At 48.6% G+C, this 71,567-nt stretch overlaps 1 protein-coding gene across 1 annotated transcript; it reads left to right on the forward strand.

Annotated features, from left to right (window-relative positions):
- Positions 1–6,459: 6,459 nt before the first annotated feature.
- polr2a (RNA polymerase II subunit A) lies at positions 6,460–57,946 on the forward strand. The gene is made up of 29 exons (XM_041178871.1): positions 6,460–6,754; positions 12,394–12,526; positions 15,062–15,198; positions 16,896–17,069; positions 17,550–17,831; positions 19,488–19,649; positions 20,414–20,634; positions 20,873–21,005; positions 23,250–23,374; positions 24,358–24,568; positions 25,226–25,435; positions 26,589–26,757; positions 30,775–30,869; positions 30,980–31,183; positions 33,496–33,718; positions 34,626–34,809; positions 36,214–36,385; positions 37,132–37,237; positions 40,112–40,317; positions 42,752–42,976; positions 44,253–44,499; positions 44,730–44,830; positions 46,146–46,253; positions 47,420–47,602; positions 49,271–49,474; positions 52,067–52,253; positions 54,290–54,403; positions 54,553–54,702; positions 55,828–57,946. Exons 1-29 carry the CDS (start codon positions 6,668–6,670, stop codon positions 56,940–56,942), a joined length of 5,868 nt encoding a protein of 1,955 aa, XP_041034805.1. The 5' UTR covers positions 6,460–6,667; the 3' UTR covers positions 56,943–57,946.
- Positions 57,947–71,567: the final 13,621 nt, after the last annotated feature.

Below are 71,567 nucleotides of genomic sequence, written 5' to 3' on the forward strand. Positions count from 1 at the left end.
AGCCCTGTTTATGGGTTTTAGGAAGGAGGCAGAAGTGGGCAGTTCGGGGTTGGAGGAGCTTGGAGGCTGTGGAGGGGAGATCTCCAGAGGATATAAGATTAGTGACAGTCCTGGACACAATGGTTTGATGTTTGATAGTGGAGTCACAGTCCAGGGGAGAGGAGGTGTTGGAGAGTTAGGTAGAGGTCAGCACACCAGACAACAACAGTGCCACTCTTGTCAGCAGGGTTGATGACAACATTAGGATTGGATCTGAGAGAACAGAGTGCAACAGGTTCAGAGGTAGACAGGACAGAGTGAGTGAGAAGAGCAGGGAAACTGAGATGACCGACGTCACGTCAGCAGTTGTCAAGTCCACTCCAGAGACCTGAGCCTATAATCTAAGCTGACACTCCAGTGAGGGAATGCCGCACTGTCGAAGGTGTCATCTTTCAAATGAGACATGAAACTAAGACTCCATCAGTCCTCTCAGGTGCATGTAAAAGAACCCACGACTGTATTCAAAGTAAAGGAGGGGATGTCTCCCCAGGGTTCTGGCCAAGGCTTAGCCCTCAACCAACATCACTAAAAGCAGCTGTATCACTGCCGACGTGACGTCGGTCATCTCAGTTTCCCTGCTCCTCTCACTCACTCTGTCCTGTCTTCCTCTGAACATGTTGCACTCTGTTCTCTCAGATCCAATCCTAATGTTGTCATCAACTCTGCTGACAAGAGTGGCACTGTTATTGTCTGGTGTGCTGACCTCTACCTAACTCTCCAACACCTCTTCTCCCCTGGACTGTGACTCCACTATCAAACATAAAACATTACTGCTGTTTGTGGGAGCTTGCTGTGTGCAAACTGGCTGCCCCAATTCCTACATTACACCGTAACTACGCTTCAAAAAAGTACTTAATTGACTGCGAACACTTTGGAGACATTGGAGCTGGTTAAAAATGCTATACATCTTTGGAATTCCCTAGCCCAGAGGGCTGTTGATGCTCAGTTGAGTGCATTCAAGACTACAATCGTTAGAATTTGGAATACTAAGGGAATCAAGAGATTATGGGGATAAGATAGGAGAGTGAAGTTGGTACTAATATGCTAAGACAACAGTTGTACGAGCACTGCATCATTTGAAGCAGAACAAACACCCAGTTTTCCACATCATCACAGCAGGAAAGATGCCAGTAATTAAGGACTTTAAAACCAGTTTTAGTTGACAATATAACTTGTGTAAAAACGTCTTGTGACAACCGGGACGAGAGCGGGAAAATCTCTGAGTCCTTGCACTGATCACTGCACAGTGCTCTGGCCAAACCACACCTTCGGTACAGAGGCAAGTTCTCGTAACAGACTCGGGAAGAGATTCAAGCCCTGAAAGCACAGAACTGAAACCTGAGCAAAGCAGGAGAAAGATGGGCTTTTCAATCTCAACGGGTTTCAAAGAGGACCTTGTAGAGTAGGTAACGAAGAGGAAAAACAAGGTCTCTCGCCTATGGTTTAAGGAGCAGTGGGACGTGGCAATGGGAGTATCAGAGGCAAAAAAGAGAGTTCAATTTCCTCAACTGAATCTATTTTAGGAATTAAGCTCTTCCAAAAGAATGTATGAGTCGCAACATTCCTACAAACCTAAATTCCAACAGCAAGAGTAGAACAGTCACAAAGGTAAGCACCCCAAATCATTCACCTCCTCATCAGCTGAGGATAAGAGCTATCTTTTAAATAAATCGAGTAAAGCCGGGATCAGAAGATTTTATAAACTCAGCTTGCGTCCTGCTGGAATGTTTGTTTTAAACATGTTGCCATTATCCTTCCATCCATGCAAATGATGGACATGCAGTGACTCAAATCCTTTGGAGACGGGCTAGCTTCATACGGTGCACTTCCGCTGATGGACGCAGAGACCAATCTGTAACAGGCGGGTTCTGCCACAAGTGTCACATATGAAGTGGTTATCGGGTGTCCTTGTGGGTTGTTGTTTTCGGTGTTGGCGCGCGTTGCCAAGCTGCTGTAGCCACTGACCGTCACGGTGGCACACCCCAGCACACAGGTGCTCTCGCCATTTCCTTCTGTCATCAGCTAGTGTCTCCCAGGTGTGAAAGTCAATGTTTAGCGCCTTCATGGCACGCTTGTAAGCGTCCCTGAAGCAGAGCTTCGGGCATCTTACTGGCTAACCTCACCATACAGAAAGACTCTGCATTTCCGCCCATCTTGCTTCCTGCGAATGTGCCCGAGCCAGAAACGACACCTCCGCTTGATGAGTGCCAACTTACTCTGGAGATTTGCCTCTGAGAAGATGAGCACATTCAGGGTTTTTTTTTTGTCTTTCCACAAGATGCCCAGAGCGTGCTGCACACAGCAAAGGCAAAGCTTGTTAAGCTTCCTTTCTTGAGAGCTCCAAGTTGTTCATGTTTCAACTATACAACGTGCCGAGATGCCGGAATCTCGGTCCCGAGAGTCAGCTTGATGTTATTCCATGCACGTTTTGAGAGCAGGCCAAATGCAATAGCCGTTTTCCCTATGCGTGTAGTGTGCATGTTCGAAACGTTCACTGCCTATATTTCAGAGCCTCCTTCCTCGGTGCACAGCCCAGACCATCATTGACGTTTAAAGCAGCAATCACAAACACTGAAAATGCCCAATTAACCAATCGGTGTGTGAAAGGATCGACAGCTTCCACCCCATAGGTGGGAAAAATGGAGTTCTGCCAACAGGTCCACACCTGAAACACAGACATATCCAGGCTCTCTTATATTCTGTTGGATGACTTGTGCAATTTCCAGCATTTCCTTTTCAAATTTCCAGTACCTGTAATTCCAACACGGTTTCTAAAAACAGGGATTGACCCTGACTTTTCAGGAATAGCAGGCAGCCATTTAGCCCCTCGAGCCTGAAACGTCATTCAGTGAGATCACAGCTGATTCTGTACCCAAACTCCATTTACCCACCATGGCAGTTCAACAGACGATCTTCGGAGGAACTCGCAACCTGCCCAAGGGAGGTGATTGCAGCAAACCCACCACGGCCATCTACATCTGCCCAGTGAACCCGGTAAGGTGACTGAGGCCAAGCGCCTCTTGCCTTTGGTGCCCAAACCATCGTCATCGATCCGTGGGGTTAGGGGTGTGACTGATCCGGTTCAGGAGACACCCGCTGCTTCACCAGTGGCCAAAGTGCCGAGCAAGGAGTCTTCTTCAGGCAGACAAGACACAAAAGTGAACAGGGCAGGAAAGGAAGGTGCTACTATCCCAACACCAGATTCTGCAAAATCCCTGTTCGATTTTAGCTCGTTTAGCTCCAAAGCTTTTTGTGGGAGTGCTCCACGCGTGTGTGAAGGAAGTGTTTCCTAACTTCTCTCTTTGACGGCCAGGCTCCGACTGAGGTTATATCCGCCAGTGATAACGTTTCCTATCTATCTATCAATTCCTTTAAAAATCCCACAAAGCTGAACGATCGAGATATTAATGCTTTGGTTTGCTATTCACGGCACTGAGTGCGAGGCTAGTGCAGATACACAGCATTTAAGAATGGGTTATGGAAGGGTTACTTTACCTACGCCCGGTATGTCTCACCATCCAGAGACCTTTTGCTGTGTTCTGATCAAGCAGTGTATTTGGATGTTGAGTAGAACATAGTCACGTTGCCAACTCTTGTCACATATGTGCATACGGTGCACAAGCGTGTGACAACAGTTTGCTGAGCGCACATCTCAAGGAAGATGGCTTGTAATGCCCTCCACACATGACTCTGAGCCCACTAGACCAAAAATGCAATCAGGTGACCCACCCCAAAGAATCTTAATGCTGTACACTATGCAAGCACATAGGTTTGGTAAGATGGGGTCACCTGGATCTCCACTACCTCTGGGGAAGCACCGAAACTCTACACAGCATGGACCAAACACTCGGCAAGTGAGAAAATATCCTTCTCTTAAAAATAGAATGGTTCTGGAGCTAAGATGGCTAGACGGTGGTAAGGCACAGGCAGGCCACAATCTAGCTGAAAGGCAATGGAGGCTGGAGGGGTTAAATGGTCACCTCCCATTCCTATTTTGCACACAAAACCATAGGTTTAAAAGCATGACTAGGCCAAGTGATTTCGGTAATACAACATCCCAAGAATTTCAACACTTCTTGCTGTTTGGCCACTGCAAGTCTGTATAAAAGTCCCAACAAAGGCGGACAGGCTTGCATCCCTCAAGCTCAGGACATTCCAAAGCAACATAGAGCCAATAAAGTGCTTTGAAAGCGGAGTCGTTGTTGTAGTGTAGGAAACACGGCATCCAATTCACGCACAGCAAGCTCCCACAAACAGCAATGTTATAATGACCAGATCATCTGTTGGTTGAGGAATAAATATTGGCTCAGGTCACCGGGGAAAGCTCCCCTGCTGTGCTTCGAATTGTGGCGCCGGGGATATTCACGAGGGGGCAGACAGGGACCCGTTTTAACATCTCATCTGAAAGCGGCACCTCCGGCACTGCAGCGCTCCCTCGGTCCTGAAGCAAAGGCAGTGCCTGTCAACTGAGCGAAACCTGATGGCGCAAACCAACGGATCCTCAAAGTCCTGCAAGGATCCCAGAAACAAGATTCTGACAAATAGAATGGATCTAAATCAGTCTCCCGCAAACAGTGGCTGTGCCTTGACCCATCACTGTGACAAAATCCACCCGCTGGCCGTACCCTGTTCAACAAGGCGGAAAAGAAAAACACAGTACGTTAGTAGCACAGGCAAGATTGCTGTAGTGGGAACCCAAGAGCCTTTAAACTATTCGACCCTGTGAACAATTTAAAAACATGTTCTTCACTCCTCTTGTTAAAAACACACCGAGCGACGTCTAGGACAAATTGTACCGCGGTACCAAGCGTGGGCACAGGTTGGAGGAGAAGCCGGTGGTGGGGGTGGTGGAGGGTGATTTCCTGGAACAACAAATTAGTTTTTATTTTCAAGCAAACCCCCACCGAGGTTATTCTCAAACCCATTAGAAAACTGCAACCTCCTCAGGAGGATCTTGTATTCCAGTGCCCCCACCACCGCCCCCACCCCACCCCACCCCACCCCCCCCCCCCCCAGAAAAAGACAGTTAATGATCATTTATATATTTTAAAAAAGGGATTTAAAAAAAAAAGCTTTGTTTTTTCGAAAATAAATCAATAAATATAAATCAGCCAGGAAATGAGTTTCAGCCCCCAACACCCCCCCCCCCCCCCCCCCCCCCCCACCACCTCCCAAAAACAAAAAAGGGTAATAAAATGTTACGACACATTTTGCCTGGGGATAGATATTTGGTCGATTTTTAATGTTTGTAGGACTAGGGTTTGGGGGGGGGGGGGGGGGGAGGGGGAGGGGGGGGGGGGAAGTTATACATATTTTTTTTGGGGGGGGGGAGAGAAATATTTTTAAGAAATGAACGATAAGATGACATTTCCGACAAGTATTTTACCTTTGGAAAATTAAAACGAAAAAGAGGAATATAATAAACCAGCTCCTTGTGGCTCGAGAGCTGCCCTCGGAAATCAGCGGCCACCATTTTCTCTCCCCCCCACCCCCCCCCCCGCCCCCCCCCCCCCCCCCCGCCCCCCACATCAGAGCCGGAGGGAGGAGGAGGAGGAGGAGGAGGGGGAGGGGGAGGCCTCGGTCAGGCAAAAAATAAATTCCAACAAATCGCCTTTTAAAAGCTCGAAACTAACTCCAGAGAAAACAAACCCGGGCCTTTCGGCGACTTACAAGGTGGCGGAATTGCCGTCCCACGGCGGCCTCGCCGGCGGGCTTTCGGCGGGCTTTCCTGCCGGGCCCATCCCGGCCAGGTGTCGCTCTCCGCCGGGGGCCCCCCCCCCCCCCCCCTTACGAGAGTCCGAGGCTTCGCCGAGGTGCCGGTAATTTTTTTTTTTTTCCGACGGGCAGCGGCTGAGGGAAAGCGGCGCCCGGTGTGTGTGTGTGTGGGGGGGGGGGGGGGGGGGGGGGGAGGGAGGGAGGGAGGGGTGTCCGTCGTCTCGGGGAAAGGATCGATTTCGAGGCCCAAACGCCCGCCTCCGGGGCTGTCAGCCGGCGTCGGGTAGAAAGAGACCGCCGGTGAAGGGAGCTTCCGGTGAGCGCGGCCTAGGCCGCAGGCACGACAACGCATCCAAGCAGCTCGAGCTGCCGACACTGGCTTTCTCCTCACCCTCTGGGTCCGCCAAAAAAAAAAAAATCGCTCCCTCTGTACTTCGGCAACGCTCGGGCGTTTCCGCGCGACCGGAGAGGGGGGCGGCACCCCGACGCCTAATGTATGCAAGGAGCCGAGCGGCGCGAGCCGGGCCGGGCCCCGCCCCCCGGCCGCCGCGCCGACCAATCGGCCACGTTCCGGCCCGCTCATTTCCATACGGTGGCGTTCGAGCCCCTGCGCCGGCGGACCGGAGGCCCCGCGGCCGCCTGAAATCTATATAACGCGGCGCACAAGCCGGAGAGCCTTCAGATGCGCTTTGAGCGCACCCGGTGCAGGAGGGAAAAAGGGGGAAGAGGTGAAGGGTGGTGTTGGTGGGGGTAGTTAGTTGAAGGCTCGGAGAGGGGCTACAACGCCTTTCAGTCGACACGAGTGCGTCTGTCTTGGTTGTAAAAGTAGGATTTTAATAGTATTTTTTAAAAAAGAGAGGGTTTGTTTTTTTTCCCTTGACGAGACGCCGCTTGACTGCTGGGAGTTTGAACCATGCAAGGACCTCCTTCCGGGGACAGCGCATGCCCACTGCGCACTATCAAAAGGGTTCAGTTTGGCATCCTAAGTCCAGATGAGATGGTATGTGTTGGGCTTCTATTACTCTTTTTTGGCATGGTTGGGGGAGAGAATTTAAGCACTTTTCATTAAAGATAACAGTTGTAAGTTACTATTTAGGCCAATTAATTTTGTAATTGCACTCTTCCTTTTACTTGTAGCACTTTAGCTGAACTTGACTGGAAGTTTTTTTTGACTCTTTTAACCTCTGATTTCTCTCACTCTCTTTTTATTTTTTTTTTCCCCTTGACTTGGAATAGTTAAAGGTTAAGAATTTTGTGACCGACCTGTTTGGAATGTGTAAGAACTTTTTGATGTATAATTGCGTTCCTGTTTGCAGGTTTGTGTATTTCAGTTAAAATTATGCAATGGGATGACTCCAATTTGAAATGCCTTATTTCTACACCCCCCCCCCCCACCCCGAATGTTTTTTTTCTCTCTCCTTCTCTTCTAGAACCAGTGTTTACTAAGCCCAAAATTTGCAGGTGGCAAGTTTTTGGACTGTTGCCAGCCAAGTGTTGATTTATCTAGAGAAAGTGGAGCCTTGTACATTTTACCCATCTAGCTGCATAATCCTCCTTTCATGACAGTTTTAAAGGGGCATTATCTTGGATGAGCAGTGTTCCTTTTCACTGAGTCGGAGAATTACTGCCCTGATCTGTTGAATTCTATTAATGCACGGCAGAAGTCCTTTTTGTTTTTACTGAAAATTTAAAAGGTCTTGTTTCTGGACCTGCATCTTTTTTGGTTTAATTTTTCCCCAAAAAAACTTTTAAGAGTTTAGGCATGATAAGCACATGGGAACTCTTAATCATTTGAGCGCTAGCAAAAGGAATCTGAAGAAAAGTCATTGAGCTGAAATATCAATTCTTTCTCTCCACAGATCCTGCCTGGCCTGAGTATTTCCAGCATTTTTTTTATTATTTGTTCCTGAGCTATTCAGTAATACAATCCCTTTAAAACATTAGAATGAAGTAACTTCCCCAGAACTGATTCCACACAAAGCACTCCCAATGCAACTTCCCAAGATTGAACCAGGATGCTTTTTTTTCCACTGTCAACCTGCCATGTTGCCCCCCATTTTGATGTGACCAATTTGGATTTTTCCATTTGAACCGAACCAAGGTGACCCTAGCTGTGTAACAGTTGTAAACCTTCCCACCCTTTTCTGTGATCACCTTGGATTAAACAGCAAACCAGCCCAAAGGCTTGTTGGGATCTCGCAATGCAAACAACTGGACAAAGAACATATAACCTTATTCAGCTTGGTGGGGCGGGGGGGTGGTGTTAAGGTGGATTTTGACTGGCTTGCAGAATTGCAGCCGTCCGTTACTTTGTGTTATCGGTGACTTCAAGGGTTATAAAAGCATGACTGATGGATGGGGGTTAGGGAACAAACATCCATAATCTGATTGAGTGGCAGAACAAGCTTGAGGGGCTGAATGGTCTCCTTTCCTGTAGAAAGGACTTTCACAGGCCAGATAGCTACTTAAATTTTTTTCTGGAGGAGTTTGGGATTTAGAAAATATCTTGAAGTAAACTTCTGTTTCTCGCTCCTAACCTTGCATCCCCCTTTAATTCCCACTAACTGGGCAGTCGTGCTAGGTGAGTGGCTACAACTTGTTTCACTGTCCTGCAGGGTGATGTAATCCTTCATCTCGGACCTTCCATCAGCTGACACCCCTCAACTGTCTGAAATGATCGTGGTTCGACAGCAAGCAGAAGACTGGAAGTATAGAGTGCTGCTCCTTAGAAGGGGCGTTTTGGAATATTTCAGTTGTCTGATGTAGATGTATCATGAGAGGTTGCTTCACCTGCACAGTTTAACATATTAAAATTCCCCTTGAGAGCAATGCTCCTGATTCATCTGATCATTGTTCCTGCTGTCTCAGACCTATTCCCATCTGTACTTCTGAGTATTGTACAGTTCCCAGTACACTCCAGATACAGAGTCTGGAAAGACAACATCTTGAATTGCATTGTTCAGTTCTACTGGGTCTAGTTTATACAGTCACCATTGTAGCTCACTGAAATCCAGGCTATAGCAGTAGAATGACACAATTTCTGTTACAGATAGTCTGGGAATACCTGTTTCTTAGTGTTACGGCTGCCTACGTGAGGTGATATAGATGTGTGGCGATCCCAAACCGGCTTGATGCTGGGTGTATTTCATATGATTGTATCCTTGAGTTTGTGAAGTACTTTTATATATAAAAAAAAATAAAGCAGAAGTTACTAATAAAACCTTTATGCTGCAATTTTTTTCATGTCCTGTCCCTATCCTGCTCCCTTGCCCCCCTGCTGCCATTTTAAAAAAAATACCACCCCCCCCCCCCCCCCCCCCCAAAATCCCATACAGCCATTATTGGGCAGAATCCATTAGGATGCAGAGTAGTCTCCATTCCGATTTTATCCTTTCATGGTGGGGGAAAAAATCCACCCAGGCCAACTTGTGTATTGTTTCATAATCCAGCCTTGGCTGAGGGACGTTGGTGATTACCCATACACAACAATTTGCATTTCTATAGTCCCTTTTATAATAGTTATAGTCCAAAACGCTTAAGAGGGAGCGTCAAACAAAAATTCAGGTGACCAAATGTTTGAGGGAGTTGCAGAGCTTTGGGCCCAGGCAACTGAAGGCACGGCTGCCAATGGTGGAGCGATGGAACAGCCGGAATGTACACGAAGCCAGAGTTGGAGTGTAGGTATGAGTTGAAAGGCTGGTGGAAATGACAGAAATGGGGAAGGCCATGGGAGGATGTGAAAACTGCTGATTAAAATTTGGGATGGAGCCAGTGTGGGCACAGGAGTGTGATTTTTGGGTGGGTGGGATTGTTCATCAGCTCAGAGACAGGCAACAGAAATTTGATTTGCTGGGGAAACAAAGCCTGTGAGATGGGTTCATTGGGTACCTGTGGTTTAGCAGCAGACTCTTCTCATGTTTACGTGTGAGGAATACGCTCCGATGTTGCCGGTATAGAGGTGTATTATAGTATTTTGCAGCACAAAGGCCATTCATTCTATTCTGTGCTGGCTCAGCTAGCCAACAAATCCCACTCCACCTGCCCCTCGTAGCCCTGCACATCATACCCATAAAGTAAATATCCCGTTCTCCTTTTTGAAAGTTATTTTGAATCTGCCTCCACTGCCCTTTCTACCCTGAAGTATTGTTTTAAAGGTATGCCTGTAAACTTACCTCAATACTTCCATTTGCAAATAAATCCACTGATGTAAATGTTGCATTTAGGGAAGATTTAAGGGTAGCAGTTTTTTTTTTGGGGGGTGTGTAAGGGGTAACTTACCTCCCGCTTAATAAAAATTAATTTCACTGCACATTCTTTGACTTTTGCACCCCCCCCCCCCCCTTCAAATAAATTGTGGCTTAGTGTACTTAATTGGCTCTAATGCCTTGGAGGGGGGTGAATAGAGGAGATTTACCTGAATAATCCCAGTGATGAGTGGCTTCATTTAGGCTGGAGTGGTGTAGATTTCTCTTGCAGCAGCGAAGAAGGCCATGGGGAGATTTAATCACTGCTCAAAATCATGGGTTTTGATAGAGTCAGGAAAGAAACTGTTTCCAGCGGCAGGAGGGTCGGTAACCAGAGGGGCACAGGTTGAATAGAATCGGCAAACGGACCAGAGGGGAGGTGAGAATTTCTTTTACAAAGCAAGTTATGATCTGGAGCATGCTGCTTGAAAGGGTGGTGGAAGCCGATTTCGATAGTAACTGCCAAGAGGAATTGGATAATACTTAAAGGGGAAAACAAATAGGGTCTTGTGTAGAAGAGCAGGAGTGGGACTAATTGGGTAGCTCTTCCAAAGAGCCAGCACAACCCTGGTGGGGCTGAATGGTCTCCTATTCTGAGAGATTCTAAAAGTGGCAATATCTGATTGCACTATGGACAATTAGTACAGAAAAGCTGAGCCAACAGCTTATGGACCCACAAATGAGTTGAAGGGTGTTGCATCTGATGGAAGTCAGTTTCTGTGAGGTGAGTAGGGATGGATGATCCTGTTTTGATTGCTTTGTCCGGGTCTCCGGGGAAGCAGGCCCTAACTCTGACCTTGAGTGGTGTATAGGAGATTGGTCTCCAAATCTGTGATCCTCTGAGCGTATACATGGTGTGTCCAGAGGGCTGAACCTTGCTCCTGTGCACCAGAGACGTGGAATTTGTACGCTGCCTTTATGTGTTGACCAGACCGTCAATGCGTGTGAAACAAGCGATGGAGGGTGTGTCATCAGCACCCTTGCAGTTTTTGGTCCTTGTTTGAATTTGACTCTCCACCTGTTGGACCACCTGCCCTGCATACTTGGTAAAAGGTGCTTTTGAAATTGCATAAGTGTGTAATGCCCTGTGATGGTGGCAGGAGGGGTAGAGGTTACTGCCTGCATCCCTGATCAATCTTTGTGACCAAGAGTCACTCTAACTTTTGATTGGCACCGTCTGGGGTGTCTAGGAGAGCTTTGCAGTTTGTGGCCTATGTTAACCTCTGAAGTATTGGTCCAGGTAGAGGTTGGATGGGCAGTTATGTGGAGACCCAAAGAGGGCAAGAATCATGTGACTTGCGGTCTCATCCTGTTACTGTTCTATTAATCGAGACACTGCCATGTTGGGATATCTCTTTGGTTTGACAGGATGTTTTGTGGTGAGCATTTTGTGTGTCCTGATGGCTTCTAATGATATAAAACGATGTGAGAAATGTTCGACAGGTCAGGCAGTGCTTGTGGAGAGAGAGAAATAGGTAATGTTTCAGTGTCTGTGATCTTCAGGATGGTAAGAAGTTAAAAGTGCAGAGCCAGGCAGAAAGGAGGCTGCCGGGGGGTATGATGGCAAAAGAGAAAAAGGAGCGGTAACCGGACAAGTGAAAAACAACAGATTGGCCTGCAGAAACCAAGAGTGGTTACAACCTGTTGAGGAATGTAAGGTGTGTGAGAGAGAAAGACGAATTGCTGTATTCAGTGTTGGTCGACATCGTCACTGTTAGTGCAGTGCTGTAAGTGAGAGTTTGGATCTTGAGTCTCCCTTCACTCTGATCATCTCTCTTCTCTTCCCCCACCCCACCCCCTCCAATCCTCCCACCCTCCACACCAAAAAACAGCTTGTGTTCAGCTCAGTGATGTTACGGGGCCCTCATGTGTTCAGTGTGTCGCTGCGTTCCAACATGGCTTACATTGCTGTTTAATGACTGTACGCATTCCTGCTTTAATAAGCATCTGATCCACTTGTTCTTGAAGCCCCAAGTGCACCAGTAGCCTGCTTTTTGGAGTGTAGGTGCTGTTGCCAAGCAGGTAAACAATTGACTACACAGCAAGATCCTGCAGACAGCAAATGAAAAAATTGACCAGTTTAGTCTTTTATGACACCTGTATAAATGCAAGTTGGTGGTGCTGGTGTTAATCTGGGCTTCATTACTGTAGGATGTAGTTGAGACAGATACCACTGATGCGTTCAAGGAGAAGCTGGCTAAAAAAGAGGGAAAGGAATAGAAAGCTATGCCGATAAGATGAGGCGAAGAGGGCTGGGGGGTGGATTGTGCGCTACAGAAACACCAGTACGAGACCAAATGGCTTGTTTCTGTGCGGTAATTCTGTGTAATGTGGGTCTGCTGGGAGCTATAGTTTGAGGTTCCTTTTCATGGTTCTGTTTTGTTGTCTTACCCAGAAACGGATGTCTGTGACTGAAGGAGGAATCAAGTACTCCGAGACCACCGAGGGAGGCCGGCCCAAGTTGGGTGGGCTGATGGACCCTCGCCAAGGTGTTATCGAAAGAACTGGAAGATGCCAGACCTGTGCAGGTGAGTGATTACCCAGAATAATGCTCAGCTCCGTGTCACTTACACCCTCCCCTGACCCAGGCTTAAAACAAAAAATAAAAGAAATCTCTTAAACTCCAGTTTCTTCTTGGACCTTCTCTTGAAGCTGTTATGGTAACATCTCCTCAAATCAAGACTGCAGAATGGCCCCTTTATCTCCGTTCTTTCTCTTCATTCCACTATCGGAAATTCTTGCACGTTACAGAATACAGTAGCAGCGTGGGAAGGTAGCTGGATTAGTGACCCGGAGACATGAGTTCAAATCCCACCGTGGCAGCCGGGGGAGTTTAAATATAATTTAATAAATGTGCAATTATAGTGCCCATAAAATTCTGAATCATGAATGCTAAGACCTGAATGAAGCTCTGCTCCTGGGAGGTAGGACTAGTGGAAAACATTGGTTCTAGTTGGTGTTATTTTGTTTAAGTGTCAGGGTCCAGTTAGGCTGTGTTTACATTACAAGTTTAACATTGGTGGGAGCGCATTTCCTGTTTCAGTCGGTGCCAGTGCTCCTGCTGAGGCAAGGCCAGCTGAGCCCTGACTCCAGGTTCAGGCTGCACTCCTGTATTGTAAATGTGGCCTGAGTTTCTGTGCTAAAACCATTTCAGTATGGTAGGGCAATGGGATCCTGAATGCTAAACTACTCTTGGCTTCCTAAAAACCATGTGTGAAATTGCATCTTGGGTACTGATTAACTGATTGAAAATGAAGGGGCTGGGAGAGGTGGGTGGGGGAAAAGGATCACTCGCTCCTTCAATGCTGTGCCTTGTTGCTAATGTGGGGTTTTAGCTACGTGTAACATCTCGCATTTATACAGCGCCTTTAACGTTGTAAAATGTGCCAAGGCGCTGTACGAGAATTATCAAACCAAATTTGACCCTGATTCAAACAAAGGGGATAGATATTAGGGTAGGTGACCCAAAGCTCACTCATTGGTCAGTTTTAAGGAGCATCTTAAAGAAGAGAGGCTGATGGAGGGTTTTCCAGATTTTGGGTCAAGGCAACTGAAGGCATGTCCACCAATGGCGAAGTGATGAAAATCAGTGCGGGGGGGGGGGCGGTGGCTGCTCAGAGGCCAGAATTGGAGGAGCTCTCAGGGTTTTGGAGCTGGGGGACATTAGAGGGGGTTTGTGAAGCTGTGGAAGGAATTGAAAGCAAGGATGAGAATTTTTAACCTCGATGGGCCGAGGAGCCTTTTTCTGTGCTGTAGACCTCTTTGACTCTAAATCAAGGTATTGCTGGGTGCGGAGCCAGTGTAAGCCAGTGAACACTGGGATGGTTCAGCTCTGAGGCCAGCACGTGGTTCTGGCCTTTTAATTTGTGTTTTCCTGAGGTAGGTGATTAAACACAGAACCACTTTCAATGGTGTTAAAATGAAATTTTTCTGGGCTATATTGTTGGGCGTTCTCCAGTCTCTGACCCACTCCCCTCCATATCTCTAAAACCCCACTTGAAAAACCAACTATTCAGTCTGCTTTGCATCAAACATTTTGGGGGAAATTCTGACAGCTTGAACCTTAAGGACAACATAGGGAGTTTTGTTCATGGCTGGCACTCAACAAGTTTGAAGTGGCCCACTGGCATTGGTATTACCCGCTTTGTGTATCACTTGGAACTTGTCACATCTCCAATGGAAAGCACCTCTTTTCAACCTGACTTTGTTCAGAGTTGGAGTGACTGAATCATTCTGTCTATAATGTATTTGTCACTCAATGATTATGGTTTCCACTGGGGACCAATTGGTTGGGGGTGAGTGGGGGAGTGTTGGGTGAATGGTAAAGGAGTGGAAAAGCTTCCAACAGATGATTGGTTCCCAGATTCTGAATTTATTTTCATCTGATGTCAGAAGTTCCCTGCTTCCTTTTGTTTAAAAGGGGCACTAAGCAGATATATAAAAGATGGCTGCGGAGAGCTATGGTTGAGTAGCCTTGGAGGGGGAGGGGGGTGGGGTGGAGTGCTGTGGTCGGATAGCCCGGTGTGGTGGGGGGGGTGGAAAGCTGTGGTCGGGTAGCCCGGTGTGTGCGTGTGCGCGCATGGGGCGGCATGAGGAAGGATAACCTTTAACGCTTGGCTGTGTAGGGGTGATGTCAAGAAGCACTTCTCCACGTAGAAGGGTAGTGGAAATCTGTCCAATCCAAGAAGCTGCTGAGGCCGAAGGTCAGTTGAAAATGTCACAGCTGTTTAATGGATTTTGGTTGGTAAGGGTAATGTGGGTTACAAAACCAAGGTGGGTAGTTGGTTTTCAGATATAGAGCAGCCCATGATTCATTGAATAGTAAGGTAGACTTGAGGGTTGAATGGTTCCTCATGTTCATGTGGTTCTTGTTCCGCCTGTTACCTGTGCACAGGTTTTCAGGTAGTAGAATCTCTAAGGCCAAGGATTAGGAATTCTTGCTGATTGAGGTTCTTTTCCTCACTTTCACGTGGACCCTGAGACCAGTAGGGATCCACCATTCTTCCCCCAGCACCCCCATGTGACATCTGGAATATCTCCTGATCTGTTATCTCCACTTGTAGGTAACATGACCGAATGCCCAGGTCACTTTGGACACATCGAGTTGGCAAAGCCAGTATTTCATGTTGGCTTTCTTACAAAGACAATGAAAGTTCTCCGGTGCGTCTGTTTCTTCTGTTCCAAGCTTCTGGTGGATTCTGTAAGTAGCACTTTTACATCATATTACACAGTATTTACAGCTCCGAAACAGGCTGCTTGCTGAAATTGCTGCTCCACCTGAGTCTCCTCCCATCCCCTCTTCATCTCACCCCATCAGCATGTCCTTCTGCTCCTTTCTCTTAAGTTTATCCAACTTCCCCTTGAATGTATATGTTATCCCTCAACCCAAATCATTGAAAATAAATATTGGACGCAATAAATGGAAAAACTTTGGTTCGTGGGTTTTTTTTCTTTATTGCCATTATGCTCGCTCTTCCACCTACTCCTCTGATTTAGTCTCCTTATCCCTCTTGTTGTGACATTGTCCAGTAACGTTGGGCTGCAATGAATAGTGATCCTATGATATCTCCCCCTAATGCCATATGCAGCAAGACCTGGACAATATTCAGGCTTGGGCTGATAAGTGGTAAGGAACATTTGTGCCAAAAGTGCCAGGCAATGACCATCTCCAACAAAAGAGAATCCATCCGTCTCCCCTCCAAGATGCAATGGTATTATCATTGCTGAATGCCCCCCCCCCCCCCCCCCCCCCCCCCCCCCCCCGCCACCACCATTATCAACAACCTTGTTGGGGGGGGTTACCATTGACCTGAAACTGAATTGGACCAGCCATGTAAACACTGGCTACAAGAGCAGGGTCAGAGGCTGGGAATTTTGTGGTGAGTAACACACCTTCTGACCCCCCTCACCACCAAAAAGCCTGTGCAACATCTACAAGGCACATGTTCGGAGTGTGATGAATACACTCGTTTGTCTGGATGAATGCAGCTCCAAAAACATTCAAGCTTGATACAAAGCAGCCTGCTTGATTGGCACTCCCTCCACCAATGACGCAGAGTGGCAGCAGTGTGTACCATCTACAGGATGCGTTGCAGCAACTCGCCAAGGCTCCTTTGACAGCACCTTCAAAACTTGCGACTCCCACCTAGAAGGACAAGGGCAGCAGACACATGGGAACACCACCACCTGTAAGTTCCCCTCCAAGTCACTCACCATCCTGACTTGGAAATATATCGGCCATTCCTTCACTATCGCTGGGTCAAAATCCTGGAACTCCCTCCCTAACAGCGCTGTGGGTGTACCTACACCACATGGACTGCAGCGGCTCAAGAAGGCAGCTCACCACCACCTCGACGGTAAAAAGGGATGAGCAATATACACTGGCCTAGTCAGTGATGCCCACACCCTGTGAGTGAATAAATTCCCCAAGGGGTTGGGGAGGACCTGGGTACTGGTTTGGGGGGTGCTGGGCATTGAGTGCCATCTGGGTCTGATAGTGGTGCTCTTTTGACGCACACAATGCAGCCCAGAGCCAGCAGATGTTGACAGGGAGCAAGGCGTCTCCCTGTGTTCGCCAATCCACCTCGACAAAGCCCAAACAGCACTGCTCAGCAAGACCTAGCCAGAGAGTCTGGCTGCGATGGAACAGAATAGGGCCCATAACATGAGTAAATGCACCATTTGGTTTGTTTGTACCTGCCTGATGTTACCACCCGTAGATGAGGAGTTGGAAGAGAGACCACTGTCTTTTCATAGAGTGAAACCAAACATGAGGCCGTTCACACCACCGTGCCTGAACTGGAAAGACAATGTGATCAAACTTGTATTTGACCCATGTGTCTGTGTAATATTTATCAGGGAATCTCTCTTTTTCTCCATCACCCCTTTTGTCTGTAGAATAATCCCAAAATCAAAGACATCTTGATCAAGTCAAAAGGGCAGCCACGGAAACGCTTGACTCACGTGTACGACCTGTGCAAAGGGAAGAACATCTGTGAGGGCGGAGAAGAGATGGACAACAAGTTTGGAGTGGAGCAGCAAGAGGGCGAGGAAGACCTCACCAAGGAGAAGGTAACCACACTATGGGATTTTAGTTGTCTCCCCTGCCGCCTCCATTTGACTGGTAGCGTAACCAGAAGCGCACAACACATGCCAGGCCAAAGCCAGTTCTCAGAGCAATCCAATTAGTCCCACTTCCTCTACACCCCTGCCCCTCTCACGCTCTTTTTTTCCCCCATAGCACTGCAGATGTGTTCCTATATCCGACAGTATGAATTTGTCAAACTACTTGGTGAGTCTGCAATTCCCAACCACTCCTGGCCACCACATTCTCGCCACCACGTTCTCACCACTCTCTCTGGTTGAAGAAACTTCTCCTGAGCGCTGTGTTGGGTTTATTCGTGACTACCTTGTATTCCTGGAATGTTGTCTCCCCTAAGTGGAAACATCATCTCTGCGTCGACTCTGTCGAACCTCTAAAGTTTTAACGCCCCAAGTCTGGTTAATGAGATGATTGTCATCACCCCCTCTCTTTGGTTTTTCCCACCCTAGGGTCACGGAGGCTGTGGCCGATACCAGCCCCGCATTCGGAGGGTGGGGCTGGAGCTGTACGCTGAGTGGAAACACGTGAACGAAGACTCACAGGAGAAGAAGATCCTGCTGAACCCGGAGCGGGTGTACGAGATCTTCAAGCGAATCACGGACGAAGAGTGTGTGATCCTGGGCATGGACCCCAAGTATGCAAAGCCAGAGTGGATGATTCTAACTGTCCTTCCTGTGCCGCCACTCTCAGTGCGTCCAGCTGTCGTCATGCAGGGCTCTGCGCGGAACCAGGTGCAGATTTTACTGTGTAATGCAAATAGAATAACAGGAAATGGGAAAGCGGAGAATACAGGAAAAAAAATATTCTGGGTCTGGGAGCAATGTAGGAAGTTTATGGGAGGGAACAGACCAGCTGGTCCATCGTGTCTCTCTGCTCCATGACGACTGGAGTATTATGAATAAAACACTTCCATCCTCGAAAGCCATGTCATCTCCTGGGACAGAGGGAAAACCCCAAGACTCCATAATGGGGGAAAACACTCTGCCAAATTCCTAACTGTAAGGGTTAAAACAAAATACTGCAGTGCTGGAAATTTGAAATAAAAGCGGGGCACTGGAAAAACTCAACAGATCTGGCAGCATCTGTGGAGAGAGAAACAGAGTTAACGCTTGGAATGGAATACAGCTTCTTCAAAACCTGGATCCGAAGAGTCATATTCCACTCGGACGTTAACTCTTTCTTCACAGATGCTGGTAGACCTGAGTTTTCCCAGCGCTTTTTCATTCCTAACTAAAGGGATGCTATCGAGCCCTCATTATCTTCTGGACCTCCATTGGGTCACCTCTAAGTCTATGCTGCTCTAAATTATAGACCAAGAAACAGTAGCCTGCTCCATTATTCAGCAACTTCATGACTGAACATTTCTGTCAACTTCCCTTCTTGCACTATTCCCATATCACTCGATTGTCTTACTGTCCAAAAATCTATTGATCTCAGTCTTAAGTATATTCAGCAACTGAGTATCTGCAGATCTCTGGGGTAGAGAATTCCAAAGATTCACAACCCTTTGAGTAAAGAAATTTCTCCATCTGTCCTAAATGGCTGAATCCTTATCCTGAGACTGAGAATCCTTGTTCTAGACTCTACAGCTGGGGAAGGACATTTTCCCAGCAACTCAATCCCTGAGTTTGACTGAGTAGCTGCAGTTCTTTTGAGGCAAGAAATTATTTTTGGCTCTCCCATGGACTTTTTGCAAGGTTACTCACTCACCATGTTGAGACACCAGAGCTGGACCCATACTCTAACCAGCAACCTTTGCAATAGAATAGTGACCTTGTTTACTACTGAATGGGGTCTATTAGTGCAACCCTGTACCCTGCTGGCTTTAACAGCAGCTTCTGTACATCAGCCTGATGAAAGGTCGTCGATTTAGTTCGCTCTGCTTCTCTCTCCAGCAACAGGGGGAGTCGTAGAGGTATTCAGTTTCCCACAGTGACCAGGTTCGAGAGAAGGAATTCTCCAGCATCCCTACTCCTGATTGGGATCCAGTTCTGCTGTAATTCCTCCCCTGGTTGGATAGCCACATATCACACACATGTGAAGACCGGCTACTTAGGTGGGGTGTCAGAAGGCAGCTGGTTACCAGCAGGACTCGTTGTCTTCGGTTGGGTGGGTGGGTGGGTGGGTGGGTGGGGGGGGGGGGGGGGGGGGGGGGGGGGGGGGGGGGTTGGAGGAGGGGTGGGGGAGGTGAGGGTAGTGGGGGGAGGGGTTGGGGGGGTGGGTGGGGATGAGAGAGAGAAGTTAGCGAAGAGGGGATGGAGAGGAAGGGAACATGAGCTGTAAGCGGGGAGGCAGTAAACCCACTGCATTGTTTCCAGTTGCCTGGTGTGAAAGGGACTCGCTCGCTTGGTGTGACTTAAGATGAAACAGTGTTCCCCTGTTTTCAGGATGACTTGACCCACAAACTGGCCGACATTGTCAAAATCAACAACCAGCTGCGGAGGAACGAGCAGAATGGGGCAGCAGCTCATGTCATCGCTGAGGATGTTAAACTCCTGCAGTTCCACGTAGCCACCATGGTCGACAATGAACTGCCTGGACTTCCCAGGGTAAGTGGGGTTGGGAAGGAGTGTGGCACCACTGAGGATAAGGTTCAAGTGCGTGAGTCCAGACTCGGGTGGGGTGGGAGGGGTGCTCGAGGGGGGAATCACAGCCTTGAATCCATATCCAGTGGATGTGGTGGTGGCAGTTCTGGTTACACCCTAAAGAATAAGTAGCAGGAGCCTGTGGAAGCATACCTTTTACCCCCCCACCCCCACCCCCACCCCAACAGCCTAACTGAGAGCTAACATCTGTGCTGAAGCTAGCAGACTCTGTGGAAATACCCTGCCTCTCTCCATCAGACCCCGGGGACTTTGGCACATAATCCAGGCTGGCTGAGGGTGTGCTGCATTACCCTTAGCGCTCGCTGAGGTGTTAAACCGGGCTCCTCTCCGCCCTGGGCATAAAAACTCCCGCAGCCACTATTACCAGATGAGCAGGTGTACTGGGACCAATCGCTATCACTAAACCTGATGACATAGTCCTTTGTCTCATTGTCATTTAATGGAATCTTGCTGTACGAGAATCGGCTGCTCTGATTACCAAGAGGGATGGCCTTTTGAAGATAATCTGCTGGCTGTAAAGTGCTTTAGGAGGATCTGAAAGGTGCTACTTAAATAGCAATGCTTTCTTTCAATGCTCCTTTTCTTGTACAGTGCTGTTGCTATAATGTCTACGTGGTTTTATATTGCACCTTCGGTCCCAAGAGCACGAACAGGCCAGTTGGCCTCCCACGCTGTCCGGTTCTCTGACCCGCTTTTTAAAATTTCAGGCAATGCAAAAGTCGGGCCGGCCACTGAAGTCGCTCAAACAGAGGCTGAAGGGCAAGGAGGGGCGTGTCCGTGGAAACCTGATGGGGAAGCGTGTGGATTTCTCAGCGCGTACCGTCATCACACCCGACCCCAACCTCTCCATCGACCAGGTCGGCGTGCCGCGATCGATCGCAGCCAACATGACCTTCCCAGAAATCGTCACTCCATTCAACATTGACAGGTCTGTTCACTTTTTAGCTACAGATTTGGGCCCTGGTTTTTTTTATCGTTTGGGTGCAGTGTTGGACTGGCAACTCCCTCTGACCCATTTCTCAATACCCTGAACTTGCCGGGAGTTTACACAATGGTAACAGCCATTATTGCAAGCTCACAGTTATTTATCCAGCAAGATGTGGTGCCAATTCTACTACACTGGACAACTCCCAAGTTCTTGACTACGTGCAATGATGTTTTTACAGACTGCAGGAGTTGGTGAGGCGAGGCAACAACCAGTATCCCGGCGCCAAATATATCATCCGAGACAATGGGGATCGAATTGACCTGCGTTTCCATCCCAAGCCCAGCGATCTGCATCTTCAAATCGGATACCGGGTCAGTACCGTGTGCTTGCGATGCAAAAGGTGTCTGCAGCTTGGTTTATGCAGTTGCACTGTCACTGTGAAGCCATGGAGCTGGACCCTGATCTGAAAGGTGTTCTTGAGAGGATGGCGGAGGCAAGTTCGAGAGATTCGATTGAGGTATTCAAAATGGAATTGGATTGCTACCTGAAGAGAGGGAGTGTGCAAGATTATGGGGATAAGACATGGGAGTGGGACTACGTAGAATGCTCTGTCAGAGAGCCAGTGCTAGCTCGATGGGCTGAATGGCCACCTTCTGCACTGTAAAAATTCTGAGATACTGATTCTGTCTTTGGTGCTACGGTTCACAACTCCAGTATTGTCCAGCCCAGGTTTTCTAGGAGAAAGGGGCCTCCTCCTTCAGAACCTCTAATTACTTGATAAATTTAACAGATCTGAGATTCTGACAATGCCTGATTTTTTTTTTTAAAGTTCTCACCTTTGTTTTCAAATCCCTCCATGGTCTCACCCTCTCCCTGTCTCTGTAACCTGCAGCCCCATGACCCTTAGATCTCCATACCTCCAATTCTGGCCCCTTGAGCATCCCCAGTTTCCATCATTCCGCTGTTGGTGGCCATGCCTATAGCTGCCTGGGTCCTAAGCTCTAGAGTTCCCTCCCTAAACCTCTCTCTCTCTCTCTCTCTCTCTCTCTCTCTCTCTTTCTCTTTTCTCCCTTTAAGATGCTCCTTAAAACCGACCTCTTTGACCAAACTTCTGGTCACCTGTCCCTAAATCTCCTTACATGGATCGGGGTCAATTTTGTTTGATAGCTCCTGTGTTGAAAGTACTATTTAAATGCAAGTTGCATCAAAGCCTCACTCTTTAGTACCGACAGGCGGAAAATGAGGTTCTTAATCTCTGTGAGGCAAAGTCTGGTTTTCTGTCCAGTAAAATGCTGCGTCCTGCAATTAGATGTTGTAGCTATTGACCTGAAACTGGCTCTGTTTTAATCTCAGAGCCTCTATCCAACAAGGAATATCCACAAGGCTTGATCACCTCACTAGCGAAAGGCAATAGATCAGCATTTGTGCGGTGACCCTGGCTCAGTGGCAGCATTCTCACCTCTGAGTCAAAAGGCTGTGAATTCAGTCCCATTCCAGAGACTAGAGCCCATAGCCCAGGCTTACGCACAAGTGGCGTAATGAGGGGGCACAGCGTTGTTAGAGGTGCAACCTTTTAGCGGAATCGTTAAACCAAGACCACTCGGGTGGACGTTGAGGATCCCAGGACCAGTTTACAAGAAGAGCAGAGTTTCTTCCCAGGCGCACCCCCCCCCCCCGCAATTTTTTGTCTCATCTTGAAACGGATTGCCGTAGCTGGCTGTGTATAAGTTGGCCTTTTGAAGCCTCAAAATCAGGTTTGGCTTGTACATCAGATGTAAAAGCGAACCACTGATCAGGGTGGTCGCCATTTTGAAATGTCGTCAGCATCTAATGCAAAGGGTAGGCGTGTCTTAAACTCCCGCACATCTTCAGTGCAGCCCACGTCGCCTGCTTGATCCTTTGCACCCAGCTGTAAGGTGCTAGTAAGTAAAACGTGCATTTGTGGGGTGAAAAATTGAGGCTTGACTCCTAATGTGAGTATAGCGTATCATGGCTGAAAAGCAGGAGTCGACTTCTATGGTGAATTATATGCAAAAGCATGACACTTAGGGCTGGAAAAAATGGGTCAACTTACATGCCATGATTTACGGTATCTGGTTATTGTCACGATGCTGTTTTGTGAGATCTACCTGTGCGGCGATTGGCTGCACGATTCCTACATTACAACATCGAAGTATTTCGGAAATGCAGTTATTGACTGCAAAGTGCTTAGGGCTGGCCTGAGGTTGCGAAAGGCTTTTTTTTTAATGCTTGATGAAAGCTTTATTTACGCAGCAGACCCTGCTCGCAGGGCAGTCTGATACTTTAGTATAGTTAGGGCTCATGAGGTTGCTGCTTTTAATTGACACTCAGTAACTCAATTGCTTCAGGAAAGATAACTGCTCAGTCACTTCCACAGCGCACATTCCGGTGTATGCGACCTGTTCCAATGGGAATTTGCATGTAGAATCTGAGAGTTCAGGGGGCTACAGCTCACACAGCAGGTGGGGCTTGCTGGCTGGGGTATGAGGGAGGAGGAAATTGGTTGCAGCAGGGCAGAATCAAAATAAAAAGTCTTGCCTTGTGAGTTGCCTTGTGTCCAGCCACTTAGTGTGCCTACTGTCCGTGTATTCCAGGTGGAGAGGCACATGTGCGATGGTGACATTGTCATCTTCAACAGACAGCCCACGCTACACAAAATGTCCATGATGGGACACAAAGTGCGGATCCTGCCCTGGTCGACCTTCCGACTGAATCTCAGGTGAGTGTCCGTCCTTTTTTTGGAAGGTGTTTGCTCTCTGTCCCTGTCTTTCCCTGCACCCCCCACACACACACACACACACACACACACAGACACACACACAGACACACACACAGACACACACACAGACACACACACAGACACACACACACACAGACACAGACACACACAGACACAGACACACACAGACACACACAGACACACACAGACACACACAGACACACACAGACACACACACAGACACACACACAGACACACACACAGACACACACACAGACACACACAGACACAGACACACAGACACACACAGACACAGACACACACAGACACAGACACACACAGACACAGACAGACACACAGACACAGACAGACACACAGACACAGACAGACACACAGACACAGACAGACACACAGACACACACACACACACACAGACACACACACACACACAGACACACACACACACACAGACACACGTCACTCTTCCCACAAGAGGTTAGCAATTGACGGGTTTGTCGGCTGTTCCACCAGACATTCAGGCCAACCAGTCGGGAGTGATCAGGGCGCTTTGGCTGACCAAGATCTTCCGTGACTGAATTGAATGGCAGAACAGGTTGATCGGCCGAACGGTTCCTCCTCCCGTTCCTACGTTCCGTGGGAGTTAAACTGGGTTTAAATCCCTGTTACGATGATTCCCCTGCTCAGTCGTGTTGCTGATACTAGTTCCTGATGCAGGATTGATCCGCTAGTGAGGTAGCTGAGCTGAGAACTGAAACACAAGCAAAGCATAGCGCTCGATGCCTGTGAAGTACAAGTGGGGGAAGACCAGCAGGTGGCGAAACAGAACTGCACTTTGGCTGCAGTGGGCTGCGTTGCTCAGACTGTGCTGTCACCACCCTGCAGCCTTTTAACAGTTCATCATTCTGTAGGGGCCAGGTACCTTCCCTCTTTGGAAGTAACAGCAGCCTTTGATTTTTGTACAGTGTGACGACTCCGTACAATGCAGATTTTGATGGTGACGAGATGAATCTTCACTTGCCTCAGTCCCTGGAGACGCGAGCAGAGATCCAAGAGCTGGCCATGGTACCCAGGATGATTGTCACCCCTCAGTCCAACAGACCTGTCATGGGGATTGTGCAGGACACATTGACAGCCGTGCGGAAGTTCACAAAGCGAGATGTCTTCATGGACCGGGTACAGTTTTCTGGCAAATGTTAAGCTCTGGATTCTGAATTTGGCTTAGAAACACGCACTGCTCTGATTTTAAACCCCGTCCTGCTGTGCCAAGTTAACTAACCCCGTTTAGGACTGCAAATAAAAGATGATGGCTGTTATCAGTGACCTGCCTGAGTGAGGTGAAAAATCAGCCCAGGTTAACTGCTCCTGATCAACCTTCAACAGTGTGGGGTGACTGTAATACACTTTGTTAGAATAGCTCCTGATGTTCATGCCTTTAAGATGATTAAAGTATTCGATAGGGTTGATGGAGAGAAAATGTTTCCTCTGGTTGGGGGAAGTGTTCAGAATAAGGGGGCAGAACCTTAAAGTTAGAGCCAGGCTGTTCAGAGGTGGTGGCTGGTACTTTTTTTTACAAACCAGGTATTGGAAATCTGGAGCACCATACATCTAAAAACCGGGTCTAGAGCAATTCTTCTCTAACAGACCCAAGGAGGCACAGCAGTTGTATCCTGTTGCTCGAACGGAGCACGCAGGTGTACTTGGCTACGAATTGTTTTGTATAATGCTCCTGATCTTGTGAAATGCTGTATCTACCAATCTACTGCTGGGGAGCTGTACTGCTTTGGTTTGATTGCAGTAAAACCTCTGACTTGTTTTGTCCTTCTGCCCCAGGGTGAAGTCATGAACCTGTTGATGCATCTCTCAACCTGGGATGGGAAGGTTCCCCAACCTTCCATCCTGAAACCTCGGCCACTCTGGACTGGCAAGCAGATCTTCACGCTGGTCATCCCAGGCCACATTAACTGCATCCGGACCCACAGCACCCACCCCGACGAAGAGGACAACGGCCCTTATAAACACATCTCACCGGGGGACACAAAGGTCAGACCAGCATTTCCCTCTCTATTACCCCCCCCACCACCATTGCGCTGCTTTCATATCTAATTAAGAATCTAACTGAAAGACTGTGCGATAGCAGTAGACCTGCTCAAATGCTGCACAGGAGCTGAATATAAAGGCAGTCACACAGTTTTAGTTGGTCCATACCGGTGTATATGCTCCACATGAGCCTCTTCACCTTGCCCTATCAGCATATCTATCCTTCTATTCCTTTCTCCTTCGTGTTTATCCAGCTTCCCCTTAAGTGTCTCTATACGATTCACCTCAGCCACTCCCTGTGGCAGTTTCTCCTGAACTCCCTGTTGGGTTCAGTAGTGACTCTTAGATTTGTGGTTCCTAGTTTTGATGATCTCCATATGGGGAAACGTCTTTGCTACATCAGCCCTGTCAAACCCTTTCATAATTTTAACCACCTCTATCAGTCTGTCTCTTTTGATAGCGAAAAGAGCCCCTGCCTCTTCCATGTTTCCTGATAATTATGTTCTGTTAGCTCTCGGGCCATTCCTTTATCGATTGCTTTTGCACACCCTCCAGTGACTCTAAATCCTCTCTCTAATATGGAGACCGGTAGAATGTAAGGACCACTCAAACCAGCATTTTAATGGAAAAGTTTAACTTGAGGGCAGTGAATCAAAGTATGTGCTGTAAGATTTGTTACAGAATCTCATGTGTGCCATGGTGGGCATTGGGAGGTGTAGGGAGTGATGGGATCTGTGAAGATAAAGAACTGGGCATGATTGAATTGAGGTTGGGCACATTGCTTCATCCCCTGGTGAGTGAAGCGTATTCGGGACTGGCTTGTCAAGAGATATGCGCGAGTTAGCCCTGGTCCTGATGCTACTGGGAGGCCCATGTGTTTAAGCAACGCCCAGTTTTGGTAACTCGTGGCATATCTCAAGTGTACCTAAACCATCAGCCCTCCTGCAGCATCAACATGTTAAATGGTCTTGTGTTCACTCCCTCCTAAACTGTTGAACAGAACTTACTAGCAGCTGAACAGTGTGTGTAAATGTGCATTGGAGGGGGGAAACTAGTTTCGACACATGTGCAATGTTGGCTTCCTACAGATTTGACTGATGTACCACTTCTGGTGGTTGTGATTTTTTTGCCCCCCCTCCCCCTTCCTTTTGAGTAGGTGATTGTGGAGAATGGAGAGCTGATTATGGGCATCCTTTGCAAGAAGTCGCTGGGTACCTCGGCTGGGTCCCTGGTACATATCACCTTCCTGGAGATGGGCCATGACATCACAAGGCTCTTCTACAGCAACATCCAGACTGTCATCAACAACTGGTTATTGATAGAAGGTAATGGCTCGCTGTACACTAGGAAAATTAAACTACGGCCCAACCGGGGCTCGGTAAATGCTGGGTCCATCACTTCTCCTGGGCTCTTGGGGAATTTGCTGCTCTGCACTGCGATTTCTGTTCTGTTTGTACAAAACTCTCTCTCTCTCTCATCTCCAGGTCTGTGCTGCTCTTGTCAGCCTGTAACCAGTTAGTCAGTGACTGCACGCCATTGATCTAAACTGATCACTGAAAAACAAAAGCCTGAGGTTAGGACACAATGCTCAGTCACTGGTGGGAGCAGATTCCAGAATAGCTTTTCAAAAGCGGGAGTGGGTAAATATTTGAACCCAAAAAAAAAATTGAGACGGTTGAGGAGCAGGGAAGTGGGTTTAGGGGCTAGCTCTGAGGTGGCACAGGTATGATGGGCCAAATGGCCTCTAAGCTGTAAAACTAATTTGTTCCAATACCTAACCTAACTCCATTACAATAGAGAAGGCCCATCCAGTGTATTTTTTAATTCTTTCACAGGATGTGGGTGTCGCTGGTAAGGCCAGCCTTTGTTGCCCAACCCGAATTGCCCTTGAACCGAGTGGCTTGCTAGGCTATTGCAGGGGGAAGTTAAGAGTCGATTGCTTTGCTGTGGGTTTGGAGTAAGGATGATCTTCCCTAAAAGACATTAGTGAACCAGATGGGCTTTTTACAACAATTGCTGATGGCTGTCATGGTCACCATTTACTGAAGCTAGCTCTATATTCCAGATTTATTAATCAAGAAGCAGGGGGCACAGATTTAAAGTAATTTGCAAAAGCAGTATGAGATTTTTCACACAGCGGGTGGTTAAGGTCTGGAGTGTTCTGCCTGAGAGTGTGGTGGAGGCAGGTTCAGTCAATGTATCCAAAAGCGAATGAGACAGTTATCTGAAAAAAAGCGGTGTGCAGGGTTACGGGGAGATGTGGGGGCAGTGGCAGATACGATGGGCCGAAAGGCCTCCACCATCGTAAATGTTCTCCAATTCTGTGAATTCAGATTCCACCCACTGCTGTGGTGGGATTTGAACCAGTGTCTCGGAGCATTAACCTGGGCAGTGACTACACCACCATCTTGCGCCACCCCCCCCCCCCCCCCCAAAACCCCACCCCACATGGGTTTAAAAAAGGAATTAATTTTGGCTAAGGAGGTAAATTATTTGAAGTGTCGTCTGATTCTAGTTCGTTACCTGGCTTGATATGTGGGATTTTCAGTGGGGGCTGAATGAATTATGGTGTGTCCGGTTTCCCTTCCCTCAGTTATTATTCATCAGGTTTCCAGTGGGACGTTGAGGGAACAAGTGGGGGAAAAGCTGTTACCACTGGCAACGGGAGTCGGTAACCAGAGGATACTGGGTTAAGGTAATTGACCAAAAATTCATTTTGGTAGTAAAGACTAGAAAAGCCGAAAGAGCCAAGCAGGTGTGGGAGGTGGGACAGAGGAATGCAGTGAGTCATTGTGAAAGGAAAGTGGAAGCAGATTCACTTCCAGAAGAGAATGGACTAAATACTTGACAGGAGAAATTTGCAGGCTGTAGAGAGGAATTTCTTCTGAGGGTGGTTAGTCTTTGGAATTCTCTTCCCTGGAGAACAGTGGAAGCTGGGTCGTTGAAAAATCTAACTCTGCCTTGAATATGTTCATGGACAAGGGAGCCCAGCGACAGGCAGGGCAGTGGAGTTACAGCCACAATCTTATCGAGTGGTGGAGCAAACTCGAGGGGCTGAGTGACCTGTTCCTGCTCGCTCTTTAAAATGTAAGAATTAGCAGGGGGAGTAGAAACTATACGAAAGCTCTTTCAAAGAGCTGGCACAGACCTGATGGGTGGAATGGCTGCCTTCTGCGCTGTAAGATTCTCTAGTTTTGTTCATCCTCCTTCCCTCACATGGTTGTGCTTTGATCATAGCTGTGTAGATTCAGACAGGAGGTACAGTAATACTGGAGTAAGTTACTGTGCTGCTCGGCAGAATCCCATCTGTGATCAGCAAATCTTTTACTCCGATAACTTTTAACAATGCTCACCTGTTGTATTGTCAGGGCCGGGGTGGGAGAGGGTCCTTCCCTCTGTTGAGAGAACCAGCATTGCAGCTCTCTCTCTCTCTGACGCTCGCTGCCTTTGACCTGCATCCCCCTGTACTGTAGTATACTGTGCTATAAGTTGCTGCATGCCTTTCTCCACTGGGTGATGCTGTGAAGGTTGTTTCATGCTGCAGTGTGTAAATGTCTCTAGCAGTGCAGCAGTGTGTTGTGCATTCAGCTGCTGTACTGTCATTTATTTGCTGGAACAGGGTAATGCAACCGTGGGCAAGTTCCACTCAGTGCAAACAGTCTACTCTTCTTTCGACATTACCTGTCTCAATTCACTAACTGAAATGAAATTTGAATTACTTAATTCTCACTGCATCATTTGTAAGTTGCTTTTTTTAAACTTAATCTACAAGAGCTACCTGTACTTTAGGAAGGGCTGTACATTAATAGAAAGCTGAAGGAACAGCACAAAGGAACAGGAGGAGGCTATTCAGCCCTGTTCCTCCTCTTCCCCCACCCCCAATTCAATCATGGCTGATCTGCACCTTAACTCCATTTACCCACTTTGGTTCAGTAACTCTTACCAAATAAAAATCTATCAATGTCAGTCTTGGAAGCTTCAGTTGACAGCACCCCCCAGCCCCATGCCACCCCTGCCGCAAGATATAGTTTCCCATCGACCCTTTCAAATCCTCTCCTGCATTGCCTCGAATTCCTCTATTCCGTGGAATTTAAACCTCATCTGTGCAACATGTCCTTATAATTTAACCTTTTCGGTGATCGTTCTGGTGAATCTGTGCTGCATCCCATCCAGGGACAGTTTTCTTCCCTGAAGTACAGTGTACAGAACTAGACACAATGCATGATGTAGAAATAGGAACACAAGTAGTCCACCCAGCCCTTTGAGCCTGCTGCACTATTTAACGTTACCACGGCTCATTGTCTGCCTCCGCTCCACTTGCCTGCCTATTCTGCATTCCCTTTGATATCCTGAGACCAAAAATCTGTCTATCTGAGCCTTGAATGTCCTCAAAGGTGGAACGTCCACAATCCTCAAGGGTAGAGAATTTCAAAGATTCTCAATCATCTGAAGAAATATCTCATCTCAGTCCTAAATGATCAACCCCTTATTCTCTTTCACTCTTTTTAAAATTCTGCTGTTATGACTAAAGTGAATAGCCTCTCGCTTTCCCACATTATTGTCTACAGCCGTAATAAACTTGCACTGCTTAGTATCCAGCCCCCTTGAGATAAAGGCCAAAATTCCTTTACCCTTTTTAAAGTAATTTCTTGTAGATGAGAAGCTGAACAGGGAGGAGGGTTGCATGAATTAAGATGGAGATATACAGGCATTTTTAGTGTGAGGAAAGATTCTTTGTGGTTTTGGGAGCTGTAGTTTTGAGAGGGGTGTGTGCTACCAGTGACTAGGCATACCATGAAATACTCCACCTGGGATTTCACATGTCAGAATGTGGAAAATGCTGCCCTTATTTGGTAGTGAACATTTTCCAATCAAAACAGTGCAGTGAAATTTTGACCGGGTAGAATTTCCTTGACTAACAGGAGTTCTGCTCACTTCACCAGTTTGGATCGGCTGTGCTGTACACGTGTGGACACATCTGTAATGAGGTCTAGAACTGATCTGGGGGGGGGGGGTCGCCTGATGTTTTGAGTGCTGTTAGATTATTGCTAGGACACTAGGTGGAGCTGAGATACAGATCAGTCAAAATCTAAATGGATGATGGGATAGGCTGGAGGGGCTGAATGGCCTCCTGTTCTATGCCATCCTCCAAGTGGCCTGCTGACCAGCAGCGTGGCAAGTTACTCATTCACATGCAGAAACACAACTGTAAAATGCAGATGGGGCTCTTCGATTTATCTTTTGACAATACAACAGCTTCACCAAGCTGGTGACTGAAAACTAATCGGGGTCTGGGAGACAATAGGAATTTTTACAGCTGACTTTATTTTGCTCTGTGCCAGGTCACACAATTGGTATTGGAGACTCCATCGCTGATGCCAAAACCTACCAGGACATTCAGAATACCATCAAAAAGGCCAAGCAAGATGTGATAGAGGTGAGTTTACCACCAGAGTCCTCCTTTCAAACAAACCGCCCTTAACTGCTGCAGAATCTTTTTTTTCTGTTGCCAGGCCATGTTAGTCGCTGGTCTCTTTGCCTTTGCAGGTTATTGAGAAAGCTCACAACAACGAGTTGGAGCCCACTCCCGGTAACACCCTGCGTCAAACCTTTGAGAACCAGGTCAACCGAATCCTGAACGATGCCCGTGACAAAACTGGTTCATCCGCACAGAAATCCCTATCTGAATACAACAACTTCAAATCCATGGTGGTCGCAGGCTCCAAGGGATCAAAGATTAACATCTCACAGGTGAGCTTTAATCCTGTTGGGAGTCGGCAATTCAGGGGTGTCCTTCTCTCAACTCTCATTAATGCTACTTCTGCATGGGTGGAGAAGTGGAGCTCCATAATGCCTCAAGTTTCTGAAGTCTGGTCCAGTTCGGGGTTAGGTACAGATTAAAGCTCCCTCTACACTGTCCCCATCAAACACTCCCAGGACAGGTACAGCACGGGGTTAGATACAGAGTAAAGCTCCCTCTACACTGTCCCCATCAAACACTCCCAGGGCAGGTACAGCACGGGGTTAGATACAGAGTAAATCTCCCTCTACACAGTCCCCATCAAACACTCCCAGGACAGGTACAGCACGGGGTTAGATACAGAGTAAAGCTCCCTCTACACTGTCCACATCAAACACTCCCAGGACAGGTACAGCACGGGGTTAGATACAGAGTAAAGCTCCCTCTACACTGTCCCCATCAAACACTCCCAGGACAGGTACAGCACCGGGTTAGATACAGAGTAAAGCTCCCTCTACACCGTCCCCATCAAACACTCCCAGGACAGGTACAGCACGGGGTTAGATACAGAGTAAAGCTCCCTCTACACCGTCCCCATCAAACACTCCCAGGACAGGTACAGCACGGGGTTAGATACAGAGTAAAGCTCCCTCTACACTGTCCCCATCAAACACTCCCAGGACAGGTACAGCACGGGGTTAGATACAGAGTAAAGCTCTCTCTACACTGTCCCCATCAAACACTCCCAGGACAGGTACAGCACGGGGTTAGATACAGAGTAAAGCTCCCTCTACACTGTCCCCATCAAACACTCCCAGGACAGGTACAGCACGGGGTTAGATACAGAGTAAATCTCCCTCTACACTGTCCCCATCAAACACTCCCAGGACAGGGACAGCACGGGCTTAGATACAGAGTAACGCTCCCTCTACACTGTCCCCATCAAACACTCCCAGGACAGGTACAGCACGGGGTTAGATACAGAGTAAATCTCCCTCTACACTGTCCCCATCAAACACTCCCAGGACAGGTACAGCACGGGGTTAGACACAGAGTAAAGCTCCCTGTGCACTGTCCCCATCAAACACTCCCAGGACAGGTACAACACAGGGTTAGATACAGAGTAAAGCTCCCTCTACACTGTCCCCATCAAACACTCCCAGGACAGGTACAGCACGGGGTTAGATACAGAGTGAAGCTCCCTCTACACTGTCCCCATCAAACACTCCCAGGACAGGGACAGCACGGGCTTAGATACAGAGTAAATCTCCCTCTACACTGTCCCCATCAAACACTCCCAGGACAGGTACAGCACGGGGTTAGACACAGAGTAAAGCTCCCTCTACACTGTCCCCATCAAACACTCCCAGGACAGGTACAGCACGGGGTTAGACACAGAGTAAAGCTCCCTCTACACTGTCCCCATCAAACACTCCCAGGACAGGTACAGCACGGGGTTAGATACAGAGTAAAGCCCCCTCTACACTGTCCCCATCAAACACTCCCAGGACAGGTACAGCACGGGGTTAGATACAGAGTAAAGCCCCCTCTACACTGTCCCCATCAAACACTCCCAGGACAGGTACAGCACAGGGTTAGATACAGAGTAAAGCTCCCTCTACACTGTCCCCATCAAACACTCCCAGGACAGGTACAGCACGGGGTTAGATACAGAGTAAAGCCCCCTCTACACCGTCCCCATCAAACACTCCCAGGACAGGTACAGCACGGGGTTAGATACAGAGTAAAGCTCCCTCTACACTGTCCCCATCAAACACTCCCAGGACAGGTACAGCACGGGGTTAGATACAGAGTAAAGCCCCCTCTACACTGTCCCCATCAAACACTCCCAGGACAGGTACAGCACGGGGTTAGATACAGAGTAAAGCCCCCTCTACACTGTCCCCCATCAAACACTCCCAGGACAGGTACAGCACGGGGTTAGATACAGAATAAAGCTCCCTCTGTACTGTCCCCATCAAACACTCCCAGGACAGGTACAGCACAGGGTTAGATACAGAGTAAAGCTGCCTCTACACTGTCCCCATCAAACACTCCCAGGACAGGTACAGCACGGGGTTAGATACAGAGTAAAGCCCCCTCTACACTGTCCCCATCAAACACTCCCAGGACAGGTACAGCACGGGGTTAGATACAGAGTAAAGCCCCCTCTACACTGTCCCCATCAAACACTCCCAGGACAGGTACAGCATGGGGTTAGATACAGAGTAAAGCTCCCCCTACACTGTCCCCATCAAACACTCCCAGGACAGGTACAGCACGGGGTTAGATACAGAGTTACTAAACTCCTTTCTTCATCCAGGTTATTGCTGTGGTCGGTCAACAAAACGTGGAGGGAAAGCGGATCCCTTTTGGCTTCAAGCACCGCACGCTGCCGCACTTCATCAAGGATGATTACGGTCCCGAGAGCAGAGGTTTTGTGGAGAACTCGTACCTCGCCGGCCTGACTCCCACTGAGTTCTTCTTCCACGCCATGGGAGGCAGAGAGGGTCTGATTGATACTGCCGTAAAGACTGCTGAAACTGGTAATTCATCACCTCGCCCCCACTACTTTCTTTGCTGGGCTCGGGTGGGGGAAGCACAGGATCAGAACTAGCTGTGATGATCCTTGTTACTAAAGAGCTTGTCAATACCCCTCTCGTTCCAGCCCCCTTTACAGTGCTGGCTGGTTAGTGTTCCTCATTGGCATGAGGAACTAGAGGCCATCTAGTGCATGTGAGTCTGTACCATCACTGCCTTGGCGAGGAGAGGGGTAGAAATCTCCCCAGTCTCCAGCGCCATTCACCAAACTGAGAGCGATTCCACCAGTCCTCATTTACTGGCTAATGCATGATCCTGTAGTTAAGAACTTGCTTTTCGATTTCACACTTCAGGACATCAAAGTTGTCTTTGCTGCAGGTGAAATGCTTTTTTTTTAGGTTTAATCACTGTTGTGATATAGGAGAGGCAGCAGCTAACTTATGCACAGAAAGATCCCAAAGATCACAACAACGTTATTACGACCAGATAACTCTTTTTGTTTATTGGTCTGGGAGGATTTCCCTGTTCTTCGAATAGTGGCAATGTTATTTTTTATTTTGACAACCACCCCAGGGCGGACAAGAGCCTTGTTTCAACGTCTGCTCCACGAGGCTCCCGCCACTACTGCCTGTTTGGTGCACCCTCTGTACTAGCACTAGAGCTTCCTGTGTGCAAATTGGTTGTCACTTTTCTCATCAACAGTGACTCCAGCTCAAAAAGCACTACATTGACTGTAAAACATTTCGAGGTGCAGTTGTTTTGCCAATCTGCTGCTGAAATACCTTTTTAATACTGAGCCAACTTGTCTTTGCAGTGAGGGACGGTGGCGATGGGTGGTAGTTGGGGAATAGATGTTGGTGTTGGGTGGGAAAGCACTTGTGACAATGGAGAATTTTCTTCCCCACCTCCCAGGTTATATCCAGAGACGTTTGATCAAGTCTATGGAGTCGGTGATGGTGAAATATGATGCAACAGTTCGAAACTCCATTAACCAAGTGATTCAGCTGCGTTATGGAGAAGATGGTCTGGCAGGAGAGAGTGTCGAATTCCAAAACCTCGCATCGGTGAAACCATCCCACAAAAACTTCGAGAAAAAGTGAGTGTTGTCTCTCCTTTTGTGTTATTGTTGTTGAAGGTCTTTCCTTGGAGAAGCTGCACCATAATGAGCCATCCAGCCCACTGCTGAGATGTACTGGAAGCAGGGACTCAAAACGTCCGTCTGAATCGGGGGCAGAGAGAAACCATTTAATGTTTCAAATGAAAACCCTTCTAGTCTGAGCGGGGCGAGCACTGAGCTGTTCCAGCCCACCCTGGTTAGAACATCCCCTGCAGAACTGTGCACGGTTCTGGACTGTAAGAAGCAGACTCGATCTCAGGGCTGAGAACACCTGTGATTGAGCCGAATAATAGATGAATGAAAGACTTGCCATTACGTAGGTCCCGATCCCATTCTAAAACAGTGCAGTCACTGTTGCTTTGACAGCAAATGAGATGCACAGCAAGAACCCACAATGACTAATCAGTCTCTATGATAAATTTGTCTTTGCACTTCTCAGACTCCTATCCTGAAATGTTAGTTGATTTTTCAGGTTCTGGCACTCCTACAGTGCCTTTCTGCCCAGTCTCTTACGCTCCTCATTCTAATATCTATTGTGCTCTGTCGTGGTCAATGACTTGTTTATTGCATTAATAGCCCTTCTTTAAGATGTTCGTTTTTCTACCCACCCCCAGCCTGAGAAATGTGACTGGGGTGGTGGGGGGGTGGAATAGTGCAGCTCAGATTCACAGGCTGATGTCTTTATGTTTGGAGGGTGCCTGGTAATATTCCCCCTCTCCCAGTGAACCTGGTTCCCTCATCCGACCATACAGAAAACAATGGTGGTTCCCAGCAGAACACAGTGGGCCCTCTTTTACAAAACTTCATTAACAAAGGGCATGCCAATAAGTCACCATGGACCCAATAGGTAGACACTGACTGTGTGGGGGTTCTCCAGTGGGTCACAGTTTGTGTGCTGGGGAACATGACCAAGTTAAGCAGAGCTTCAAGCAGGTCTACAAATTGGCCAGGGCATTCCATTCCCATACTGACATTGGTGTGACTAAGATGTAGAATTAAAGCCTACCTCCTTCAGCCAGCCCTTTTCACTGTTTAGCGTTACATTTCTGGGCTATGAATGAGCTGTGGGGGAGCACGAACCTTTTGGGGATTGGGTCAAACTGTATAGAGTAATGTGTAAAGTTAGCGCAGCTCAGCTTGAACCCTGTGCTCAAGGTGAAACTTTGTAATGTTTCCTTTATGAGGGTCATGATAGTGAGGGTGGGAATGGGTTTTGGGTTATTAGTAGGGTGGAGAGAGGATGGGGATGGATTCGAGGAAAATCTGACTGGTGGGGATTGTCTCGACTAACTGAAATGATCTGTCCAAAACCAATGTATCTCCAACCAGCAGAGCCCACCAGATAGAGCACTGACGACCTGTGACTGTTCTAATTCCCAACAGATTCAAACTGGAGTACACGAACGAACGAAGCTTACGCAGGACCTTGCAGGAAGACATTGTGAAGGAAATCCTCAGCAATGCTGCCATTCAGAACGAGCTGGAGGTGGAGTTTGAGAAGATGAAGGATGATCGCGAGGTCCTTAGGGCTGTGTTCCCCACTGGAGACAGCAAGGTAGGACCAGCCAGGGAACTGACACTGCTGGCCACAGATTAGTGAAGTGTCCCAATGCGCCACTTTGAGCTGATGAAACAGTTGGAAATTGCCCCTCCCCAGCAAGGCCCAGCTCTTACAAGGTTCCGACATGAGAGATTCTTTGATCCAACTCCGGCAGCCATGCCTCATTGTAAATGAGCTGTGAGCACAGCTGAACCCAGGCAGTGTGGGTAATGTCTTCAGAATATCCTCCACTCTTGTCAACTCGCCCCAATTGGCAGCGTGCTGCGCCCTGACCCAGAAGGCTGTGGGTTCAAGCCCTACTTCGTGGTGGCCCCCACGCCAGTGCAGTGCTGGAGGGTGTGCTGCCTTATCAGAGGTGCCGTCCTACAGTACGGGAGACACCACTGGCCTGTCTTGCCAGTTTGACGCGGTGTCAGTGGATGCCAATCTTGCTTTTCTGTCCGGCTGGGAAACTTGGAGCCTAGGAATTCTGATGCTTGTTTTTCAATCAGTGTCCCCAGGTGATAAAATTGACCAGCCCATTGACCTTGCTGCAGTCAATAGGACCCGTTTACTAACACTCTACACTTCAATAATAAGTTTGAAATAGTTGGGGACATTTCAAAAGAGATGGGCTGGGACGTAAATTTTATTTTATTTTTTGAAATTGCAATTACACACTGCACAGGTCACCGGTGAAGCTGCGGACTGGTAACTTGCCGCAGGGTTACTTTTTGTGAACTTTGTTTCCTTTTCTGTAGGTGGTACTGCCCTGTAATCTGCTCCGCATGATTTGGAACGCTCAGAAAATCTTCCACATCAACACACGGACAGTGACTGATCTTCACCCTATTCGTGTGATCGAAGGTCAGTGACTAAAACCAGCTCCTATGTTGGGGGTTTTTTTTTTGTCTTAACAGGGTTGGACTGGTAGAATATTGCAGCGCTGAAAGGGGTTGATCGACCCCGTCGGCTCTGTTGGGAGTTACTGAGAGCGATCCTGTTCCCTCTTGCTCTCCTCGCTTTCATTACTTTTCCAAACAAATCTAATTCTCATTTAAGTGTTAATGTCGTTGGCCTAATAGGAAGCAGGGAATGGCACTTTCTGGCTGTTAGCGTGTAAACACGTTTATCAGCAACAATTTCTAGCATAGAGTATGACGTTTTTATGATTACACCATGGAAAGATTTGCTCTGAAAGGAGCAGTTATTGCCTGAAGAGTTCTTCGAACACCTTCGAATTTCCTTAGATGTCTCAGGCAGCGTTCTCTGCCTGTCATCTACAGGAACGACTGGGACAGGTGAAAGAGGAGGTTATGTAGGGACGGATGGGAATACGGGATGTTACTGTTGATAGGCCAGTACCGTTAACACCCTTGATGCTGGTTGGTCAACTGTGCAGGATAGACGGTAACATGCCCCTTGAGTAAGGGGTAGCCCAATGTCACTGATGAGAAAGCCACTGTCTTGAGAGACAGGACGGTGTTGGTGGGTCTCCGTGACCACCTTGATGTGTTTTGTATGACACTGTGTGATGGATGAAATAAGTTTAGAGTTGGACCATTGGATGTTCGACTACAGCTGGCTTGGTCCATTCACTGTTTGAAGCAGGATTTATGTTCACTGAGCCTAGCGTGTGGGCTATGGCCTGTTTTCCCCCATGTAGGCGAGCCCATTGTCTCGTTGGTATGCTGCAAGTTCCTGCTTTGTTGTGAAGTGGTTTCTCGTCTTTGTGGGTGTGAAGAATGGAGTGGAACGTTTGAAGACTTCTTGCATTTATATAGTGCCTTTTAACATAGTAAAACATCCCAGGTTGTTTCGCAGGAGAATGATCTGACAAAATTTGACACTGAGCCACGTTGGGGCAGTTCACCAGAAGTTCGGTTGGAGGTAGGTTTTGAAACAGAGGCAGAGGGGTTTAGGGAGGGAATTGCAAAGCTTAGGGCCCAGGTAAGGGGCCTAAGGCAAGGCTGGAGTTGGAGGAGCGCACAGCTCTGGGGGATGGGGTCAAAGGGCTGGAGGAGATTAGAGATGGAGGGATTTGAGCACTAGGGTATAACTCTGATAGGATGCACTGTTATTATGTGCCCCCCTCATTGTCTCACTAATTAGTGAGAACAATTAATCAAACTTGAGTATTGCTGGAAAAAGAGACATGTTGAAGCTTTTCATCTTGCACTCATCAGGACACTTCAAGAATACCAACATAATAAAATAACGATTTATACTGTACGAGAAGAGTGCTGAGTAGCAGGTGAAGCTAGCTGTAGCAACACGTGGTATTCACCACTAACAGGATGCTGCCATCAAGCCAAAAAGACGTTCTGCCTATCACATAAATGAGTAATGTGGCATATGAATTTCAGTGCCAGTGTGATGCTAAGTATGTAGACTGTACATCCCAAAGACTGGCAGATCGTATCAAACAGCGAGTCCCAGCGCTGTTTACAATGGGCAAGGTACAGACTGTACCCAACCAGCCCGGGCTTGCAAAGCTCAAAACAGTGTCCAACATTAGATGTGATTCTGCAATTGGACAAGATTTGCTGAATAATCCTCAGTATGTTTAGAATTACGCTGGCAACCAATTTAAGATTCAGTTGGGCTCGCAGTGTGTGTACTGGAAGCTACATGTATTAATACACAGGCCCCTGTTCTTTGCAGACAGACAGAACATGTACACACATTGTGCCTGTTTCAGCTAAATAAAATGTGACAGCCATTTGCTGACTTATTTCTCAGGGCAATGCCCTGAAAAACCAGGGTCAAGCTGCCTGATTTTAAATTTCAAACAATGCTTGGCAGTTAACTGTCAGTCACCATCAATTGGTGCATTCTCCATGGCACTGCCTCTACCAATCAAAAACCATTTGCCAGCCAATCAGCACTCTCTTCTCATATGGTATAAATTGTTGTTTTTCCCCTTATGTTGGTATTTTTGCAGAGTGTCCTGGTGAGTGCAAGGGGAAAGGCTTTGACGTTATTTTTCAACAATACTCAAGTCCTCTACTGCCAAATGACTAATCCTAAACTGTTACATAGTCTTCCAAATCTCGTAGACTTCTGTTGGGTCATCCCATAGGCTTCCCAAAAGAGGGAATTGTGGGGGGAGGGGGATTGACTGCCTGTCTGTGTTGAGATTGAGACACATAGGTGAGCTCTTGAGATCCATTAGAGGAGGGTCCTCATTGTGTCGAATAGGTTTCTCCCTGTTGCCAGGTGGATCTTTCAATTCTTTATTCCATTATTTTACTAGAATGGTACCGGAGATAAGGGACTTTCAGGTACCTGGAGAAGCTGGGATTGCTCTCCTTAGAGCAGTAATGGTTAAGGAGAGATTTAAGGGACATTCAAAATTGTGACAGGTTTGATGGGATAGATAAGAAACTGTCAGGAAAGTTGGTAACCCGAGGAGAGGCTATTAAAGATAATCGGCAGAGGAACCAGTGAGAAGATGAAAATTTTTTCCACACAGCGAGTTGTTGTGATCTGGAAGGCGCTGCCTGAAAGGGCGGCGGAAGCAGATTCAACAGCAACTTTCAAAAGGGAATTGGATAAATACTTGAAGGGGGAAAATTGCCAGACCGCGGTGGGGGTGAGAATAGGATTAATTGGAAAACACTTTCAGAGTGACTAGTACAGGTGTGATGGGCCGAATGGCTTCCCCCTTCTCTCCACCCCCCTTCCCCCCCCCTCTGTGTGGTGAGGTTGATTCTGAGAATTCCCTCTATGTTGTTCCAGGTGTGAAGGAGCTGAGTAAGAAGCTGATCATAGTGAACGGTGACGATCCGCTGAGCCGGCAGGCACAGGAGAACGCCACACTGCTCTTCAACATCCACCTGCGATCCACCCTGTGCAGCCGCCGTATGACCGAGGAATTCCGTCTCAGTGGAGAGGCCTTTGAGTGGCTGCTGGGTGAGATCGAAGCCAAGTTCAACCAGTCGATCGTAAGCACTTGGCTGACGTGTAACTTTCCCCTTTTCCCCAATTCTCCTTCAGGTTTTGCTGTAATGGTGGGCTGGGGTGAAAATGTTTCTGCTTTGCCCACGCGGTAGTGTGATCGCAGACTTTGTTTGTTTCCCCTTCTAGCAGCAGGAGGAAGAGGCCCCTTTAAACCTGTTCCACCATTCAGTTAGATCGTGGCTGATCTGTATGTTAACTCCATCTACCTGTCTCGATTCTGTAACCCTTAATCCCCTCACCCAACAAAAATCCGTCAACTGCTGCTTGAAGACCACTACCCCCCAGCCTCAAAAAAGCATTTTAGGGGAGGGAGTTCCAAATTTCCACTACCCTCCTTGTGGAATTTTTTATGACCTAGTTAATTTTAAGGTTCTGCCCCTTAGCTCTGCACACCTCTCCTCCCCCCCCCCGCATCAGAGGAAACAGTCTCTCTCTCTCTTTCGCTCTCCCTTTCTTTCTCTTTCTCTCTCCCTTTCTCTCTCTCTCTCTCTCTCCCTTGCTTTCTCTCTCTCTCTCTCTCTCTCTCTCTCTCCCTTGCTTTCTCTCTCTCTCTCTCTCTCCCCCTTGCTTTCTCTCTCTCTCTCTCTCTCTCTCTCCCTTGCTTTCTCTCTCTCTCTCTCTCTCTCTCTCTCCCTTGCTTTCTCTCTCTCTCTCCCTTGCTTTCTCTCTCTCTCTCTCTCTCTCCCTTGCTTTCTCTCTCTCTCTCTCTCTCCCTTGCTTTCTCTCTCTCTCTCTCTCTCCCTTGCTTTCTCTCTCTCTCTCTCTCCCTTGCTTTCTCTCTCTCTCTCTCTCCCTTGCTTTCTCTCTCTCTCTCTCTCTCTCTCTCTCTCCCTTGCTTTCTCTCTCTCTCTCTCTCTCTCTCTCTCTCTCTCCCTTGCTTTCTCTCTCTCTCTCTCTCTCTCTCTCCCTTGCTTTCTCTCTCTCTCTCTCTCTCTCTCTCCCTTGCTTTCTCTCTCTCTCTCTCTCTCTCCCTTGCTTTCTCTCTCTCTCTCTCTCTCTCTCTCTCCCTTGCTTTCTCTCTCTCTCTCTCTCTCTCCCTTGCTTTCTCTCTCTCTCTCTCTCTCTCTCTCTCTCTCTCTCTCCCTTGCTTTCTCTCTCTCTCTCTCTCTCTCTCTCTCTCCCTTGCTTTCTCTCTCTCTCTCTCTCTCTCCCTTGCTTTCTCTCTCTCTCTCTCTCTCCCTTGCTTTCTCTCTCTCTCCCTTGCTTTCTCTCTCTCTCCCTTGCTTTCTCTCTCTCTCCCTTGCTTTCTCTCTCTCTCCCTTGCTTTCTCTCTCTCTCTCTCCTCTGCTTTTTCTCTCTCTCTCTCCTCTGCTTTTTCTCTCTCTCTCTCTCTCTCTCTCTCTCCCTTGCTTTCTCTCTCTCGCTTTCTCTCCACCCTATCTTACTTAATCATCTTGAACATCTCCACCGGATCACCTTTAACCTTCACTCGAGGGAAGGCCAGCCCAGACTGTGCAGCCTGTCCTTGGAATCTAACCCCTTTAGCTCTGCTATCGCCCTGGTGAATCTGCACCGCAGCCCCTTTCAAGGCCAACATCTCCTTCCTGAAGTGGGGAGCCCAGTTACTGCAGATGGGTTCTAACCAGAGCTTTTTGCTGCTGTAATGCAACTTTCCAGCCTTTTGGTATTTTAAAGCTGGCTTATTTGGGTAGACCACCTTGAGCTAAGAACACAGAAATCGGAGCATTTGGCCCCTTGTTCGCTCTGTCATTCGATAAGAGGGCTGATCTTTGACCTCATTCCACTTTTCTGCCCTATCTCTATATCCATTGATTCCCTTGGAGTCCAATAATCAAATGTTATCTGTCTTGAATATACTTTTGTGTCTGAGAGCCCACAGCTCTCTGGATTAGAAAATTCCAAAGATATTTCAATGGGTTCACACCTTCCTTGTGCTTCTACCCTGTATAGAGAATATTGACCCATTCTACCCAATTCCTCATCGTAGGGAGGTTCTCTCATCCCGGGAATCAGTGTCAACACCAAGATGATGGGGTCATTCTGTAGGATGATGAGACCCTGCTGTCCTCTAACTGGATAGTTGGTGACACGCAGTGACTTCTCATGTCACCCTGAGTGAGAACTGATTCAGCTCGACTTGTGATGCCCCCCGCAGTCACATAGTTGATTTGTCATGTTCCAAACACTCGTGTGAATAACGACCACCCGATTGACGTATTGGTGACTAGCATCCACAAAACTAGCCAATAATTGGTGTAGGGTGCTGATATGTGGCAAGCTGGGTGGGCCAAGCTTTTCCATTGCTCAGCAGCTGATTCAGAGGTGTTATGGACAGGGGAGGAAGAGACTACTCGGGAGTAATCTCAAAGCTGTAGAATTTGGTGGTTGGAACTTTGCTAATTCTCCTTCTCTCCCTCTCTCTTTCTATCCCTCTCCCTCTCTCTCTTTGTACTCTAGGCACATCCTGGGGAAATGGTGGGTGCTTTGGCTGCCCAATCACTGGGAGAGCCTGCTACACAGATGACCCTGAACACCTTTCACTACGCTGGTGTGTCAGCCAAGAACGTCACCCTGGGTGTCCCTCGTCTGAAGGAGCTGATCAACATCTCCAAGAAGCCCAAGACTCCCTCGCTTACTGTCTTCCTGCTGGGCCAGTCTGCCAGGGATGCAGAACGTGCCAAGGTATGTGATTAGAACAGGTAGAGGCTCGACAGTAAAGGATAAGTTGTCACCTCCTTTCGGACTGAAATGAGGTTAAAAAATTGAGTTGTGGATGTTCAGACGTTGAGTAGATTCAAGACTGAGATCGAGACTTTGGGCACTGGGGGGAATCGAGGGATATGGGGATAATGCAGCAATGTGGAGCTGAGGTAGGTCAACCATTCTCTGAATGAATCATGCAGCAGGCTCGAGGGGCCAAATGGCCTACTCTTAATTTTTAAAAAATAAAGCCAAGACGGGAAAGTCAAAAGAAACAAATAAACCGATAGGTTTGCCTTCACATGTAGTCAGAATGTCCCCAAACAGGGACATGCAGATAAATGACGGCTGGGCCTGTGATTTGCCATTTAACACTGACTGGAGAGCTTTTCTAATCTTGAAGCCACTATCTTAAAGTGCAAGAGAGTTTCTCTCTCTCTCTCTCTCTCTTTTCCCCCCCCCCCCCCCCCCACCACCACCAAAATCCCTCCAAAAACGTGTTTGGCTTTTACACCGAGTAGAAAAGTGAATCGCCAGCGTGGGTGGTCAGTCTTTGTCGTCTGCCACATGGGGTTTGTTCTGTGTGGCTGTGTCTTAAGCTCCCATGCACCTTCGCAACACAGCCCATGTCAATCCTGTGGCAGCTGGTTATAAGGTACTGGTAAGTAAAACGTGCATTTGTGAGGTGAGAAGTTGAGGCTGGCTACTTATGAGAGTATAGCATGACGTGACTGAAGGGGAGAGTCAACTTACAAACCGAGTACATGGGGGAGTAAAATATGATATTGGGGTCAAAAAACGTGGCCGACTTGTGTGTTGCAACCTACAGTATTTGTCCCTCGGTCACCATGGTTACAACAGGTAACCTAGGTCATTATCAGGCTGATGTTTGTGGGAGCTTGCTTTGTGCACATTGACTTCTGCATTGCAACAGTGACACTGCTTCAGAGGTACAGAGGCTGTAAGGCACTTGGGGATTTGCTGAGGTGGGGAAAGATCCAGTGGAAATGCAGGGCCTGTCTTCTGCTGCCTGTGAACTTCATTTCTCAGGCGACAGGCAAAAATATGTCCAGGCTGGAATTTGCTATGAGCGGCCACTGCACAGGCATGTTGGAATGCAATGCTGTCTGAACAGGCAGCTGCAGTGCACTGTCTAGACCGGCACGTGAGGCAGAGTGAACTCGGAATCGTATCCCAGCGTGAGGTAGCACCACCAGAGGAATGGCTGTGTAATGATGCCCTAATGCTATTCTTGCAGGACATCCTCTGCCGGCTGGAGCACACCACACTGAGGAAGGTGACGGCCAACACTGCCATCTATTACGACCCTGACCCCCAGAACACGGTGGTGTCTGAGGACCAGGAGTGGGTGAATGTCTACTATGAAATGCCTGACTTCGACGTGACACGGATCTCTCCCTGGCTCTTGCGCATAGAGCTTGATCGCAAACACATGACTGACCGAAAACTGACCATGGAGCAGATTGCCGAGAAAATCAATGCTGGTGAGAGACTTGTCAGCCTGTGTTTTTAAACCTCTGCCTGAAGTGATTAAATTGCTGGTAAATGTGGCTTTTCTTCCACTGACAACATATTGGTCAGATGCCCTGGAGATTAAGGGAGAGCGTAAAACACTTTTTTTTTTCTGTTAAACTCAACGGAGCACATGAAGCTTCAGTCTCCAGCTACCCATCACTACACCGTCTAACATGCAGCAATGTTTTGTACCCAACAGGTTTTGGTGATGATTTGAACTGCATCTTTAACGATGACAACGCCGAGAAACTGGTCCTGAGAATCCGCATCATGAACAGTGACGAGAATAAATTCCAGGAGGTGAGATTAGGTGTGGGGCACCCTGAAAGCAGTAATCTGAGGGATGAGAGGAAGGCTGTGTGTTTGATAGGGACAGTGTAGAAGGAGCTTTACTCTGTATCTAACCCCATGCTGTACCTGTCCCGGGAGTGTTTGATGGGGACGGTGTAGAGGGAGCTTTACTCTGTATCTAACCCCATGCTGCACCTGTCCTGGGAGTGTTTGATAGGGACAGTGTAGAGGAAGCTTTACTCTGTATCTAACCCCATGCTTAAACCTGTCCTGGGAGTGTTTGATGGGGACAGTGTAGAGGGAGCTTTACTCTGTATCTAACCCCGTGCTGTACCTGTCCTGGGAGTGTTTGGTAGGGACAGTGTAGAGGGAGCTTTACTCTGTATCTAACCCCGTGCTGTACCTGTCCTGGGAGTGTTTGGTAGGGACAGTGTAGAGGGAGCTTTACTCTGTATCTCACCCCGTGCTGTACCTGTCCTGGGAGTGTTTGATGGGGACTGTGTAGAGGGAGCTTTACTCTGTATCTAACCCCGTGCTGTACCTGTCCTGGGAGTGTTTGATAGGGACAGTGTAGAGGGAGCTTTACTCTGTATCTAACCCCGTGCTGTACCTGTCCTGGGAGTGTTTGATGGGGACAGTGTAGAGGGAGATTTACTCTGTATCTAACCCCGTGCTTAAACCTGTCCTGGGAGTGTTTGATGAGGACAGTGTAGAGGGAGCTTTACTCTGTATCTAACCCTGTGCTTAAACCTGTCCTGGGAGTGTTTGATGGGGACAGTGTAGAGGGAGCTTTACTCTGTATCTAACCCCGTGCTGTACCTGTCCTGGGAGTGTTTGATAGGGACAGTGTAGAGGGAGCTTTACTCTGTATCTAACCCCGTGCTGTACCTGCCCTGGGAGTGTTTGATAGGGACAGTGTAGAGGGAGCTTTACTCTGTATCTAACCCCGTGCTGTACCTGTCCTGGGAGTGTTTGATAGGGACAGTGTAGAGGGAGCTTTACTCTGTATCTAACCCCGTGCTGTACCTGTCCTGGGAGTGTTTGATGGGGACAGTGTAGAGAGAGCTTTACTCGGTATCTAACCCCGTGCTGTACCTGTCCTGGGAGTGTTTGATGGGGATGGTGTAGAGGGAGCTTTACTCTGTATCTAACCCCGTGCTGTACCTGTCCTGGGAGTGTTTGATGGGGGCAGTGTAGAGGGAACTTTAATTAGTGAAGCAGGAAGCATGGCCTTCTGTAACCTGATGAATGTGCAGTGCAGGCACGTGGTTGTTGACTGGTATGACTGTCACTGCCACGCTAACATTTGTCCATTTTGTTGCAGCAAGAGGAGGAGGTGGTGGACAAGATGGACGATGACGTGTTCCTTCGGTGCATTGAGTCAAACATGCTGACAGACATGACGTTGCAAGGAATCGAGCAGATCAGTAAGGTGAGGGCTAGATGCTGAGAAGGCTTTGGTGGAACTGAAATCGACTTCAAGGATCCTGTTAATCTGGGAAGTTGTATTTGAGATAAGAATCTGAATGTGTTGGGAGGAGCGAATGGTTCTAGTGGTACAGGCGCACAAGTTACTAAATGTAACACGGGTTAACAAAAAAGGCCTTAAAAATTAAAAATGCAGACAAAACACTGGAATATAAGCAAAAAACTGCCCAACCAGGAAATCTGACAAAACACAGGGTCATGTCTAGAGGGATGGAATTGAAAAACGGAGAAGTCCAACTTGTATAGAGCCTTGGTTAGACCACACAGTGCATAGTTCTGGTCTCAGATTGCAAGAAGGCGCTTGTGGCAATTGGGAAGGTTTGTAACTATCAGGAAAGAGTCAACAGACCTGGGCCCCTTTGTTGTAGAAAATTGGAGGAGGCTGACCTGAAAGGGTTTGATTGGGTAGATGTGCAGGAGATGTTTCCACTTGTAATGGGGAACCAGAACTGGAGGCTGTCAATACAAGATGGTCACTAATAAATCCATTGGGGAATTCGGGAGAAACCCCTTCTCTCAGAGTGGGGAGAATGTGGAACTCGCTACCCCCGGAGTGGTTGAGGTGAATGGTATAGAGACATTCAAGGGGAAACACGTGGGGGAGAAAGTAATAGAAGAATATGCTGATGGGTTGAAATGGAGAGCGGGTGGAAGGAGGCTCATGTAGAGCAGAAACACCAGCATGGAGCAGATGGGCTGAATGGCCTGTTTCTGTGCTGTAATCTTGACTTAAATAATTCCTGTCATTGTGAAAAACAGGAGGGAAAGTTCACCCCAAGTTGACTCTAAACTGAGACAAAATGGCAAAAGGTAATGAAAATACGAAACTGCAGATCACAGAGGAAGCTGGGAAAAAAGTCTTGTCAATTTGATCCTTACCAGAATATTTACCCTCCCCTGTGTCTATTACAGTTTCAGGACTGTAACCCCCTCCTCACCTACCCTGCCTGGACAGCAGCTACCTGCCCTAAACCTTCCCTGATATCCCCCCTCCTGCACTGGGGGGGCCCTCTTCTTCCCCAGTTATCATCGAGTGGCAGAACTTGTTGCTGCGTTAACCTATCTGGATTGCTTTTTTTGGTTTTTAACCCTCTCCTCATTCCACTCTAGGTGTACATGCACCTCCCTCAAACAGACAACAAGAAGAAGATCATTATCACAGAGGATGGGGAGTTTAAAGCCCTCCAGGAGTGGATTCTGGAGACGGATGGCGTCAGTCTGATGAGGGTGCTGAGCGAGAAGGACGTGGATCCAGTCCGCACCACGTCCAACGACATTGTGGAGATCTTCACGGTAACTACTCCAGGTTTCTGCTTTCGACCCAGGGTCCTCCCCAATCAGCCAGTGTGGGGAGTGCAGGGGAGGCTGCAGGGTTTAAGCAAGAGTTCCAAGAGGATGATTCTTTTTCAGATTTTATCCCATCCAGCAGATTCCATAGACTGAGCTGAGCAGGAGGCTGTTCAGCCCATCACCCCTGTGTCTTCTCCTAATTGTAAGAGCTGAATTTTTTTCTCCTCCACCCCCGCAGCCCTGAATGAATTTTTTTCTCCTCCACCCCCACAGCCCTGAATGAATTTTTTGATGCGCACACAAATTCTTAAGATCAGATAAAGATGATAAAATACTGAAAACACACAACGGCCAAGGAGCGAAAAAGACATTGATATTTTGGTTCAAGTGGCCTTGACCATCTGGAGAGTCTCCTACCCTTTTTCTCCCCAGTATATCTGGCGTTCCCCTCTTCCTTACGAGTGTTGTCAAAAACCCTCGTACCCACTCTGCTTTCACCTTGTCTTGTGTATCTTTTTAAGCTGCTCCCCCACCTTCAGTCCACCTAACCTTGACTTGTGCAAGTAACTTGCCCCCTGTTTCAGGAGCTGCCCAGACTGCCCCCCCCCCCCGCCCCTACTCCAACTATCGCTCCCTGCAGGAAAGGAAACAAATTCTCACATCACCCCATCCAGACCAGAGACAAGCTGGTACTTTACATCACTGCTTGCCTCGAGTGATGATGACTGTGGTTACTGACAGGATGTTAAACTGCGAAGGTAATTTTCAAATCCTTTCACTCCCCCCTCAACCCTATCTCTGTAACCTCCTCCAGCCCTTACAACCCTCCCTATCTCTGTAACCTCCTCCAGTCCCTACAACACTCCCTGTCTCTGTAACCCCCTCCAGCCCCTACAACCCTCCCTGTCTCTGTAAACTCCTCCAGCCCCTACAACCCTCCCTATCTCTGTAACCTCCTCCAGTCCCTACAACACTCCGTCTCTGTAACCCCCTCCAGCCGCTACACCCCTCCCTATCTCTGTAACCTCCGTCAGCCCCTACAATCCTCCCCATTACTGAAATCCTTAGTCCCATCCTCTTGTGTATCCCGAACTTTAGTGGCTGTGCCCTCAGCTGCCTGGGTACTAAGCTCTGGATTTACCTAACCCTCTCCGCCTCTGTCTTGAATATATTCCTTAAAACCGTGGAAGTTCCCCTCCAAGCCACTCACCATCCTGACTTGGAAATATATCGGCCGTTCCTTCACTGTCGCTGGGTCAAAAATCCTGGAACTCCCTCCCTAACAGCGCGGTGGGTGTACCTACACCACATGGGACTGCAGCGGCTCAGGAAGTCAGCTCGCCACCACCTTCTCATGGGGCATTTAGGGATGGGCAATAAATGCTGGGCCCCAGCCAGCGACGCTCACATCCCGTGAATGGATCAAACAAATCTACCGTGTTAGCCTGTCTTACTGTCTCCTTATGCGGCTCAGTGTCAAATTGTTAGATCGTTCCTGTGAGCTCCTTGGCATTTTGTAATGTTCAAGGCAATATATAAATCCGTTCATTTTCAACGCCTGTGGCTCTTTGATTGTTACAGTGAGGTAAGATGTTGAGATGCACCTTCTGTAGGGTATGCAGTTAGACTAAAGACTCCGTACTGGATGTTTTCTGCCCGTTTCTGTTCCAGGTTCTTGGCATTGAAGCCGTGCGGAAAGCCTTGGAGCGGGAGCTGTATCACGTCATCTCCTTCGATGGCTCCTACGTCAACTACCGCCACTTGTCGCTGCTGTGTGACACCATGACCTGCCGAGGACACTTGATGGCCATCACCCGTCACGGGGTGAACAGGCAGGACACCGGCCCACTCATGAAGTGTTCCTTTGAAGAAACGGTAATGACTCTGTGATCTCTCAATGTTATGCTGAGACCAAGCTTAAGTTGCCTGATGCCAATAAGATGCATTTACGTTGGGCGACTCTGGTGTGAGGCAGTGCCATGCTGTCTGGGGTGGGGGAAGTGCTGAGGGAACATTGCTGTTAGGGTGGTACTGAGGGAGTGCCATGGTGTTTGGGGAGGGGGCGTGGCGGTGCTGAGGGAGTGCCATGGTGTTTGGGGAGGGGGTGTGGGGGGGGATGTGGCGGTGCTGAGGGAGTGCCATGGTGTTTGGGGAGGGGGTGTGGGGGGGGATGTGGCGGTGCTGAGGGAGTGCCATGGTGTTTGGGGAGGGGGTGTGGGGGGGGATGTGGCGGTGCTGAGGGAGTGCCATGGTGTTTGGGGAGGGGGCGTGGCGGTGCTGAGGGAGTGCCATGGTGTTTGGGGAGGGGGTGTGGGGGGGGATGTGGCGGTGCTGAGGGAGTGCCATGGTGTTTGGGGAGGGGGTGTGGGGGGGGGGGATGTGGCGGTGCTGCGGGAGTGCCATGATGTTTGGGGAGGGGGTGTGGGGGGGGATGTGGCGGTGCTGAGGGAGTGCCATGGTGTTTGGGGAGGGGGTGTGGGGGGGGATGTGGCGGTGCTGAGGGAGTGCCATGGTGTTTGGGGAGGGGGGGGGGGGGGGGATGTGGCGGTGCTGAGGGAGTGCCATGGTGTTTGGGGAGGGGGTGTGGGGGGGGATGTGGCGGTGCTGAGGGAGTGCCATGGTGTTTGGGGAGGGGGTGTGGGGGGGGATGTGGCGGTGCTGAGGGAGTGCCATGGTGTTTGGGGAGGGGGTGTGGGGGGGGGATGTGGCGGTGCTGAGGGAGTGCCATGGTGTTTGGGGAGGGGGTGTGGGGGGGGATGTGGCGGTGCTGCGGGAGTGCCATGGTGTTTGGGGAGGGGGTGTGGCGGTGCTGAGGGAGTGCCATGGTGTTTGGGGAGGGGGCGTGGCGGTGCTGAGGGAGTGCCATGGTGTTTGGGGAGGGGGTGTGGGGGGGGATGTGGCGGTGCTGAGGGAGTGCCATGATGTTTGGGGAGGGGGTGTGGGGGGGGGATGTGGCGGTGCTGAGGGAGTGCCATGGTGTTTGGGGAGGGGGTGTGGGGGGGGGGGATGTGGCGGTGCTGAGGGAGTGCCATCGTGTTTGGGGAGGGGGTGTGGGGGGGATGTGGCGGTGCTGCGGGAGTGCCATGATGTTTGGGGAGGGGGTGTGGGGGGGGGATGTGGCGGTGCTGAGGGAGTGCCATGGTGTTTGGGGAGGGGGTGTGGGGGGGGGATGTGGCGGTGCTGAGGGAGTGCCATGGTGTTTGGGGAGGGGGTGTGGGGGGGGATGTGGCGGTGCTGAGGGAGTGCCATGGTGTTTGGGGAGGGGGTGTGGGGGGGGATGTGGCGGTGCTGAGGGAGTGCCATGGTGTTTGGGGAGGGGGTGTGGGGGGGGATGTGGCGGTGCTGAGGGAGTGCCATGGTGTTTGGGGAGGGGGCGTGGCGGTGCTGAGGGAGTGCCATGGTGTTTGGGGAGGGGGTGTGGGGGGGGATGTGGCGGTGCTGAGGGAGTGCCTTGGTGTTTGGGGAGGGGGTGTGGGGGGGGATGTGGCGGTGCTGAGGGAGTGCCATGGTGTTTGGGGAGGGGGTGTGGGGGGGGATGTGGCGGTGCTGAGGGAGTGCCATGGTGTTTGGGGAGGGGGAGTGGGGGGTTGTGGGGGGGGGGATGTGGCGGTGCTGAGGGAGTGCCATGCTGGTGCGGGAGGGGAGCAGTGCTAAAGTGGTGTGTGGGGGGAGGTGGGGCAGTGCTGAAGGGGCCTTGGGGGCAGGATTGAGGGAGTGCTGAGGGAGAGGTGCTGTCAGGAACCATTGTCTGGCTGAGACCATTAAAATGAGGACTGTCTGCCTGGTGGATTGAAAAGATTCCATGGCTCTAATCCGAAGATGATCAGGGAAGTTGTCTCCAGTCCTGGCCAATATTTTTCTCTAGGTCAATATCAACAAAAGCATCATCTGGTAATGATGACATTGCTGTTTGTGAGAGCTTGCTGTGTGCAAATTGGCTGCTTCGTTTCAAAACAGCTGTGGGACTTCTCACCTCCATCAGAGAGGGACATGTAACATTTCATCTAAAAGATAAGGGGATAAGACTTTATTTTAAGAGTAATGAGAATGGAAAATGTTGCAGTGGATTTGTGGGTAATATCACTGTCGGCATCTGAAGGGGAAGGGAGGTGTTGAGATTGAGAGAAAAGGCTGCTACATCAACCAACCACCACCCTCCCTGATACCTCTCTCCGTGTCAAGGTGCTATCCAACTGTGAGCAGAATCGCAGATGATGCTGATCCTGTGCCCGTGTGAGCTCCTTGCAGCAAGGAGAGTGGTTTATATCTCCAACATATCAAACTGAAGGAAAGGGCACTGGGCCCAGTTGTAGACTGTCCAATCTGAAAGCAGCTGACTCGGGCCACAGCTGGAAACTGGGATCCTCCTGGTCTGTTTTGGCTCTGTCCCGCCCTGAGTATTCACACCTCGCTGTCAGTCCCACCCTACGTGTTGCTAACCCCGTCACCTCCTCTGTACTTTTGCAGGTGGATGTTTTAATGGAGGCCTCAGCACACGGTGAAATGGACCCGATGAAAGGGGTGTCCGAGAACATCATGCTGGGGCAGCTAGCGCCAGCAGGAACGGGATCCTTTGACCTGCTGCTCGACGCTGAGAAGTGCAAGTACGGCATGGAGATCCCAACGAACATCGGAGGGCTCGGAGTCGGAGGACGTGAGTTTCCATTCTTTCCAAAAATAAATCCAACCTTACGCACAACAGATTGTGTTGAATTAAGCCTCTTCCTCAAGGAGTAGAGGACACGTGGATGAGAGAATCTTCCAAGGGGAGCAGGGGAGTTATGTAAATGCAGCTGGTGGGGTAAACCCAGAATCCCACTCGATGGTGCTCATGTTGCAGCTGGATGCTGAGATTTGGGAGGGGGTTTTAATGGGTCTGAAAGGTCTTGCTGTGTAACAGTTTATTTATAGGCCCAAAAGACAGGAATATGTTCACCAAGATTTCAGTGGCCAACTCGAACTCCAGCTATTATGTTTGGGATGAGGAGAACGACATTGGGGTATATCGCAGAATCTTTACAGTGCAGGTGGAGGCCATTTGGCCCATCGAGTCTGCACTGGCTCTCTGAAAAAGCATTCTGCCTAGTCCCACTCCCCTGCCTTATCCCCATAACCTTGCACACTCTCTTTTCAGGTAGCAATCCTATTCCCTTTTGTATACCTCGATCCAACCTGCCTCCACCACCCTCTCAGGAAGTTTGTTCCACACTCCTCCCTCTGAGTGAAAAAATATTTCCTTGCATCATATTTACTCCTTTACCCTTTATTTTGAATCTGTGCCCTCTAGTTCTTGATGCTCTCTTGAGTGGGAACAGTTTCTCTCCATTTACCCTGTCCATATCCCTCAGGATCTTGAATACCTCTATCAAATCTCCTCTCAGCCTCTTTTCTCCAAGGAAAACAGTCCCAACCTCTCCAGTCTATCCTCATGGCTACAGTTCTTCATCCCTGGAATCACAGCACAAAATAAACACTCAACTTGTGACAAACTCTACAAAATGAAAAACCGGCAACGTGGGAATGTTTGGGTGATGGCAAAATTCTAAATGTTGTCTTTTTAAGAGGAGCTTAGAGAGGGAATTCCTCAGGGTCCCAGGCAGCTGAAAGCACGGCCGCCAGTACTGGAGCGATGAAAATTGGGGATGTTTAAGAGGATCGCAGAGACAGGGAGGGTTGTAGGGGCTGGAGGAGGTTACAGAGATAGGGAGGGGTGTAGGGGCTGGAGGAGGTTACAGAGATAGGGAGGGGTGTAGGGGCTGGAGGAGGTTACAGAGATAGGGAGGGGTGTAGGGGCTGGAGGAGGTTACAGAGATAGGGAGGGGTGTAGGGGCTGGAGGAGGTTACAGAGATAGGGAGGGGTGTAGGGGCTGGAGGAGGTTACAGAGATAGGGAGGGGTGTAGGGGCTGGAGGAGGTTACAGAGATAGGGTTGTAGGGACTGGAGGAGCTTACAGAGATAGGGAGGGTTGTAGGGACTGGAGGAGCTTACAGAGAGGGAGGGTGGTAGGGACTGGAGGTGGTTACAGAGATAGGGAGGGGTGTAGCGGCTGGAGGAGGTTACAGAGATAGGGAGGGGTGTAGAGGCTCGAGGAGGTTACAGAGACAGGGAGGGTTGTCGGGGCTGCAGGAGGTTACAGAGACAGGGAGGGTTGTAGGGGCTGGAGGAGGTTACAGAGACAGGGAGGGTTGTAGGGGCTGGAGGAGGTTACAGAGATAGGGAGGGGTGTAGGGGCTGGAGGAGGTTACAGAGATAGGGAGGGGTGTAGGGGCTGGAGGAGGTTACAGAGATAGGGAGGGGTGTAGGGGTTGGAGGAGGTTACAGAGATAGGGAGGGGTGTAGGGGCTGCAGGAGGTTACAGAGATAGGGAGGTTTGTAGGGGCTGGAGGAGGTTACAGAGATAGGGAGGGTTGTAGGGGCTGGAGGAGGTTACAGAGATAGGGAGGGTTGTAGGGGCTGGAGGAGGTTACAGAGATAGGGAGGGTTGTAGGGGCTGGAGGAGGTTACAGAGATAGGGAGGGTTGTAGGGGCTGGAGGAGGTTACAGAAATAGGGAGGGTTGTAGGGGCTGGAGGCGGGGGGCAAGGCCATGGAGGGATTCAAACACAAGGATAAGGATTTTAAAATTGAGGTGTTGCTGGACTAGAGTCAATTAAGGATGTCTGAATAACTTTTTTTCAAACTTTATTTACAGCGACCGGAATGTTCTTCGGCTCTGCCCCCAGCCCAATGGGTGGGATGTCTCCGGCTATGACTCCGTGGAACCAGGGTGCGACTCCTGCCTACGGAGCCTGGTCACCCAGTGTGGGTGAGTACAGAAACCATTTCTCCTAATGACGCAAAGTTGGTCATCCATGCCCAGCGGATACAGACATGAACGTGTGCTGGGTATAACTTTTTTTTAAAGTGACAATATGATTTGAAGAGTGATTTCTCCTGCTCCTTCTTGTATTACAGGCAGTGGAATGACCCCAGGAGCTGCTGGCTTCTCTCCTAGTGCCGCGTCTGACGCTAGTGGCTTCAGTCCTGGCTACTCTCCTGCTTGGTCTCCAACCCCTGGCTCTCCTGGATCTCCTGGCCCATCCAGTCCCTACATTCCATCTCCAGGTCAGTAGTTGATCAGTGATAATCTGTCCAATCCTGGGAAGGTTGGGTGCCGCGTGTTTTACCAGCAAGACCCCATTAAATTACGTAGAATGTGCAACCCAGAAACTGGCCATTTGGTCCGAGTCTGTACTGGTGTTTACACTCCACACGAGTCTCCGTGTGTTCCATCTACCTCGTCTGTCTTCCAGCATCTTTCTATTATTCTCTTTTCTCTCATGCAAAGGAAAACTAGATGAGTACAAGCATCTATACTATTCAACTCGACCCGCAAGTTCCACATTTTAACCAACTATTCATTTTGCTAGTGCAGTTCTTCCCAGACTTACCCGGTGTGACCCCATTTTAATGTCTCAGACTTCACATGACCCCAGGGTACAAAACTTATTGAGCGGGTTGGGGTGGTGGGGGAGGGAGGGATGACTTCTCCTTCCTGCAGTGCAAGAATATACTTCAAAACCAATCAACAAGGTTTGCTTTTGGAATTGAATGGTATAGCTACCTCTTTGCAGCTTGCAGGACACCTTTTTTGTAATGTTTGGCTGAAATTAGGAAGTATATTTGAACTAAACTTTGCCAGGACATATTGGAAATCTAGCCTTCCTACAAACAGCAATGCTGAGTAAGTTCTACAAAAAGTTTGCAAACCTGATTTGACTAAAACACTTGCCTTTTTGCAGCAGGAGTCGAGCCTCAAAGATCTGTTAGGTTGCCCCCACTAATAGAGGGAAAAAAAAGCTAGGGTTTATAGGGACCTCCCGGCTGTTAGCACTCAGTCCAAGCTCCACGACACTCATTACTGCCTCTGAGCTCGTAATCCCTCATCTCGAGACCCACAGTTTAGAAAGCCTTGTGTTATTAACTCCATGGTACTTTTGGTTCCTAGTTTTTGTGTTCTCACTAGTGGGAACATTCCCTCCACATCTACCCTGTCCACCTCGTTCACAACTATAATTACCTCCATCAGCTCATTGGCTGCTTTCGAAAGATTAAAAACCCCAGTTTGTTCGATCGTTCCTGGTAGCGGTGACATCTCTGTTCTGGTACCGTCCTTGCAAATGGTTTCTGTATTTTCTCCAATGCTTGTCTTAACAGTAACTGACTTTTTGTGTTTGTTTGACCCTCTAGGTGGAGTGATGTCTCCCAGTTATTCACCAACCTCTCCTGCCTATGAGCCAAGGTCTCCTGGTGGTTACACACCCCAGAGTCCCAGCTACTCCCCAACGTCTCCATCCTACAGCCCCACCTCGCCATCCTACTCGCCAACCAGCCCGAACTACAGCCCTACCTCCCCCAGCTACTCCCCCACCAGCCCCAGCTACAGCCCAACGTCCCCCAGCTACAGCCCCACCAGCCCCTCCTACTCCCCCACCTCCCCCTCCTACTCCCCCACCAGCCCCAGCTACTCCCCGACTTCTCCCAGTTACTCACCAACTAGCCCCAGCTACTCCCCAACATCTCCCAGCTACTCTCCAACCAGTCCCTCTTACAGCCCCACTTCACCCAGTTACTCCCCGACGTCTCCCTCCTATTCCCCCACCTCTCCCTCTTACTCGCCAACTAGTCCCAGCTACTCCCCAACATCACCCAACTATACCCCCACTTCACCCAACTACAGCCCTACCTCCCCTAGTTACAGCCCCACCTCTCCCAGTTATACACCCACCTCTCCAAATTACAGTCCCACCTCACCGAGTTACAGTCCCACCTCCCCCAGTTACAGTCCCACCTCCCCCAGCTACTCGCCTTCTAGCCCTCGCTACACCCCCCAGTCGCCAACCTATACTCCCAGCTCTCCCAGTTACAGTCCCAGCAGTCCTAGCTATTCCCCAACCAGTCCAAAATACTCCCCCACCAGCCCTTCCTACAGCCCCAGCTCTCCAGAGTACACACCCACTTCTCCAAAATACAGCCCCACCAGCCCAAAATACTCCCCCACCTCTCCAAAATACTCCCCGACCTCCCCCACCTATTCCCCCACCACGCCAAAATACTCCCCCACCAGCCCCACCTACTCCCCCACCTCCCCAGTCTACACCCCCACCTCCCCAAAGTACTCTCCCACCTCGCCCACCTACTCGCCCACCTCCCCGAAATACTCGCCCACCTCTCCCACGTACTCGCCCACCAGCCCCAAGGGCTCGACCTACTCCCCCACGTCCCCGGGCTACTCCCCCACGTCCCCCACCTACAGCCTCACCAGTCCGGCCATCAGCCCCGAAGACAGCGACGAGGAGAACTGAGGGCGAGGAACGGACCGAGCGAGAACTGGGATCCCCTCACCGTCCCATCCAGGGGACCCCCCCACCACCACCCAACCCCCCCTCCCCAAGGCCCACACGTGCAGTCCGCACTTGTCTGCGCATTTTACTTCCAAGACTCTCGCCCTTGTTTGAACTGGACTTGAACTGGCTTATGTTTCACGTTCTGTATCAATGTTGTTGGGGGGGGCGGGGTGATGGAGGAACACCGAAATTCTGGGATGTGTTTTAAAATAAATCCAAGATACGGAAGGAAGGAGAAATCTAAACTGTATAATTTGAATATATATATTTTTCTTTGGACCCTTTTGAATTCTGGGTGCAGTCAGGGAGTGGCAGTGGGGGTTTTGGACAACCTTTCTCACCCTTGCTGCACCTGGACCAGTGTGAATTTCGATTTTGTTCTGTGGAAATAATGCTACTTGACCATTATTGCTGAGCGTTCCTTGGTAACCCAGGGCAACGGGCTGGTTCTGTCTGTCGGGCCCTGATGGTTTTATATGTGGATGTGATTTGTGCTTTAAGGATGGTGACTGTGGGAAATTTTAATTCCGTCTGTGAGGAAACGGGAGGTGAGCTGTGAAAGGGTTACTGATGTCAGGAGTGGTAAGGAGGGTGTGGGTGGGTGGGTTGGGGGTGGTGGGGTGTGAAATGGGTCAGTTACTGTAATGAATCGGATTGCCGTGCAAAACACATGACCATTTCTCTCCTCCTCCCCCCCTTCCCCTCCCCCTCCCCCATATGCAGCAGAGAATGGACCCTTTTCATTTTTTGGGTGCTGATGGGGGAGCTGACGATTCTTAAACCACCTGATTCTGATGTGATTCTTTGGACATAACTGTAAAAACGGGATATGAAACGTGCTTAAAACAAGGCCGCATTTAGCTGCCTGATCTGTGTACAGAACATTTACTAGTCTTTTCCTGTTTTTCTCTTTGGAAATGTTGGAAATATACTTAAAATAAAGTTTTACTAATTTTTGTGGAGTTCTGAGCTTTGTGTCCATTCATTTAGACTCTCTCTTTGTAAAAAGTTCCTGCAACTGATGATGTCAAAACTTGTGACTTGAATTGGGTGTGTGTGTGTGTGGGTGGTACAACAAGACACCTGGAAGTGGATAGGAATTGGAGGAGGCCATTCAGACCCTTGAGCCTGTTCTGCCATTCAGGAATTTATTAGGTGCCTCTGACCACTGGGTGTTTCAAAATGCTCTATAGCCACTGACGTACCCTGGGTGCAGTCACTTGTAATGTAGAAAGTAGTTAATAGTAATTAGTACATATCTTAACTCAGCAACCCTGCCTTGTTTCTGTAATCCTTGGAAAATCATATTTCAAAATTTTTAATTGACCCCTAATCTGTTTTTTTGGGGGGGGGAGGGAGAAGGGTGTTTCCAAATTTCCACCTTGGTTCCATAGCCATTAATCCCCTTGCCCAACAAAAATCTATCAATCTCTGTTTTAAAGTTTTCAGCTGACCCCTGTCTTGACAGAAGCTTGCGTCACAACACCCTCCCCACCAAAATAAGGGAGCGAGTTCCGGATTTCCACTCCCCTTTGTGTGAAGTACTTCCTGACGTCACCCCTGAACAGCCTGGCTTGAATTTTAAGGTTGTTTTCCCCCGCCCCACCCCACCGCACCATGTTCTAGACTCTTCCCCCAACACACCACCCCCTCCCCGCCTGCCCAAGGAAATGGTTTCTCTCTCTTGCCCCTATTGAATCCTTAAATCAGAATAACTGGATTTTCTTAATCTTCTATTACTGAGGGACTACAAGCCTAGTCTGTGCAACCTGTCCTTGTCATTAAAACCCCCTGTTCTGTGTTGCTCCTCAGCGATATAATCTTCAAGCACAGGGTTCATGTGGATGATAATGTCCCCAACATTATTGACTCGAGGGTTGCTTCAGTGCTTTGCAATTGATTCTCTGGCGTGAGTTGTGGGAACACTAATTCTGTCTCACACTTGCAAGCAGCAGTGCCTCTGGTGGACGCTCCATGATGTTTGTAGTCCTTGTGCTCGACCAGCAGCTTGGACAGTCATCTCTGTGACATCAATCAAAAGACATTAACAACAGAGGGAATTCAGGGTAACACCTTCGCAATAAACAGACATTCTGAAATCGATGGGTTGAAAAGGGAATGAGAGAGGCAATTGCACCAGGCGTTTGTTACAAATACAGCAAAGTTTTTTTCAAATATGCAAAAATGGGAGAGACTTTAGAAATTCAAATTCAGAGGCACTTAGTGGTCCAAAGTTTATCCCACTCCAGACTTCAGTGCATAATCCAGGCTGACATTCCTAGTGCAGCATTGAGGGGGTGCTGCACTGTCAGGAGGTCAGTGCTGAGGGGGCACCATCCAGTCAGAGGGTCAGTGCTGAGGGGGTGCCGCCCTGTTGGAGGGTCAGTGCTGGGGGGTGGGGGGGGGTTGTTGCTGCCCTGTCGGAGGGTCAATGCTAAGGGAGCGCTACACGGAGTGTTCACTATGGAGCAGGACGATGTAGGTGTCGAAATCAGGGAGCGAGACTGTGATATACTTGAACAAATTAGCATTGAAAGGAAAGAGATATTAGCAGTTTTGGCGGGCTTAAAAGTGGACAAATCCCCAGGCCCAGAGTGGTCAAGAAAGTAAGAGCCCATGGGATCCAGGGCAAATTGGGTCCAAAATTGGCTTAGAGGCAGGAGGCAGAGGGTGATGGTCGAAGGTTGCTTTTGCGATTGGAAGGTTGTGACAAGCGGTGTACTTCAGGGATCGGTGCTGGGACCCTTGCTGTTTGTAGTGTACATTAATGATTTAGACATGAATATAGGAGGTATGATCAGCAAATTTGTAGATGACACAAAAATCAGTGATGTTGTAAATAGTGAGGAGGTAAGCCTTAGATTACAGGACAATATAGAGGGGCTGGTAAAACGGGCAGAGCTGTGGCAAATGGAGTTTAATCCTGAGAAGTGTGAGATTATGCATTTTGGGAGGTCTAACATGGCAAGGGGATACACGATGAATGGTGGGACCCTAGGAAGTATAGAGGATCAGAGGGACCTTGGTGTACATGTCCATAGATCCCTGAAGAAGCTTATGGGATACTTGCCCTTATTAGCCGAGGCATAGAATATCAGAGCAGAGAGGTTATGTCGGAGCTGTATAACACACTAGTTAGGCCACAGCTGGAGTACTGTGTGCAGTTCTGGTTGCCGCACTATAGGAAGGATGTGAGTAACAAGGGGAGAGGGAATAGTGGCAGTATCACTGGATTGTAATACAGAAAGCCAGGATACTGCAGTGAGTCCATGGGCTCATATCCCACAGTAGCAACTGGTGGAAAATGTATTGATTAAAGATACTCTTACAGCCCTGCTAATGTCTGGTAGGTTTCAAAGACAGAATCTATTTGGGTTGCGTAAAAAGAAGAACATGAGCTGTTACACTGCTGGGTGTTTACTATTGAGCAACAGTTCTCAGTCTGGAAACCTAAACACCTGCAGAAATCTTCTGTGGCTCTACAATAAGGAGCTGGCTTTCTGTGTGGAAAACATGGGACACCAAGGTACTGAGGTCAAGTGTAAGCAAGAGACATATAGGAAGGATGTGATTGCACTGGAGAGGGTGCAGAGGAGATTCACCAGGATGTTTCCTGGGCTGGAGCGTTTCAGCTATGAAGAGAGACTGGATAGGCCAGAACAAAAACAGAATTACCTGGAAAAACTCAGCAGGTCTGGCAGCATCGGCGGAGAAGAAAAGAGTTGACGTTTCGAGTCCTCATGACCCTTCGACAGGGTTGTTTTCCTTAGAGCAGAGAAGGCTGATTGAGGTATACAAAATTATGAGAGGCGTAGATAGGAAGAAACTTTTTCCCTTAGCGGAGGTGTCAATAACCAGGGGGCATAGATTTAAGGTAAGGGGCAGGAGGTTTAGAGGGGATGTGAAGAAACTTTTTTTCACCCAGAGGGTGGTTGGAATCTGGGACACGCTGCCTGAGGGGGTGGTAGAGGCAGGAACCCTCACAACATTTAAAGAAGTATTTAGATGAGCACTTGAAACACCATAGCATACAGGGCTACGGGCCAAGTGCTGGAAAATGGGATTAGAATAGAGGAGTGCTTGACTGCCAGCACTGACACAATGGGCCGAAGGGCCTGTTTCTGTGCTGTATAACTCTATGGCTAAATGCTGCACTGTCAGAGGGTCAGTACTGAGGGCACACTGCACTGTCGGAAGGTCAGTATTGAAGGAGTGCTGCACTGTCAGATTCAGTTCTAAGGGAGCGCTGCACAGTCTGAGGTGTTATCTTTCAGATGAGACTAAATCCTGTGTGCCTCCTACACTTAAAAATACAATAAACATACTTCATTGACATGTTCTGAGGTAGTGAAATGTTCTATGGAAATGCTAATTCTTTCTTCAACGTTCCTTCGCTTGGATGACTTGTTTCAAGTTGTGTGAAAATTCTAACTTCACCTATTGTACAAGAGCTGCTTATGGAACTATCAGTCATCGCCCCTTCACAATCAACGGCATTACCACCACTGAATCCCCCACTATCAGCATCCAAGGGGTTACCATTGACCAGAAACCGAACTGGACCAGCCATATAAATACTGTGGCTACAAGATCATGTCAGAGGCTGGGAATCCTGATGCGAGTAACTCACCTCCTGACTCCCCAAAGCCTGTCCACCATCTACAAGGCACAAGTCAGAAGGCTGATGGAATACTCCCCACTAACATAATCTTGAAATGTTTCAGAGCACGCTGGTGATTTGTTTAAGTGTACTGCACCTTTAAAGTTTTTTTTTGCATGTCTATGTCTGTGGTGAATTGAAGATGTCGGTTTGTGCGTGGTCTGCGTGGGAATATTTGGGTGACTGCAGCGCCACGCAGCTTAGAGCAGGCATTTCTCACCATATCTGGGCAACAATTCTCAAGAAGCTCAACACCATCCAGGGCAAAACAGCCCGGTTGAATTAAACATTCACTCCCTCCACCACCGACACACAGTAGCAGCAGTGTGTGTACCATCTACAAGATGCACTGCAGAAACTCATCAAGGCTCTTTAGACAGCACCTTCCAAACCCGCTACCACCTAGAAGGACAAGGGCAGCAAATAGATGGGAACACCACCTCCTGGAAGTTCCCCCTCCAACCCACTCACCATCCTGACTTGGAAATATATCGGCCGTTCCTTCACTGTCGCTGGGTCAAAATCCTGGAACTCCCTCCCTAACAGCGCTGTGGGTGTACCTACACCACATGGACTGCAGCGGTTCAAGAAGGCAGCTCACCACCACCTTCTCAAGGGGCAATTAGGGATGGGCAATAAATATCAGCTTTGCCAAACATGCCCACGTTGCAAGAATGAATATTGGCAAAAAAGCCAGTCCCTGGTAAGGGACAAACAAGTGCAACAGGAAAAGGCTGCAGGTGCTGGAAACCCGAAATAAAATCCGAAAATGTTGGTAATGTTCAGCACTATTCACCTCATCCCGCTCCCTGTGGGAGCGAGTTCCACATTCTCCCCACTCTCTCTGGGTAAAGAAGTTTCTCCTGAATTCCCCGTTGGATTAATAAATCTCGGGGAAAATAAATCGAAAGACCGGGTGAGGAAGTGAGGTTGCTGTTTGAGCCTTGGTCATCGCGTGGAAGCAGGTCTCAGTGTGCAGGAAGTTCCTCTTTGTCCCCTCCCTTCCGAAACCAACAACCATCGTTGCTATTTTCAACCCTTTACGCTGGGAAGCTTGAAGGATTCCCACTGGTTTGCTATTTTCTCATGAAACACTCGGGATATTTGGTGGAGCTGCAGCAATTGGCAAGGGGGATATTGGACTGACCAATGGATGTCAAACCTCCATCAACCAATCAACCGCTAGACTCAGCTGCCTTCCCTGATTGGCCAGGGGAAGCCTCAGCATTGGGCTCAGGATGTACAAGCAATGACTGGGAGTGGGAGCCTTAGATAAATGCAGGCAAATGAGGACTTAGCTCTGTTGCACTGGATGGGGGGCTTCATGATGTGGACGCTCGGTGTAGTAAACACCTTCCTTCTCCTCCTAGTTGGGCAAGTTGATGCTTCCAATGGTCGCAGGGGTCCGAATATCCCCTGGGGAGAGAGTCCCCAGTCCGGGTTGTTCCCCGCTGGCCATTCTGCCCCATCCCTCCCTCCTAGCCCCACTCTGGGAGTGAAGTCCCGGTCTCGGAGTGTCACGGTGCAGTCTGACCAGAAGGCAATGTCGGTGACTGTCAGCTTGGATCTGTTTGGGACGGGTTACCTGGTCAATGCCAGCCACCTGAAGCTGGCTCAGTGCAGCTCCAGCCGAGTGGATTCAGACCCCAGGACTGTCATCTTCCACACTCTGCTCCCGCAGTGTGGGATAACCCGGACCGTAAGTGTAAGTTAGCTCTATAACCGCTTAACTCGCTTGGGTCAAAATATTTATGCATTGAGGTTTTGTTTTGTCCAGGTTTGACATTTTCAGTTTCTTAATTCTTGAGTGTGGGCTAGTCGAGTCACTGACTCCAAATTCTCTAATCCTAATCGGGCTCTATACGGAGTGAAGCTAGAATTGGTCATCCCCAACATTGGGTGGGTGGGGGGGCACCAGCTCAATAAACTAATTGAGGCAGTTCCTGAGTACACAGGCAGAGAAACTGACTTGTGGGCTGTCATCTGTGTAGTGGGATCTAATTTGAGGGATAAGTCACTTAATCTCCTAGATATGTTTTGCTTTTTACAAATACATGTTAAAACTTACACTTTCTATTGTATAATAGAATCCATAAACTGGCTAATCCCCCTGGATATTGTCTCTCCTCTTTACAGCTAACTGCAGATTCAGTTGTTTATGATTGCAACCTTCACTATCTCCCCACTGTGAAACAGAAATTCGTGCACACAAACCCCATTACTGTTCCCAATGAGTGTCGCTATCCCAGGTATGGGTCTCTTTCTCTTTATCCCATCCCTGACCTGTTGGTCCCTCTGACTAAAGAACCTCTCCCTCCCTGACAGGAAGGGTAACATTAGCAGTGGGATTATTGAACCCACCTGGGCACCATTCCGCTCAAGACTGGAGAGAACAGCCTGAACTTCTTCCTCTTGCTCATGAATGGTAGGTGGGATGGAGGCTGGGGAGGTGGTAACACAGACCATTTGGCAGCTCCTCCTCCTGTTTAGGAAAATTGGGGTGGATCTACTTCCACTCCCCTTTCCTGGCTGCCTCTTATCCCTGGATTCCCTTGGAGCCTAAAAATTCACAACCCTCTGAGTGAACCCTCCTCCTCTCAGTCCTAAATGACTAACCTTTTTGTCCAGCCAGCAGAAAGTCAGCCTCTCCACATTTACCCTCCTCAAACTCCATTTTATCTTTTAATAAGATCACCTCTACTCTAATCTCTCTCATCCCAGGAACCTGTTTAGTGAACCATTGTGGCATCCCCTCTAAGGCAAGTATCCTTCCTTGGGTAAAGAAATCAAGCTGAACCCCATGATTCCAGTAGATCCTGATGTCTGTCATCTCCTTGCAGAGTACTGGAGTGAGAAACGGGATTCAGGTGTCTACTCTCTGGGTGATGAGATTCACATTGAGGCCTCGGTTGTGTCCCAGAATCATGTGCCACTCAAACTCTTTGTTGATCACTGTGAGGCCACCCCGAGCTCTGACCAGACTTCCAACCCCAGATACACCATCATTGACCACAATGGGTAAGAGTGGCATTGCCAGTGGCATCTCATTCCCTGGTGTGAATACCCCTGTGTCTCACTCTCACCCCCTCTCTTCCAGGTGCCTCCTGGACAGCAAAGCTGGTGACTCTACCTCCTCCCTCGTGTCTCCAAGAGAGGACCAAGGCAAGATTCATTTTATCTTGGATGCCTTCCAGTTCTCCCAGGAGACCAGAAGTTTGGTATGGGGGTGAGAGATGTTGCAACATTCTTGCTTCTATAACTCCTTGTTTGAACAGGAACTAGGCTGCTTTACACTGTAATAGACACTGGGACCCTCCTTTTTCCACCATTGTCCCCACAAGCTGCATTACTTTGGATTTAATCTCTTGGGTTCCACCTGCACTGGGTCAATGCAGAACCTTAACATCACCAGCAGTACCACATGTCACTGACTCCATATGCCCCAACTACTCCTCAAATTGGCACTTTCCCTCCCTCTACTATTTTTATTCATTCATGGGATGTGGGTGTCACTGGCTAGGCCAGCATTTATTGCCCATCCCTAATTGCCCCTTGAGAAGGTGGTGGTGAGCTGCCTTCTTGAACTGCTGCAGTCCATGTGGTGTAGGTACACCCACAGTGCTGTTAGGGAGGGAGTTCCAGGGTTTTGACCTAGTGACAGTGAAAGAACGGCCGATATATTTCCAACTCGGGATGGTGAGTGGCTTGGAGGGGAACTTGGTGGTGGTGGTGGTGGTGGTGTTCTCATGTATCTGCTGCCCTTGTCCTAGATGGTAGTGGTCATGGGTTTGGAAGGTGCTGTTTTTTGTTTATGGGATGTGGGCATTGGTGGCTAGGTCAGCATTTATTGCCCCTCCCTAAATGCCCTTGTTCAGAGGGCATTTAAGTCAACCACATTGCTGTGGGTCTGGAGTCACATGTAGGCCAGACTGGGTATGGAGGGCAGATTCCTTCCCTGAAGGGACATTAGTGACCCAGATGGGTTTTTTACATCAATCGACAATGTCATCAAACTTTTAATTCCAGATTTTTATTGGATTTATTGCTGGGATTTAAAGCAGGGTCCCGTGGGTCTCTGGAATACTAGTCCAGTGACAATACTGCTTTGCTATTGCCTCTCCTGAGGAGCCTTGGCGAGTTTCTGCAGTGTATCTTGTAGATGGTACACACACGGCTGCTACTGTGCGTCGGTGGTGGAGGGAGTGACTGTTAAAGCGGTGGATGGGGTGCCGATAGTGTTTTGTCCTGGATGGTGTATCATCTACAGGATATACCACAGCAACTTGTCAGGACTTCCACATCTCCTTTCCTACCTAGGAGGACAAGGGCAGTAGATACATGGTGAACACCAGGTCCAAGCCCCACACTGTCCTGACTTAAAAATACATTGCTGTTCCTTCATTGTCACTGCTTCAAAATTCTGGAGCTCCCCAGCACTGGGGAAGGGAACTTTTACCACATGGGCCCACAGTGCTTCAAGAAGGCAGTTCACCACCTTGGGGTCAATAAATACCAGCAACATCCACATCCCAAACAGTCAGTCAGACCACATCTTTCTGAATTGTGAATAACTCCCTGCATTGTCTCTGACCTTTCTCGACCTGCCAGATTTACATCACTTGCCACCTGAGAGTTTCTACAGCTGATCAACACCCAAATTCCCTGAACAAGGCTTGTTGGTTTCAGAGGTCCAAGCGTGTGTAAGTCATTGCTTTACTGGGATTAACCCTGACAGTGGGAGTAGTGGGCTGTGTGCTAACTTTCTTTGTTTGTGTGTCTACCTGGTCCCTGGTGATTGACAGTTGGGCCCCAGTAGGAGGCAGTGCTGCACGTTCAATCTGTCGCTGCTGTAACACTGGTGAATGTGGAACTCGGTCAGGAGCCCAGGACATGAGGAGAGATTCACGTGGAGCAGGTACACTGGGCCAGACTTGGGTTTGGGAAGGCTTGCTGTCTTGACACCAAGTGATGCTCTGCCCTTTAAACTCCTAGCCCTTCAGCTGAGAGCTAGCTCCTTGGAGAAGTTGGACAGGGTTCTGCTGTTGGACTGTAACCTGCTGATCCTAGTTGGGTTGTGCTCCATGTCCTACACTCCACCCTTGGAGCCTTATCCTTTGGGGTCCATCTTGGACCATCCGGTAAGATTCTTCTGTCAGCTTAAAAAGTCACTGTAGCCCACGCTTAGTCAGTATCAATATGTAGTAACAGGTCACCTCTCAACCAATGAAGAAACTTGGATTAAATGGTTCATGTGATCTGGATGAGCTCCACACTTTGGCATTGTTTAAATCCCATTAATTATGCCCATTTACAAAGCACTAGATCAGTGTGGTGTCCCATGACTCCAAATTTCATTTTGTGATAATGGCTTGGGGAATAGAAACAAACATTTACAGCCACTTGGCCCATGTCTGCACCAGGCAAAACAAACAAGCCACCAAGCCTAATCCCACTTCCCAGCATTTGACCTGTATTCTTGCAGGTCACAACACTTCCAGTGAATATCCAGGCACTTTTTAAAATGGGTTGAGGGTTTCTTCCTCCAACACACTTACTTTCTTTCAGACAGCGAGTTCCAGAACCCCACCCCTTGGGTGAAAGGGTTTTTTTTCCTCCATCTCTCCTCTAATCCTTCTACTAATCACTTTTTAAGTCTCTGCCCCCCTAGTCACTGACCTCTGCTAAAGTAAATATGTCCTTCCCATCCACTCTATCCAGGCCCCTCACAATTTTGCACATCTCAATCCAGTCTCCCCTCGGCCTCTGTTCGAAGTAGAACAAACCCAGCCTATCCTCAGAAGAGTCACATGGACTCAAAACATTAATTGTTTCTCTCTCCACAGATGCTGTCAGACCTGAGTTTTTCCAGCATTTTCTATTTTTATTTTAGATTTCCAGCATCCACAGTGTTTTGCATTTTACCCCAGCCTATCCAATCTTTCCTCATGGCTGTAATTTTCCAGTCCTGCCAACATCCTTGTAAGTCTCCTCCATACTGTCTCCAGTGTAATTACATCCTTTCTGTGATGAGGTGACCAGAACTGCGCACAGTACTCCAGTGCATGTGTTACATAAATTCCAGCATAAGCTCCCTTTATGTTCTGTGCCTTGACTAATAACAGAAAGGATTCCATATGCTACCTTAACCACCTTATCAACCTGCCCTGCTACCTTCAGGAATCTGTGGACATTCACTCCAAGATCCCTCACCTTTTCTCTACACTTCCCGGTACCCTCCCCCTTGTAGTGTAACCCTTTTGCCTTGTTTGACCTCCCCCAAATGCATCACCCCACACTGTCCATTTGCCACTTTTCTACCTACCCGTCTAGTCTGTTGATGTCTTCCTGGAACTATTTACTACAACTCACCCATTAGTCCTCTTCACCCATCACCACCACTGGTCACTGACCTACAGGGGCTCCCAGTCCAGCAGCACCTCCTTTAAAATTCTCATCCTTTTCTCATATCTCCCTTGACCACCACCTCCCCTTTCTTTCTAACCTCCTCCAGCCCCACAAGATCGATGCTCTTGGTTTTTGCATCACCCCACCATTGGCAGCCATGTTTTCAGCTCCTTAATCTTGAAACTCTGAAATTAACTTCCTTTAGCTCCCTTGGCACTTAAAAACCACATTTCCACAAAAGCTTGGTCAGGTCTCCTGGTATCTTTTCACATGTCTGGTTTTTCTTCCTATGGCTGCGTTAAAGCTAACACACTTCTAGGTAACAAATGATCCTTGACACATGGAATATCTGCCTCTGACCCATTTTATCTTCCTTCTTTTTAAAAGCGCAGTATAAGGGTGTTTGGCATAGTGAGGGTTAATAGTCAGTTATACGGCACAGAAACAGGCCCTTTGGCCCATTGTGTCCATGCTGGCCATTGAGCACCTTACTATCCCAATCCCATTTTCCAGCACTTGGGCCTGTATGTAGACCTGTATGCTATGGTCTTTCTAGTGCTCACCTCAGTACTACTGTGGGCCCGGAGAACAGTACCACCTGCAGTATCATGTGACAGACTCCAGTTGTGTGGAGAGTCTGGGCTATACTTTGCACATGGTGGTTACCAATAAATACTGCTCCAACCTTGCAAGTCTTTGACTTGAGTGAGACTGAGCAAACACTTAACAGCAAGTGCTTATCCCATAGATTCAGGATATCTGCAGTGTGCAGTTCCACATTTTTCTGACTCACTTGTGGATGTTGTACAAAGTTCTGTTCAAGACGAGTTTTTTCTTTGATTTTAAACTTGACTGATTTTTATCTTAGCCTCCTTGGTTATGTACTAACTTCCCTTTCCCTGCAGATGGCCTGTTTATGACCTTGCTTGCTGTACTGGGTGCTGTCCTGATCCTGACTGCTGGATTAGCAGTGGTGGCTGCCCACAGGAGGAGCCCTGTGTTGAGTTCCACGTTGACCTTGTCCACAAGCTGACCAAACGTATAGCAAAAAAAATAAAAACAAATTTTAAAATTACAATTCCTTGTGTGGCCATTTTAATTTCCTATTTTTGAGGGTTCAGGTGAGGTAAAGGTGGATTTGCTCTTTTCAAAGAGGAACTTGTGTTTTGATTGTTGTATTTTTATATATATATATAGGGTAGCGGTAATGTCACTGGCTAGTCTGGGCCTCCTGATGAATAATGATCTGGTGGGTGGGGGGACACAGGTTCAAATCCCACCACAGCAGCTGGTGGAATTTAAATTCAATTAATAAAATCAAGAATTGAAAGCTAGTCTCATTCAGCGAAACTGCTTCAGTTTTAAATGAAGCTGGGACCAGGGATGACTGATCTGCTTGTGGTCTTGCCTTTTCTGTTGGTAAATCCCAGCCTCAATGGTAAGGGAATTCTCCATCTTCGGATGTGGCTGTCACCGGCTAGGCCAGCATTTCTTCACATCCCCGTTGTGCCTTGAGGGTGTTTAAGAGTCACACTTAAGGACAACAGATTCCCTTCCCTTTTTATCTTCATTAGTGAACCAGAGGGCTTTTTACAACAATCATTTGATTTTTAATTCGAGATTTTATTGAATTCAAATTCCACCATCTGCTGTGGTGGGATTTAAAGCAGTGTCCCCAGAGCATTGTCCTGGGTCTCCGGATTACCAGTCCAGTGACAATACCACTAGGCCACTGCCTCTCCAGTACACAGGACAGACAGCTTGGGGTATGCAGAATGGAGACCAAATGATTCCCACAGCCCTGCGATTATGAATAAGGTGCCATTGTTTGCAGGACAATTGGAGTGGGGGGGTAGGGGTGACGTGCAGGAGATACTACAGCCTGGATATAACCTTGTGGATGGAGATAGAGACTGGGATAGCTGGAAGTTACATAGCCACTTCTCACATGGTTGATTGAAGAGGAATTCATTTGGAAGAGTGGGTTTTTTTTTTATATATACCATCGGTATCCACTTCACAGACAGGGCATTGCCTTGATTATGCAGTTGACTGGAAAGTAATTGGCTAATTTCCATCTGACCTTGTGTGTGTGTGTGTGACCATGAGCTGACCAGGTTGTTGTTTCTGGCTGGGAGAGATGTCAAGCAGAGCACATCAGGGAACGTTCTCTGTGCTTGGAACTGCACCATAGGCATTTTAATCAGTAAGCCTCCCATCCAGAACCTGGGTGCTGTAACATAAACAGGAGCAGTTCTAGGCCATTCAGCCCCTCAAGCCTGCTCCACCATTCAATAAGATGTTGACTGATCTTAGTGTGGCCTCAACTCCATGGTCCTGCCTGCGCCCTTCCACCCCCGCCCCCCCACCCCCACCCCCCACCGCCCCCACCCTTGATTCCCTTTGAAATTTCCAAAGCTAACTGTGTTGTTTTTTCTCTTGTCACAAATGCTGCCAGACCCACTGAGTTTTCCCAACACTTTCTGCTTTTATCACAGAACTTACTTTGAAAAACCTTCACTGAATCTCTGATACTGGGCAGGCGTAACATAGCGTTCGTTTTTAACAAAGACAGGAAAATGCTGCAAATGCTCAGCAGGTCGGGCACATCTGTGGAGAGAGAGAGAGAGAGACGGAGTCAACGTTTCAGGTCGATGACCTTTCATCAGGGCTGAGAAATGTTCGAGTAGGCTTTATGCAAGGGAGGGTTGGAAAATGAACAAAAAGGGAAGGTCTGTGATTGGTTGGAAGACAGGGAGGGAGTCTCCCTCTTCATGTACTACAGCCTAAGCGAGTGTTGGCGACTCTGGACCTCCATGTTAGTTGTGCTCTGGAGGTGTGGATCATCATCATTAGTACATTCACCCAGTTTGCGATGCTCTTTAAAAAGATCGTCCTTTGTCTACCTCGATCCCTTTTACCATCGATCTTTCCCATCAGCAACAGACTTTCTAGATCACGGTTTCTTATTGGGTGCTCAGGGAATTCCAACCCTCTCTTCCTGATCTTGGTCAGCAGAGTTCTTTTGGTCTCAAATTTTACCAGCACCTCTTCGTTGGTAGTGTGACACGTTGAAGACATCTTCATTATTTGCCTCAATAACCACAATTCTGCAGCTTCGATTCTCCTCTGCATTGCTTCACTGATCTTCCAACACTCACTTCTGTCCGTCAAAATTGGTGTGACCTTGCATTCCAGGATTCTCAGCCTCGCTTTCGTGGCTAATTTTGAGTTGTTCATAATCGATGGAAAATCTGTCTAACTCAGCCTTGGATATATTCAATGGCCCAGCCTCCACTGCTCTCTGAGCGAGCGAATTCCAAAGATTCGCGACCCTCTGAGGGAAGAAATTCCTCCTCATCTCCGTCTTAAATGGGAGACCCCTTTATTCGCAGAACTGTTAGTGCAGGAGGGCTTTCAGCTATTTTTGTGTCTGCGTCAGCTCTCTGATATTGCATTTCACCCAGTGCCACCTCCCCACGCTTTTTATTTGGTTTACTTGCTTGATTGATATTGTC

Source organism: Carcharodon carcharias, chromosome 33 (assembly GCF_017639515.1).
Source record: "Carcharodon carcharias isolate sCarCar2 chromosome 33, sCarCar2.pri, whole genome shotgun sequence".
NCBI lineage: Eukaryota > Metazoa > Chordata > Chondrichthyes > Lamniformes > Lamnidae > Carcharodon > Carcharodon carcharias.

Excerpts from the sequence above, each read along its gene's own strand:
- polr2a (XM_041178871.1), top strand. The coding sequence starts at position 6,668 with ATGCAAGGACCTCCTTCCGGGGACAGCGCATGCCCACTGCGCACTATC. Across the intron at positions 21,006-23,249 it reads ATCTTCAAATCGGATACCGG|GTGGAGAGGCACATGTGCGA; the intron begins GTCAGTACCGTG and ends CGTGTATTCCAG. Across the intron at positions 49,475-52,066 it reads AGTGTTCCTTTGAAGAAACG|GTGGATGTTTTAATGGAGGC; the intron begins GTAATGACTCTG and ends GTACTTTTGCAG.